General features: G+C 41.9%; 3 protein-coding genes across 6 annotated transcripts in view; 2 read left to right on the plus strand and 1 right to left on the minus strand.

The window, feature by feature from the left end:
* mkln1 (muskelin 1, intracellular mediator containing kelch motifs) overlaps window positions 1-6,220 on the plus strand; it is a 44,114-nt gene extending 37,894 nt beyond the window's left edge. For 2 of the 3 annotated variants that reach the window (XM_062482857.1, XM_062482855.1), the window contains exons 14-18: window positions 575-689; window positions 1,684-1,823; window positions 2,896-2,998; window positions 3,214-3,268; window positions 3,647-6,220. In XM_062482857.1, coding sequence (XP_062338841.1) covers window positions 575-689; window positions 1,684-1,823; window positions 2,896-2,998; window positions 3,214-3,268; window positions 3,647-3,768 — 535 coding nt within the window. In that variant the 3' untranslated portion in view covers window positions 3,769-6,220. Of the gene's footprint in view, window positions 1-574; window positions 690-920; window positions 1,640-1,683; window positions 1,824-2,895; window positions 2,999-3,213; window positions 3,269-3,646 lie in introns of those variants that run through there. The other variant, XM_062482858.1, reaches the window with a different exon arrangement.
* Window positions 6,221-8,888: 2,668 nt separating this feature from the next.
* On the minus strand, window positions 8,889-19,849 carry podxl (podocalyxin-like). Of its 2 annotated transcripts, none has more exons than XM_062482877.1 (7): window positions 19,359-19,849; window positions 12,937-13,574; window positions 12,786-12,809; window positions 10,903-11,035; window positions 10,718-10,785; window positions 10,497-10,616; window positions 8,889-10,383 (listed from the first exon to the last, which is right to left on the minus strand). In XM_062482877.1, exons 1-7 carry the CDS (start codon window positions 19,396-19,398, stop codon window positions 10,189-10,191), a joined length of 1,218 nt encoding a protein of 405 aa, XP_062338861.1. In that variant the 5' UTR covers window positions 19,399-19,849; the 3' UTR covers window positions 8,889-10,188. The 2 variants fall into 2 exon arrangements, with proteins under 2 accessions (XP_062338861.1, XP_062338860.1); XM_062482876.1 differs by having other exon boundaries at window positions 19,356-19,848.
* A 2,750-nt stretch (window positions 19,850-22,599) lies between these two features.
* LOC134038088 (histidine ammonia-lyase-like) lies at window positions 22,600-27,446 on the plus strand. The gene is made up of 12 exons (XM_062483680.1): window positions 22,600-22,620; window positions 22,967-23,416; window positions 25,166-25,235; window positions 25,320-25,459; window positions 25,573-25,620; window positions 25,833-25,980; window positions 26,144-26,239; window positions 26,398-26,456; window positions 26,573-26,653; window positions 26,805-26,870; window positions 26,972-27,137; window positions 27,307-27,446. The coding sequence occupies exons 1-12, from the start codon at window positions 22,600-22,602 to the stop codon at window positions 27,444-27,446; spliced, it is 1,485 nt and encodes a 494-aa protein (XP_062339664.1).
* Window positions 27,447-72,089: the final 44,643 nt, after the last annotated feature.

The raw sequence follows: 72,089 nt of genomic DNA on the forward strand, positions 1-72,089 counted from the left end.
AGCCTACTTACCGAAATAAAGAAAAGTGTTTTTAATATTTTATTGTCACCACATTTTCGCTAGTCATTGAACGTTGATAAAATAAATTCATTGGATGTAATTGCTAACAAACATTAACTATAAATGAAATGTTTATAATATTTATACAATACACAAAACACTATTTCTGGACATACTATCCAAAACCGAAGTGTGTTACACACCGGCATGCTGTAAGATTGCCTATACTCGTGCATTGCTTGGTATTATTGTCCCGTATCAAGTGTGGCCTGTAGGCCTACTCAGATTTACAAACACAAAGTTCCCATTCTGGTGGGGTGCAGCTTATAGAAAATGCGGCTTATTTTCCTAAAAATACGGTAGTCAATTGAATGCTTTGAGAAGTGTGTGTATGTGTGTCATCTCATGCCTCAGGGATGTGTGGAGTAAATTGGCTCGAATGCAAGTATGTGTTTCTCCATCAGTGTTGATTCTTAGGGAAGAGGACTACAATCACAGTGTTTGTTTGTGACCCCTAGTGAGTATGTACCCACTAGGTCTTATTAGTAACGTTGTGTGTGTGTGTCCTCTCCAGGTCGTGTGTGTATAAGAACGACCAGGCTGTGAAGGAGAACCCCATCAAGGCCCTACAGGAGGAGGAACCTTGTCCACGCTTTGCACACCAGCTGGTCTACGATGAGATGCACAAGGTTATACACACACACAAACAAAAATGCTCTAAAAATAGACCTACACCATGAACAATGCCTAGATATCCACACGCCCGCGCGCGCACACACACACACACCATAACGCTCAAAAAAAATACCTACACTATGCACACTTAAGATGCCTAAATATCCACACAAAACACACACTACTATATATGAGTACCCCACCTTAGCTGTTCAATATCAGGGTGTACGTTTCCTACTCAGCAGGTGTGGTGCCCTCTTGTGGTGGACATATGTCAACTCTGGCTCCATGGCAGCTACGACGACAACAAAAAAAAATCCCTAATTGGGAGTACCTGCCGACAGTGGTCCGAGGACAGGCGACCACAAACCGGCTTCAGGGCGTTCACCGATGTTCGAGGGCAACAAGGGCTGTCCTGTCTTTTACGCACGGTCATACTCGTGCCATGAATATGCAGCCGGTGATTAAGATGTTGATTCGTTGACACACAAACACAGATTCCTGGAATTATAGATGCAGTGGCCGTCATGAATCTCGCTAGAGGAGTATCATGTTCACAAAACGGTAACGCTATGTGGTGATGGATATAAAAATTATCCACACTTTTACCTCTCAATGGCCTCCTCATACTACAGGAAACCTGATATTAACCCTACCCATTGCAATGTGAGAAATAAAATGTTCACTGACAAAGTGGAGTCTGGATCAGTTTGTTTTCTGAGAAATCCGTTGTGTGCAGTACCTACTTTGAGTCTTGTTTTCAACGAATGCTAGTTGCAGTGCCCACGGGCCAAACTGTAGATGGCAAACCCATTTATATATTTATATACTTATTTACATATTTATATTTATTTGTCACAAAGTTGATACTGCATGTCCTTGAGGCCTGAGCCATGCACCTGACGCATTTCATACAATGCCTGGTTGACGAGATAATCGAGCCACAGAGACATTCAAGGAATTACATGTAGATACTCACCAACCAATATTGTGCCCCCTTTTGTCCAGGTGCACTACCTGTTTGGTGGGAACCCAGGCAAGTCCTGCTCTCCTAAGATGCGCCTTGACGACTTCTGGTCCCTCAAGCTGTGTCGTCCTTCCAAGGAGTATCTGCTCCGCCATTGTCGATACCTGATCAGGAAGTACAGGTAACACCATACACTGAAGACTTCGGCAGATCATTGACAACTTTCTAGTCATTGCGACATCATAGTCTGTTGTATGTATTTATGTCCTGATCCCCCCCCTCACTCCCCCAGGGATTATTTCATCAGACCGAATTCAATCCCAATGTGCCGTTTCCATTACGGATGCACCGATTCCAGATTTTTGGGGCTCAGCCAAATACCGAATCCACTGGTTAAGATTCTGCCGAATCCGAAACCCGAATCCTACTACCATCCTCAGTCCATTAACACAGTAAACACATTAATGAACTAAACAACGTCCACAGCAGTGTTTTTTTCATTTAATTTTATTTTAACTGTAAAAAAAAAAAAAAAAAAAAAGAATAGGCAACATTATGCCAGGAAGACGAGTGGGAAAAACTAACATAGGCAATTACCATATGCCTATGTTAACCCCATCTCAAGATCCAATCAATATCCAAAATATTAACCTTTTAGATTTCTTGAATTTTTTGGGGATGTTTCATACGCAAATGTTTTAACAGCGGAGATGTTGTGTATTGTTTAGGGTCCTTGTAACCACGAGACAAATCGGCATTGCAAATTGAACATGTAGCTCGACTTGAATCGCCTTCTTTTGTACCGCCAAACAACACTTTCTGCTCACGAGTTCCATTTTCACTTTCTCTTAGCCTACTGCATTGGATGGTCCACCTACGTAAACACCTTCCCATAATCAACGGCGGCGTCATTACGTCGAACAGCGTAGCGTGCGTAGTGCAAGTGTAGGGTTTGGTTCGGTGGAAAAAAACGAACCCCTGCAAAAAGCCCAATATTCGGCCAAATCCTAGTTTCGGTGCATCCCTAGTTTCCATAGTTGACTGTCCAAGGCTTTTGCCGTGTCAGACTTTTTTTTGCTTTGACTCTTACACCTTCTAGTGGTAGCATCATGCCATTTTCAATATCTTCTCTGTCCATCGGCTTACTTCTTGTTTTGGAGTGTTCTGTGTGTGCATGCTCGTATTGATGTGCTGGGGCTTTGGCAAGCGCTGGACTTTTCGTGTAAGACACCTTATGTGTTTCCTGTGGTCAGGTTCGAGGAGAAGGCCCAGTCGGAGCCCTTGAACGCTCTGAAGTACCTGCAGAACGACCTCTCTCTGACCGTGGACCACACTGACCCCGATGAGACCAAAGAGGTACGCCTGGCTAGGATGGGAGCAGAGAGAGAGACAGTTGGGAATGACGGAAAGGAATGTTGAGTGAAAGTGTGGGGGATTTGAGAAAGTGATCTAGGGAGAGGAAAGGAGGCATAGCAAACTAGGTGGGACAGACATTGAGAGAGTGACGAGTCGTCTACAAAACGTTTGGTTTTCGCTAACATGACTTATATATGGCCTATTGTACCGTTCAGTTCCAGCTCTTGCCCTCTGCACTGTTCAAGTCCAGCTCAGACTTCATTCCGCTGGGTAAGTGTGTAATGTGATGTATTTATTTGAGCAGTCGTGTTTGTGGTCCCACTACATCATCACTGCACAGGATTCCTGCAGTCATCTAGAAATAGTCATTGTTTTTCAGTAACTTATTTTCCTCCATGCTTCCTTCCCCCCCTCCGTCTCTCCCTTCCCCCCTTCTATCCTCACTCCCCCATCTTGCCCCCTCTCCCCCTCCTGCCTGCCCACTCCTTCCTCTCCCCTTCCCTCACTCTCCCCCTCCTTCCCTCTTGCTCCCCCTCCCTCTCTCTCCCCTCACCTCCCCCCTCCTTCCCTCACTTCCCCCTCCTTTCCTTCCTCCTCCGCTCCTGCCCTCCCTCACTTCCTTCCTCCCTTGTCCCTCCCCGTGAATAGGCTTCTCAGACGTTGACCAGACGTATGCCCAGCGCACCCAGCTCTTCGACACGCTCGTCAACTTCTTCCCAGACAGCATGACCCCTCCTAAGGGCAACCTGGTCGACCTCATCACCCTGTAGCCCCAACCCCCTCTGTCCTCACCCCACCTCCACAAGTGACTCTCACTTTGGTTGGTGCAGAGATACAAAATGTGTAATTATCATTAATAAAATAATAATTATATACGTACATTTTCATCAAGCTCTCCCAGTGGAGGTCATCGGGCTTTGCTCGATGTGACCACACCTCTTTCTCTGTTGAACAATGGTTTGTTCATCAGCGGTACTAACCGAACCTAAAGGGTTGATGTTCACTCACTGAAGAGATGGGGGGGGGGGTAGAACACTGAACATCAACACCTAACATCAGTGTGGATGAAAGAACCAAGTAGTGTGTCCCTCTAGGCCCGGTATCCTTTCCTTGCGGACTAGTCTTACGTCTGCGTCGAGGAATGGATTAATTCAGAAAAATAGTAAATTCATCTCTGCCAAACATAGCTTTTGTGTTAATTTTTCTTTTTTTGGATTTTGTGTTTACATGAACTCTGAGTTCTCATCAGCAGTTTGTTAGACATGGGAGTATCTTGATTGGTACCAGTTTTTACCCCTCCTTTTCTCATGTAGTCTTGAATTTTAGTTGCATACAGCTGACATCTCACACACATACAGACAAGAAACTGTTATCTTGCTTCACCTATTTGATGCCCAGATTTATGGTAATAATGGCCGTGCTAATTTTTCTGAAATGATGTTGTAGAAACAGTAGAGGAATGACTGTTTTAAATTACGCCTGAATTGAACTTGGTCATTCCCGATGATCCAGTTTAAATTTAAATGTATGTGTTTGGAGGGATGGGAGGGGGGTGCATTATTGATTTTTAAATAGACGGTGATCATGCCTTGAGTGTAAAGTACCTGCATAGGGAAAACACTACCAATTTTAGAAATGTTTTGGTCCAATTTCAAAATGTCTGTAGGATTATTGGAAACTAATAGTTGTCCTGTAATAAAGGGGCATTTGTGTACGTACACACATTTATGAACACCCACACATAGGATCTGAGTGACTTTACTCTTCAATAAAGACATACACTGCAATAAAGCAAGACACGGCAAGGGGTGGCATTGGCAATTTACATAGTTTACATTCATGCCGCAATCATGAGAACAGCAATGACAAAATATTCCCCCCGTCTAGACGCCATCTGTCCAGACCCCTTGTAGATCCTCCAGCAGAGGTGTTTACACCCACGTTTCCGTCTCAGAAGAAGTTTCTTGGGTGAAGTCCTAGCGATGGAGTTGGATAGCTTAGCTGCCTGCTTCAACTTTTGCGTTCATCTGGTCTTTGGTGTCATACCCTAGGTTTTTGTGTAGGAGGACAGTGTGATTGGTCTATTTTCAGGACCTAATCGCTTCCGTTCCTTGGTTGGGGTACGGCCGCGGGATTTTGTAGTCTCTAAGGTTCAATGTGCGCGAGATACAGAGACAATGTAAGAAAAAGAGATCGGAGGTTCATATCGACAACATTAGACAGCTTGTTACTGTTGTTGCCAGAGTTCCAAACTTTCACCCCTTCAGGTGTCTTCCATTTCCTGAGGTTTACATTCATATTCCATGTTGTTGGATTTTTGCCAAAGACCGGCTGGTGTTTTTTTGTGTTTTTTTTACTCTGTGTACTGCTGAGCCGGTCTGTTGTATTATCTTGCATAGCGATAGAGGGCTTCACAGGTGATGTAAACACATTTTGTGCCCAGGCTCTTTTAACCTTTATCTGAAGTGAAAGCGTGTCATCAAAAATGTTTGGAGAGAGAGCGACGGAGAACCTGCTCTGCGATGTCTGAACAAATGTCAGATTTGGTAAAGACGTAATTTAATCCCTTGTTGCCATACTCCGAATTAGTTCCCTATATAGGCTTGAGTGAAATTAATAAGTCCAACTATTTTGTGTGCACATGTTCGAAGTATGCATTTTGCATTGTGTGCATTTTGCACTGTCTTTGCGTACTTCTGCTCCTGTCATAGAGGTAGACAGACAGCTTTTTAAAGAGATGATATATATATATACTGAAAGTGGAGCGATACTACCCACGGCAATAAACTGTAATCACTTCACAAGGAAATTATTCATGCATGATTTTCGACTGGATTCAGGGCTTTTTTCCATTATAGTTGTACTAGGGTTGATTTGTGCCAGGGTTTTATTAAATTTAAGAAACGTGTTTAAACAAAGAACAAAATTAAATCACCTTGTTTGTAAAACAATGCCAAATACATTTTCTGTAGCTCTCTCTTCAGGGTAAATAGTCAAAATTGTGTATATGTAATATTTTTTCATCTCCCTCCTCCGTTCTTCATGCACCCCCTCCCCCTCTTCCTCTTCTACCCCTGGCTGAAAATCAGGAGTACGCGGATACTCTTGTGCTGGTGAACACTACTCTGGATTTACGTGAATGTGTAGAAAGCCTATTGTAGAATTGCATTGTATGTAATGTATATAATGAATAAAGATTGTATTTTGTTCAGGTTTTCTTAATCTGTGTTCTTTAATTTGTCGGGTCCTTTCGTGTAGTGACAGTAATATTTCTTATTGGAGAATTAACTATAAGCAGTTATAGTTAATTCCGCGTTACTCTAATCTGACCACTTTTTTCAGTCACAAGTAATCTAACACGTTACTATTTCCAAACCAGTAATCAGATTAAAGTTACTTGTCCAAGTCACTGTGCGTTACTATTTTGCAGGTGCGCAGGAAGGTATTTTGAGTGGGGGTGTTGAGGTACTGTCTATAATCTAGGCTACAGTATTTGCATGGGGAAAAAATAAGCATATATATGCTACTTGTTGCATATGGAAAATAAAAACTCGGACATGAACACTCGGTCTCTCGCTCACTAGCACTCGCTCAGACACAAAAAGTTCTAATTGGCCCATGTTCGTTCACGTTCTTCTTTATCCGTTAGCAAGTAACAACTTCCGTGAACCCCATATAGCAAGATGCATGCCTGTGATAGCTAAAAACTAGAAAACACATTTTTACTACGTCTATTTTCTTCCCCAAAGCAACATTATTTATTTTATCGTTTTAATATATATATATATATATATATATATGCATATTTTTTTTATTACTAACACCTTTATTAATTTTTTTCCTTCCTGCAGCTAGGGGGTGCTGCAGCATCCTCAGCACCCCCCTTCCCACGCCACTGCTATTTTGTCATTAATAGTAAAATATATATTTGATTTCTTCTTGCGTCTGGGAGTGAAGTCATGTAGCCTATGCGACAATTAAGTCACGTTTTCAGCATGAGGGTCACGTCACGTGTATATACATAGACCACTCCCTCCCAGTGAAAGCCGATTTATACTACTCTGTTTTCACAGAGACGGAGACAGGGAACGCCCTCTCCGATGTGGAATGCCCTCGGAGAGCCCCTCGGAGAGCTCTACGTGCACCTCCTGATTTTCCTGACTATCCGTCCGTCCGTCATTTTACGGATACTCCTTGGCGGTGATTGGTCCGTATTAAGAACCGCTTGCGTCAGGGGCGGGGTTGCCGTGACCAACAAGACGAACAGAATCCTTTGACCACCATTGCTGTAAGTTTTTGCAAATCATATTTCAACTACAGTACATGTAAATTAGCATCTGAATTAAAATGTGACGAGAAATGGGCAGTGTAGTTGCTGAAAATGTGCTTATTTTATTGATGATACTGCTAATTAGTAAATTTGCTCCTACTTTTCGATAACCTAGCTAGCATCGCAGTGCAGCGCCACCTACTCTTCTGGCGGTGAATTGTTTTCAGCACCCACAGCCTTCGGAGTACTATAAATTCAACAAATCCGTCCGTCTGTCCGGAGTCGGAATAGTATAAAGGCCGATTTATACTTCTCCGTTTTTACGGAGACGGACACAGGGAACGCCCTCTCCGACGAGGAATTCCCTCTCCGTGCCCTCTCCGAGCCCCTCGGAGAGCTCTACGTGCACCTCCTGATTTTCCTGACTATCCGTCTGTCCGTCCGTCATTTTACGGATACCCCTTGGCTGTGATTGGTCCGTATTAAGAACCGCTTGCGGCGGGGGCGGGGTTGCCGTGATAAACAGGACGAACAGAAGATAAACAGCTAAACAGTACATGTAAATCAGCATCTGAATTAAAATGTGACACGAAATGGGCAGTGTAGTTGCTGAAAATGTGCGTATTTTATTGATGAACGGCTAATTTGTACATTTGCTCCGACTTCTCGATAACCTAGGTAAATAAACACTCGACGACGACTTACAAAAAACCGTTGCGCCACCTACTCCTCTGGCGGTGAATTGTTTTCAGCACCCACGGATTCTGATTGGTAGTCATGCCAGCCGCGTATTGACCTCCTCGCCGGTCTGATACGGATTGCTGTTCGCCCTGTTGGGGCTTATTTTCCCGATAATGACCGGCGTTCTATACATTATCCCTTACTTATTGCCCTCTGACGTCATCTTCAAAATGAGGAGGAGTCACGAGTTTTACTATCCAGATGATAATGAAGACATCAACAGCGACGAGGAAATTGTTAACTTTCTAAAAGAGCAGAAAAGTGTGAACACAGAGAAAAACGTCAAGCGCTAGGCAGATGTCTAGGTTTGGTTGCTCAGAGTTCAGATTGGTTGCTAAGCAACACCTGAAACACACCGTGAGAAGACTTGAGAGCTGAACAAAACGACATGTTTTAACCCTTGTGCTGCCTTCGGGTCACATGACCCAAAGGTTCATAACGAACCATCGTTGTGTTTACCCAATTTTACCCAATACAAAAACAAATAAAAATAATTTTATTTTAACCTTCGCAATGTGGGGTGTCTGAGACAGCCCAACGGTTAAAAGAAAATGCTTCACTTTGTTTTTGTATGCGGTAAAGTTGTCGCAATACGACAGTGGGTCACAATTACTGATGGGTCAGAATGACCCGAAGATAACACAAGGGTTAAATGAAAAGAGCTAAAAATGCCATATAATAAACCACTTACTAACCTCGACCGATCGGTCATGCCGGGAAATATCAAACTGAGGCTTTAACGTATCGACCTCATAACCTCACTCTCTATACTATACCATATACAGTAATGACTACTGTGATTGCTTTTGGCATTTGCAGGACTGCTTGGCATATTCTATACAAGATTTGTACAGTGCAGATAAAAAAGAAAGAAAAGCATATTGTTTTGCCAATCTTTATTGGTATGAGAAGATATGGCTATCCTGGTCAGGATACCATAGTGACCGTTACCAAGCTCAGCTTCCAGTGTGTCAGACCCCTGTTGTTTGGCTTCGTCAGCAAAACAAACCATAAATACGTCCAATACCACTAAGAACAAAAATACCCTATAAGAGGTGAGACTGTACAACAGAAGTGGCAAAAAAAGGATTGTTGATTTGTTTGGTTCACTTCATTAAGGTGATCAAATATAATTTACGAATAGTGTGAATAGCACGTGATTGTGATTAGATAAATTTCAGAACATTTTAGATGATAGTTGACTGAAAACAGAACAAACAAAATACAATTCTAGAATGTGCACAGGCCTATACCGTGGGGTGGCCTACAGTATAATGCTAAGCCACCTCTTGTGAACTTGTAACACAAAAAAACAAACACAAAATAACATTTACAGTGTTTTCCCTTCATTTCTCTGGAAGCTTTTAGCTTTCATAAGCTTTGTCTCTATGAACCTGCTGGTTTGCTAGCATACTTCAGGATACAGTTGTACCAGCATGGCCTTCTGTGAGGAGGCCTGTACTGGCTCACCACAGCTAAAATGTAGTGGTCGCATTTGCAAGGATAATTATCCTGAGGTCATCTGTCTAAGTCACTACGGAGCTGTAGACATTTTACAGCTCAATCCTAGTACAAGTACTTAAGTTTAGTTCTGTGATCTATCCAATGTCTTTTTTTTTCCAAACGTCAAAAATACTTTATGTACAGATGCTCAAGTGTACAAATCAATAATTGATTATCGATCAGTGTAGAGTTAAAAACCTTAAAACCCCCAGAAAGAACATTTGAGGTGCTTGGTATTCATCCGGGTATACAGTAGATAAAAAATGTCTTGGTGTGACTCTTGGTTAAGTCCCTCAAATAACAGGCACTCTGGAAATGGTTGTCACGGTTCTTCAGATACATCTTGGGTAAAACTGGACACAGCAGTTATTGGCTCTGTACGAATTAGTAGTTGAATTTCCATGGTAACCAAAACCGAAAAATGATGCACCGGGTGCACATTGCAAAGTAAATAAGTAAAAAAAAAATGAAAAGCTGCCTATCCATATTTTTCTAGGCCTACCCAAAAAGATTTTTCTGGCTACGCCCCTGTCTGTATGAAACGTTTGTCTATATCCTTGAGCCCAATTTCTTCTCCATGGAGCATAGTGTGATGAAGTATTTGGTGGTCAGTCAGAGGAGAGGGAGGGACTGGGTAAGGGTTTGGAACCCCCCTCCACCCCCGCCTCATCCCACCTCACAGGTGTGTGTCCTCCTCATCAGGAACGTCATCTTTCAGAAGGTTGTCGATGGGAACGATCCAGCTGTCGTTGAACTCTCCGTTCAGGGCCATCTTCTTCTCCTGCATCTCCGGCTGAACCTCCATCACTTCTAGCGTGGGGTTGTCGTGGTAACCGTTCTCCACCGTCTGCAGCTCCTCTGTCAGGTGTTGCTGGGAAGATGACGAGGCACGTTAGGTCTGGACTGGTATTGGCTGGTGGACCTGTCACTCCAAATGACGAATTATCCTCAGTGAATTATATAACAGCGAGAATGCCACCCTACCTGGTTCTCACAGTAGGGTTTGCGTTGGCGGGAGGCATAAATAGCTAAGCCCACTATTATGGCCAGCAGGGCTCCACAGGATGCTAGGATGGCGATGAGGGTCGTTTTGTCCTCGGATATCTGAAGGAAACAGAGCTGTCACTTTTAAAACCTGCACAATCCCTCCAAATATACTTTCATCATCCCCTTGGTTAATTCATGAGGATAAGACTGGAAATTACCTTGCTTGTTACCTCAATGTTCGTCCTAACCAATTCCTCATGGTAGCGACGAGCTAATGTTGGATTCCCTGTAATAAAGATTGGGAACTGGATAATCGTCCATCTATTACTGTAGACATTTCTAAAAGTTATAGGTCACTGCTTTTGTTATTTTTTAGTGTTTAACATCTGTACGGCTTGTGTACCTTTGCCAACTAACATTATGCTGTCAAACTCTGTTTTGCTGCCATGCTCCCGGACGGTCAGGTTGCAGGTGGATTCCAGCATGTTCACCATCAGCCACTCACACAGCTGGATCAGGTTTGGTTTCTCATGATCCTGTCAAAAGAAAAACTGTCTGTCCGTTGGGTTCAAATGATTCCCCAGGTTGTCGCCACATCAAAGCCACAACAAAGTGACAACCGATGCCGCGCTGATGTCTTTTCACCACAACACCCTCTCTCCTTACACTGGTGGAGTGGAAGAGAAAATCAAAGGTGACTGCACAGGTCAGGTTTTGTGTATATTGAGCTGTGGATCATGATCAGAAAGAGTCAGGGGGAATGAAAGCGGGTTGGATGAAAGATGGAGATCAGTGCAAGTGATTCCAATAAGACCGTTTTCCAACCCATGACTGTGAAATAAATAAAAAAATATTCCAAGATAAGATATATCTTTATTCGTCCCACAATGGGTAAATTCGGGCATTGCAGCAGCAAAGTGGACAGCAGTATAGAAATTTACAAAGTTAGTACAAGATATAATAAAAAAAGATATAAAAAGACACACCAGTTGCATATGGACACCAAATATATAAAAAATATAAATATTGCACAATAGGTTTTTGCACTTTAAGTGTGTCCATGAATTATTTAGAGTGGTTGCGTCATGTGTGTGTTTGTGTGTGTTCTATTTAGAGCAGTGCTGGTTGTATAGTCTCACAGCAGCAGGAAGGAAGGACCTGCGGTACCGCTCCTTCACGCACTTAGGTTGAAGGAGCTGGTCGCTGAAGGAGCTACTCAGTGCAGAGACAGTGTCCTGCATAGGGTGGGATTCATTGTCCATCACTGATGATAGCTTTGCTACCATCCTCCTCTCTCCCATGATGCACCATTTCTCTCCGACAAGAGCACTGTTTCTCAAATGGGGGTACTATAAGTGGGTACATGATAAAAGTGGAAAATTGTCAAATATGACCCCCTATTCACACCAGACACGTCTGCAGCACATTACGGCTGCGACGTGACTGTCGGACCTGGTCGCGGCCTCTAATGGTGCAGTTCACACCAGACGCGGCGCGTTTCAGAAGCGTCCCAGACGAGGGTCTCTGAGCAGCTTCGCGAGAGATAGATAGCTTTTATATTTTTAACGGAGGTCGTAAGCCGTAAGGCAAAATATAAAATAAAAGTCATAAAGTCATACAGTTCCATAAAGCGAGTTTACCAAATAACTGGTAAGTACTGGAAAGTAACTGACATGCCTTGCTTAAATTTGCTCTATGGAACATGCCCCCGGTCACTTCAAAATAAAATCACAGGCGTATTTGTTTCGCAACGTGCACGTAAAAGCATGGCGAGGTATGTACAAACATGCCGCACTGAGGTAAAAGCGCAGACTGCCTGTCGCGGGTACTGAAAATGGCAAATTGCGCTTTTCCATGTCATGCATATGCATTCACGGGAGGGTCAAGGGGAAAGTGGGAGTTTCCCATAAAGAGATGGGAGGGGATGCGCCTAATTATGTATTCCGCGGTATGCTACGTTTGCAAATGTATGTACATTTTCTTATCGGACCAGTAACAATAACACTAAAAATAAACATTTATCGTCCGATACCGATATGGATGCTGATATATTGTGCATCCCTAGTATAAATACGTATTTAGACAATAGAAATAATATATACACATATACTTCAGAAATATAATATAGGTGGTGCTTCAGCAATCAGGAAAAGGGGGTACCGGCGTACTCTATTCTGGATGTCCAATTTTTATTAAGTGTTTCTGGTATGTCTCGTCAGCAATTCTAAATGTTGCATTTGATTTTAATGGTGGTTTTAATGAAATGTTGACGGCTGTTAAACTTACCTTTTCTCCTTTGGACATAAAAAACTGTAGAAAAATAAATAGATACATGTTTATAGATTGAAAACAAATACAAACATTGCTATTGTGATGTTGTTTTTGAAAGTAATCTTGAAAATTACAAGGAATCTTGTTTAGACTTTTTAAATCTCACGTTATATGCTGGTTTGGCAGTTATTGTGTTTGTTGTGGTGACCAGTACAGCTGGAGTCGAAACAGCGTTTGAAGGAGTGGTCTTGTTCCAGGTTGTAGCTCCTGAATTGCCAGGCTCAGTTGTGGATTGTTCCTTGCTCATGCCTGCAGCACCACCATCAGGACTAGAAGTAGAGTCACTTGTAGTGCTATGAACAGGATGACTAGTTGGGCCAACAGTAGGCTTAACAGTAGAGCCATTGATAGCATCACCAGTAAGACCAGTGGTAGGTTTACCAGGAGAGCCAGTGGTAGGTTTACCAGGGTCAGTGGTAGGGTTACCAGTATAGCCAGTGGTAGGGGCACCAGTAGGGGTAGGGGTAACAGGAAGGACAGTCATAGGGATTTTAGATTGTCCAGGGATAGTAGTATCATTAGGGACAGTGGTAGGGGTGCCAGTAGTAACAGTAACAGGCCTAGTAGTGATACCAGTAGAGTTACCAGTAGGGCCAATGGTAGAATAAACAGTGGATTCAGATTTTGAAGCATTTCCAGTGGTAAGGCCACCAGTAGGGCCAGTGGCAAGCTGACTAGTGGTAATAGTTTTACCAGTAGTGGATGTGCCAGCAGTAGCACCAGAAGTGCAATGAATCAAGAGCCCTGGAGAAAAAAATAAGAAATGTGTTGAATGATTTGTCAATAGACCCAACATACAGTTTCTACAAGGGTACATCCCTGGGTTTCTCTATTTCAAGTAAGCAGGACAGGATGCACTACACAATAACCAAGGAAGTACCCCACCCACCCCACTGGGCTGGCCCAGGCAGTCGGAACAATCCTATGCTAGACTGGGATTTAGGGAACTTAGAACACTGCCTTCCATATGTGCCAACAGGAATTTTCTTCATAAAATTCAATTTCTTCAAAATTGCTTACATAGAGCATACAGCATACAACATTGTCTATGTTGTGTGGATGCAAGAATGCTAAATCAAGCTAAGAGCTATATTGTTTAACAACAAATGTTAAAGTAGACATTAGCTAGTTAACAAGTTACAAACTAGATATATAGGTTATTTATTATTTCCTAGTTATAGTATTACAATCCAAATCAGTAATGTCATACAAATTGAACAGAATACGTGATCCTTGGGCTAAATTGTCTTCAATCATGTGAAAGAGGCAGTACATGTGGTACAAACACAGTTAATGTGATGGAAGCATGCATTGTGCATGCAGTGAATTGCAGTTCTTATTCCAGGGAAGGGCCTCCATCCCTCCTCCTCCCCTACAGTCTCACCTTCATGTCCTCTATAAAGACTACAACAACCACAACAAATATTCATAAAGCACATTTTAAAACGACCCATGATGACCAAAGCGCTGGGCCGACAAGACAATCACAAATGCAGGAAACACTGACATGAACAAGAAGGTACACAGCTCGTAGGCACGAACAAAACAACACATGGGCCTAGGGCAAGCAAAACGTCAGACACATCAGGAGGTTTCAAACGCTGGTAACCACAAGGGGGACAGTTTCTTATATCATAGGGAAGCACACTAGTAGTGGGAAGAAGTTCCAACCCATGATTAGGAAATGTTTAATGGTGAATCAAAAATCAAATGTTACTCAACATGGCAGACTTTGCTAACTGACTGGGTTAAGATCCATTCTGGCTATATCCCTGACAGACTTTTTAGAGAGTGTGAGAACTGACCCCATGTCCTTTCTGTCCCCTGAGGTCACTGGGTACTCTGACTCACTTTTTTCTCACTTACACAGTGTGTACATACATCTATGTGGGTGTGTGTGTTTAAGGGAGACACTGGAAGGCTGAAAGACAAAGCCTGAAATGGGGACAGATTCCAAATCTGTCTGTTGTCTTTTGGTGCTGTAAAGCATTTAGCTTATATGCTATTGTCTTCAGAGGCGGTAGATAGCTGGTCAATACTGTGTATGAGTGTGTGTGTGTCCCGTCTTTGTGGAGACACACTAATGGAGGTCCGAGGGAGCTCGCTGTCCTGTCGCCTTGTTTAGACTCAGTGGGCGTCAACCCAATCCTGTTTAGAAAGAGAACTTCTATTCGTACACAGTCACAGAATGGCTATCAGCCCCCGGAGGGTGGAAACTTGTTGAATTGTCTGGAAGGCAAGCAGGCCAGTGCTGGTGAGTGTGCGTGTGTGTGTGTATATGTACACTGCCATGCCAGACTGACTATCCCTAGCCACCAAGATCGATGCGTGTCTGATTGTGAACGCCTACCGTAAGGGCCCAAAGGGAGTAAATAAATAAGTGTAGCTGTCGCTCCACACTTCTCCAGACAATGAGTCCCTGTTAGGTGGCGGGGCCCAGACAAAGGCTGCACAGCACTGCAAGGCCCCGGGTTTGGCTCTGTCAGGAGGGTGTACTCTCTCCACTGGCCCCCCCCCCGCTAAAGCCCTGAGATGGTGTCTTATTGACGAGGGTAATTCAGCTAGATCGACAGGGTGGAGTGGGGAGTTGGGGTGGGGGGGATGGGGTATTGGGGGGGGGGGGCAGCTATACACAACACTTATTCTCCATGGAGGATAAGGGAGGAGGGGGGTCTGTAAATGTGAGAAACGCCGTGCGGAATAAAGGAGAAACAAGAGAAAGGGAGCAGAGATGGATGGGAGGGGGGAGGGGGGGAGAGAGAGAAAAGGAGGGGTGGGAGTGGAGGGGGTTCTCAACCCCCGTGAATCCAACCACCACATTTACACAGACGTGGGCTCTCACTCGCGATGTGGCGCGCACACGCATGCATTCCCAGTCCTTAGATACCAGGGCGGCATGTGTGTTTGTGTAGGTTGGAGCAGTGGGGTGCACTAATGGTGAATTCCTGCAATGCAACAAGTAGCCCATCTTCACAGGAGCACTGCTGTTTCAGATTAGCTGACATAAAGAGTAATGGATTCCATTACGTTGAGCTACTGCTGTGTAGATATTACAGGACTGTTGATTAAGTAGAAAGTTCACAGCTGGTATGTCAAGAATGTGAAGTGACATGTTCGCCAACCCCACTTTTAACAGCAGTCTTTGTCACACTTCCTTGTCCTCTTGTAAAACATACACATAGGTGCCCAAATACAGTACTGTGCAAAAGTATATATATATTTTAAGTACATTTTCTCAAAATTGCATTTTTATAATTCCGCAAAAACTAATTTGTTTAGATTTAAGATCATATTTGTGTAAAAATCTTGGGTGCCTACGACTTTTGCACAGTACTGTTAGTACTTATATGCAAACAGATCCAAGCTACCACCTGCAAACAGCTCCAATGCATAAGCACAACCCTTTGTTTACCTCGAAAATAAACAGAAACAATTTTTCTGAGAGAGAATTAAGAGAGGATGCTAACTTAACTTCTCAGCAAGTTATTGTTAAGTTTATTAATGTAGCCAATACTTAAACTGACATTTACATTCACAATGTGATTACAAACAAAAGGATTTCCTTTCCATATTCGCCACAGAATTAGAATGACATGGAGTGGAATCTTTGAATGCAATTTTCTCCCTTATCACGTTTTGACACAGGTCGACTTTAATATGATTTAACTTCAGGTATGATAAAGATATCTGAGTGATTTAAACAGATTTGTATTCAGGAGAGTTCAGACACATTTGTCATTGTTCAAAACCAAAGACCGCGCTCTAGCCTTCTGATAGTTCAGCACCAAGGATAGCATCGCCACTATGAAATAACACACAATCAATGGAGGAAAGGAAAACATTTATTCTTGCCAATAAGTAGGCTAAGCTAGTAGGCTATATTTATTGTTGGTTGCTGGTGAAGACGTGCTGCTAGCTACCTGCGGCTGCGGTAGTGTTTCGTCTATGGAGATGTTGATAATAGCTTCCTCTCTGGCTGGTCTAAATAAGTGTGTAATCTTCGGGTGTTTTGCTCGAGCTTGTTCAGACACCAGTTTATTGCTGCGCTTTTGAGCACCGCTTGCATATTTTCTTTTACTCATATCTCTACCGTCAGTCATCTAGCAGAACGTAATGATTAGCATTTTTGAAACGTGCGCGTTCAAGAGGCATAATGGCGCAAAAGACACGTAAGATACGCAAAAGCCATTGTTGCCAGATTCAGGGATTTTGAGACTATTTAGCCCATGGAAGTGAATGAAGATCTGTTACGTTGCCTACATTACGGAATTCCTTTACCTGGCAGTTGAAACTTGGGGCTCTCAATGAGCGCCCTCAAAGTGTTTTCCTTGTTTTTTTATATATATTTTTATTATATAGGCCTAGACTGTTTTTTGCTATGCTGGGTCCTTGGGGCGTTTCCCAGCCACCACTGGGGAAGGGAGTGTGTGTGTGTGTGTGTGTGTGTGTGTGTGTGTGTGTGTGTGTGTGTGTGTGTGTGTGTGTGTGAGAGAGAGAGAGAGTGTGGGTGTGGGTGTGTGTGCCTATGAATGTGTGTGAGCTTGTATGAGTCAGAGCAGGACGAGAGAAGGGGGGGGGGGGGGGCGGGAGTTGAGCAAGGGTCCATGGCAGTACCAGCCACAGGCTTGATTCATGAACACCTGGGCATGGATTGAGAGAGGGGCTGGGTAGAGTAGGAGAGAGTGGTTAGGTGGAGTAGGAGAGGTGGGTTAGGTGGAGTTGGAGAGGTGGGTTAGGTGGAGTAGGAGAGATGGGTTAGGTGGAGTAGGAGAGGTGGGTTAGGTGGAGTTGGAGAGGTGGGTTAGGTGGAGTTGGAGAGGTGGGTTAGGTGGAGTAGGAGAGATGGGTTAGGTGGAGTAGGATAGACGGGCAGGGTGGATTAGGACAGAGAGGTTGGGTGGAGAGTATGGTTTGTTAGAGTATGAGAGAGGGGTTAGGTGGAGTAGGAGAGGTGGGTTAGGTGGAGTAGGGGGAAGGGGTTAGGTGAAGTAGGAGAGAGGGGTTAGGGGGAGTAGGAGAGAGGGGTTAGGGGGGAGTAGGAGAGAGGGGTTGTAGGAGGGTGGGGTTGGGTAGAGTAGGAGGATGGTGTTTGGGTGGGCTTGCTTATGGACATCAGACAGTGATGGAACCAAAGGTTGTACTGTCCAACCCTCTACACTCCCTAAAGAGACACCTACCTCCTGTTACTGAGTTAAGGAGGTGCTGTGGGGTTCTGGATAAGACAGAACATTTTGAATTTAAGGTGGTCCTGTGCCATTGGTGTTACCCACCCCCACAGCCCACCAAGGGAAACCCCCAAACATCAACTGACACTTCAAACACTGTCTGCCTGTTACCATCTCTGCTGTTTAATCAATGCTATATGGTATCCAGTGATGTCCAGGGATCTGAAGTTTGGAACAGTCTTGAAGTGCTACAGAAGGCCAGGCAGGAGAGGTGAACTTGAGGCCGGGAATCCGCCACCACACCCTCCCTGGGAACAGGGATGTTGATAAAGGGGGTTTTCCTATCTATTGTTCTCTGTGCTATCCTAGACTAGCCTGAGGAAGCCCCCTTTTGCCAAGCAGCATCCAGGACTGAAGCCTGCAGCGGGCCCTGTCTAACTTAACCTGCACTCTCATGACCAGATGGGTGGTGAGTCAATGGTTAAGGACTGGGCTACGCCCCTGGAAGTAATATTTGATTACCCTGATACCACCACTTTGATCAAAGAATTGTAAAGAACATAAGCTTTTGTCCAAACAATTTATATTAAGCCTAATAACATGTAAGACAATAATTAAGATGGACATATTATATTAGCCAATTAGTTATTTCTGACCTTGACCGCTGTGGGGGGTTTCAATTATGTCGTTAATAAAAACTTAACCTTTTGGTTTGGAAAAAGGGATGACAAGTAGCTTTTCGTTGTTTTTGCACAACGAAAAAACAAAAGCTCTCCGTGAGGCGAGGAGCAGGTGCGACCCGCACATAATTAAAGAATAACACTTTCCTCGATTCGGGAGGGCCTTCTGATGCGGGTCACGGGAACACTCCATTATGCGAGGCCGTTGTCTCTCCTCCTGCTCTCGAGTATAGAGCGGGCGGAGAGGTGGGGGGGACTCTCTTGTACCTACCAACGTAGCTCTCGTGGCACTTGCAACTCTCCCATGTAGGCTACTAAAACTCACGGGGCACTTTAAGTCCACACAATTGGTTTTCATATAGGGCCTACAAACTAGATCGTGTGGTGGGTAATGGTGGAGAAAAAGGCGTTAGGCTATTTTATTTACATTAATCCATCTTCTCGATTCTCAAATACGTCTCTGAACTTGAGTCACCTTCATTATAATGACATTATCTATTGAAACTTGACCACAGAGTCCGCCTTTCCTAAATAGTTTTCACTACACTTGCTTCTCTGCATGTCATGAAGACCTGACCATTTGTCCTCATCCAGGACCTCAGAATTACCAAACATTGTCGAAAAGGCAACAGTTTTCATGCAAAATATAATAGAAAACAATTGAACACAATAAAACTTACCACATGAAACAAGTGCCCACACGATTCGCATCTCCGTTTTCATCTTGATTATTTCTGCGTATAGCCTATTGACGTTAATTATAAGTCACTGTTCCTTCAGAATTCAATCCACGTTTTAAGAGATTCAAATTTCTAAATGTTGAATAACTGTTGTTGGTTCTCGATGCTGACGCTGTTCTGTTACGCCTATCTTCTTGATTTTGTAGGCCGTTTTGATGAAAATTATTTTGCCGTAGTTATTGTTTTTCTTGAAAGCCAAGAATGCTTTTGTGCGTCTGCCCTTTTCTCCCACTCTCGGAGTCGGAGATTTGGCTGAAAGTTTTTCTCCCGTCTCCTTGGCTGCGCCAATTGTGCACCGTAGTGACTGACTCTCCAGAGGGGCTTGAAGACGTATTGTGCTCTGGAAGCGTCAGCTCCGTGCTCAGTTCAGATCTCAGTCTGCTCAACAAGTGTTAGCTGCATGGCACTGCCCATTCCTGAAGACTGGCCTGCTTATCATACAAGACCATGAAATGGAGATCCATACATGCCCGGCACCGGTCGGGATTGGGTGGGACCTGGCACGCCCTATCAATAGGCTATCCGCCCCTCCAATTGTAATCTATATATTTTTTTATGTCTATTGTACCTATATACTTTCATTACATTATTAAATTATCATTATATTCATTTTAAAAGTCGATTTAATTTGTGCTTGCTAAAAAAGTGAACATACAAGCCACTATATAGATTTCAAAACTTTAATTTAAGTAAGTCTGGAAACCTTTGATATTGAAATAGATTTAGAAAGTCTGAAAGCCTACGAATACTGATCAATTAGTAGAATGCTTCTGGGGCACTCAGACTTAGTGACATAACATATCAAAGGAAACCACTCATAAGGACTGCTCCTTATCTTTGGCTAATGCCAAAAGGCACCAAGGCAAACATTTGTGCAAGTTGAGAATCTTTCAAGGATACAGACTTACTTTAACTTTAAAGAACACCCTACAGATAAACTTTTAGAACTTAATTTTCTTCAATATAATTTGCACATGCAGATGTATAATCATGAATATTCATAGCTCTTCCTTTTACTACTGGTTCACAATGACAGTCTAATTTGCTTTGGAAGTGGCACATATTATGCATATATAGTAACTGGTGATATGTTTGTTTTTGGGATTGGGACTAAATCAGCCACAGTTTGACTCCATCAGAGGAGAACTGAGTTGACTCCGCTCATAGCTATGACAACAGGAATTTAGGCTCCCTGGAATTGCTTTCAAAGCACTTTTGATATTTTTCCATTCAGCTTGATCCAAATATGGCATAACTTGCGTCAATTCACAAAAGTCCTGAAAACAACAATTTAATTAAATGAAATTATGGATGACCTCTAACTCAAAGTGCTATTTTTTATAATATTTCTGATATTCTGCAACTGAGTGATTTTGACACACGTGGAAAGAGATCCATAGAATGTGATGTAAGTAACTTACCAGGGCTACTGATTATGGGAAATTAGGAGAACAAAATAAGTGCGATAGGATCAGGGGTGTGGAGACTTCCTGGGCGTTTCTCTCCACTGGGACTGTCACGGTTCCTAATAAAGCTGTTTGGATGTGGAGCGTTCAAAAGCGACAGTGTGGTACAGCCCTTATGCATCACATCCTCTCACTCCAAGGCCACACAACAAAGTCAACATGATAAGATGTGTGATTCCTTGAGTCATATTGTAAGTGTGTTTATGTGCATCTGTTTACTTTGCGTGTGTGTGGGGTTTTGTGTGTGTGTGTGTGTGTCAGTTAGGGGGGGGTGTGTGACTGGCATTAAGTATCCCTAATTTCAGCTGCTGGCCAGAGGTATTCTGTGTTGGTATTAGAGACAGAGAAGGTTGATCATTGCACTCTTCACAGACTTCAGCCTCCATTAAAGCATCTGTGTGTGAGTGTGTGTGCGTGTGTGTGTGTGTGGGTGGGAGGGAATTGAGATGAAGTGCCATTGTAAAGTTGTCATCTTATTCATAGCAGGAACATATTTAAGTATTCGTTGTGTGTTAACCTATTTAATTATGTTCACAATGGTTTAATTTATATGAAAGATGATTCCAGTCTTTCTGAGGCTCATCTGTGCCACATCCTAATCTTCCTCTCATCTCTAAGTGAATGAGAGTGTCTGCCTCAGTGCTAGGCTTTGGTTATCAGGGGTATCTCTGGCTCGCTGCTGGGTGGATGCTTGGACAAATACATTCTAAATAAACGTCTGCGAGGCGTGTGTGAGTTTGTGTGTGTGAGAGAGGGATGTGCTGGCCCTGAGCCACAGTCCCTGTACTCCGCCATTTCGGAATTCCTCTCCTGTTGGTGCTGTGGCTCTAGTGTCTGCGAGGCGGCCAGCGTTCTGAGGGTCTTGTCTCCCCTCGCCCTCAAACTTGACGCCGCCCTCCTCCCTCCCCCTCTCCTCATGAGTCTCCCTCAATGGAGAAGGGCATGCATGGAATGCAAGAACACATTCTCCTTTGCACGCCCCCTACCCCATCTATCACCCCCCTCTCTCACACCCTCTGGAACCCCCCAGTACCACAGTTCCCTCACTCCTCACCCTCACCCCACATGGTTCCCTCACTCCTATCTCTCACCCCCTTCTCATTATTGTACCTCAACCATAAGGACTGTATCTTTACTACCCTTGCCCACAATTTCATCTCCCGTGCCCCCATCCAACCTCTGGCATTCCTCCTTTCTTTCCACACTCAGCTCACCAACCTCAGCTTCAAGTGTGTGACACACCCATTGCGTACTCTCCGGTGCATGGGCAACACTTTACAGGCCAGAGCAGCCCTGAGTTATATCAAAGAGCTTGTAGAGGGAGGATGTGTGGGGAGGATGGGCCTTTACCCCTCTCTGTCGGGCACTGTTTCACATCTCTGAATAGAGTAGCTTCCCCCAGCGTTGACCAGATGGTCAGAGCCGAGGGTTACCATGGAGAGAGCACCGGAGGGTTACGTACTCCCTAAAACCATCCCACCTCAGATGATCCCTCCCTGGGCAGGCCAGGGGAAAAACTGGGCTGGTTGGGAAAGGAAGGGGAAGCTTTCCTGACACACACACAAGAATGTGATTTTTTCTTAAAATAACCAGAGCACATCAGACGTAACCTTTCATGAAACCCTCAACCTGTTCACTAAAAACAGACACATTTATACATTTTGTTTTTATTTCATGGGTGAAAAAGTCAAGTACTTGAATGTGCATCTTTAGTCAACATGGTTTACACACCTCACAGGGTGAGTGTCTTACGATGAAAATAAATTTTTACGGATATAAGTTAGCCTGTGTGTGTGTGCGCAGGAGCATGAAGGAGCATGAAGAAAGAAACACATAGAGAGAGAGTATTGTGTAGCTATGTGGAGGAGGGAACCAAGCTCCATGCTCAGTGAGAGGACCCAGAATACACCACACCTCGTTATCAGAAGCCTGGTACCAGCCAGAGACACTCTAATGTGTGTGTGTGAGTGCGTGTTAGTGGGGGAGTTTCGGCAACCAAATACTTTTCATGGCAATCTGACTGGGCAACTCCCTTGTTCCCCTTTCCCCTCAACTCTGTAACCCGCACCTAGCGCTCCCTTGAAGGGGGGGCAAGAAGAGGGCCAGGGGTTAGAGGTGAGTGGAAGGAAGGATGAGGGTCAGAATGGTGAACCAGGGGGTGGGGGAGGGGTGTGGTATCTAAGTTCTGTATCTGAATTCAGAGAGGATGAGGGGTTCTGGATGACATGTTCGGGGGAGGGCAGGGAACTTCACGGAACATTCTCCAGACTTGATGTACGCAAAGCCCGAGAGAAAGCTATCTCCCCAATGACTTGGACGCCTGGGGGTCAAACTGATAGACCGATCTCTTTTGATGGTGCTGAAACAGACCCCAGCTCTATGTCCGCCTGCTACCGTGGGCCTGTGCTGATGGTAAACAGGATGGCCGGATTCACACTAGCTGATCTGGCTCTGTCACTGGCTTTGCAGGCAGCTGGGCCTCTTCCCCCACACAGACTCTGGAAGTATCCTGAGGAAGTCTGCCCAGCCGGGATGGTGCACATAGACCAGGGGGAGTTGTTATTTATAGCATGTCTTGTAAAGGATGGGAGGACAGAAGGAACAGGCAGGAGTGTATGATGAGGTTGGAGGAGAGAGGGAAAGCGAACAGGCAAAACAGGGTAGATGCGTGCATGTTTTTGTTTGTTGGGTGGACATGTTGAACTAGATGTGTGTGTGTGCACCTTTGAGGATTCTTGATCGCACAGACAGCCTGTTTATTCACACAGAGTGGAACCAGCACAGGAAGCAGCCAACAGGAGCTGCCGGAGGAAAAGGCAAGGGGCGATCCCTGCATTTCTATAGGAGGAAATAGAGTGTGGGCGTGTGCCTGACAGAGGCCACTTCCGGTTGCTCCCCCCTACCACGATGACCCTCCGACCATAGATGCTGGGCAGGGCGTTGTAACAGAATGGTCGCAGAGATTTGTGTTAGAGTCAGGTCAATTAACGGCTATCAAGGTCATAGCCCTGCTCCTATAGAGGGGATGTTTTACTCATGTTGTGGCTTTTTTACATGCTGTTTCACCTGGGTGTCTTGGCTGTGGAATGGTACCAGTGTTATGCTAATCCTCCCTTGCCCTTCTCTCCTCTCTCTGTTGCTCGTCCTCCCCAGCTGACAGGTGTTTGCATGGGCCCTGTGTACACAAGCTCACGCCCAAGGACTGGACTAGCTCCGCACTTCTTCCTGTCCTCTCTCTCCTACACGAGGATGAGCCCTACACCTGACATTCATTCTCAAGTTCTATTCTCTCTCTACATCTGTCTCTCTCACACATACACACGCAAAGACACACATTCCTCCACCCCTCACCACTTCCCCAGCACTGGTCCAATCGCTCGCGCAGCCGTGCGGTCATTCATCTTTGAAAGCTCACCAGCCCACAAATCTTGAGGAAGAAATAAGGAGTTTACACATGCACAGAGTGAACTCAGGCACATAGGAGCACGTCTGTTAAGTGTAGGCCACACCTCAGACACACATTGTACTACACACTGTCTGAATGTCAAATGGTGTGTTGGAGTGGCCTTTAAAAAAAGTATGGTATCAGAAAGTTGTTGGTAAACGTTTTTCATGGGAAAATCAACTCTGGGGTAAACAGACTTACCACCCCCAACCGGCGCACACACACGCAAACACAAACACACACACAAGGACACCGGTATCTCGGTTTGTGGCTCTATCTCCGGCCTCTCACCGCCCCTGACCATGCTCTGTTCTTGGAATGTGACGGTCGGAATTCTGCCGTCTATTATCTGGTGCTGCAGACTGCCTTGCCGTGCCACCTCGCTGTTCCCCCCTCCACCCCAATCACCACAACGCTCCACAGATCAGCCCTGTCACTGACATGTAGATAGGTTTAGAGACACACACACACAAACAAGCAAGCAGACACACACATACATACTCTACATGTTTACACAAAGACTGGCAAGTTTTTTGTCTGGGCCCAGTTACTGTAATATGACACACAAAGTCATGAACATGGTGACACCGGTTAGATGAGTTACTGATGTAAAACATTGTGATTGCCCCCTCAGCTTTCAAGTCCTGTAAGTGTCAAGATCTCAAAGGCCCTCTCTCCACCTCTGTCTTTCGCTCACTCCTCTTTCTCACAGCCTGTGTGCCCTCTCTCTGTCTCTCTTTCACTATCTGTCTCCTCTACCGTTTATCTGTGTTATGTTCCATGTGTCAGTGCAAGCCTCCAGAGACTAGGAGGCTTGCTTCACTCTACGTATCTGTCAGGGAGGGGAACTTCTGTACCCTGATGACGCCATTAACGACGTCCTCAAGGATAAGGACTTTGTTGAGCTGAGTAAGGATGGAACCAGAAGAGGGGTTCCAAAAAAACTTAGTAGTCACAGGTGCTGAAATTGGATAAATCTACGTGTGTCCCTAGTGTCCTGTCTGTCCTGGGTACCAGAGAAGGGGATGGTGGGGGCGAGTGGAGATTTGGCCCCCCTGGCCCACCTCACTCTGGGATGGATGGGGGAGGGCAGGATGTGGTCTCCTCAAAGTGGCTGGGCCCCCGCTAAGGCAGTAGGTTTCTACAAAACGCCCCATGCAACTCGCTACACAGAAAACTAATGTAAAATGTGTTTTTCTCTTGGATAAAGGACTGACTGAAATGCAGTGTTTACCTATTTCATTAGGTTCTGGAAGGTCATGGATTAGCACCTCTCGTGCTAAAGCCAAAGGAGGTACTGTGCTGTTGACAAGCTGTGTGTTTGCCAGTGATTGCTCCTTTGCCAGTGATTACATTCTTGAGGTTGCTTAAGTAAGATGCTTCAAGTTGGGCAACACCTGCATTTGAGGAGCTCACCAATAAGCCTGTGCTTATTGGTTCCTAAAGGCAGGAGCAGTGAGAAATATTGCTTACGTTAATTGCCGCAGCTGCTTATTGGTTATGCAGGGCGTTGCGCTGATTAACGGAACTCAGTTGATGACATCGCTGGGGGCGGAGGCAGTGGAGAGAGCCCTGGGCGTGGAGAAACAAGCCGATATTATCGCTGCCCTCAGCCTGGAAGCCCTGAGGGGCACCAACAAGGCTTTTGATCATGGTGAGGTAGACACAACACACAGAAAAGACATTGACACATACAAACAAGCACAGTCGCTCGCAGACACAACACGTAACACATCCCCTCACTCAAACACACACTCACATAACGGACCTACCCACACAATTTCACTCACAGACACACACACAGGTGTTATATTCAGATATCCATGCAGTGAGGCCTCATCCTGGTCAGATAGAGGTGGCTATGAGGCTTCGCTCTCTACTGGACTCAGACATTTTCCATTCACAGATCTCTGGTAGAAAACAATGCATAAATCACAAACACACTTGCACATGGACACATGCACAATAAAAGCCATCATTCAGTTATTTATTCTTCTTCTCTCGTGTATTTGAAGACAATGATTATTTTTGGCTCATTTCCTGTTTAGGACTTCCTGTGTCATGTTTTCCTACAGTCATAGATCATGTAATCTCGTTAAGGATGCCTATACCCTGCGCTGTATTCCGCAGGTGTGTATGTGTGCACATGCGTGTGCGCCTGTGCAGATTTGGAACACACACACACAAATCATCTTGCTTTACAATCATAGGGAGCAATAAAGGGAGTCCCTCTCCCCTTTTTGCAGGTCCACGGGGTGGCTATTGACACCGTAGCCGTTGTCCAGAAGGTGATATCCACTGAGCTGAACAGTGCCACTGACAACCGTGTATCCTCCAAGCAAGCTTCTCTTCATTTTTCTGCCTCATTTATTTACCTTGTATTACATACTTTTCACCAGTAGGGAGAGCCCTTGAAAAGGTTTTGATGATATCCAGCAGATGTGTCGGATTCCTCACAAATTGAACCCTGGCTCCCAGCTGGTTTTCGCAAAACGAAGTGAGACAATTTCTGCTGGAAATGTTCATGGGGAGTACCCTGCTAAGGTAGAAACACAGACTTCATAGGTAGACGCAGACACTTTCACTTAAAGTATATGCTTCCTGTACTGTCTTTGGACCACTCGACAACCATGTCTTCCTTCCAGGCCCTGGACTTCCTGGCTATTGGAGTACATGAGATGTCCAACATGAGCGAGAGGAGTACTGAGAGATTGGTGAACCCCTCCCTCAGTGAACTGCCTGCCTTTCTAGTAGCAGAGGGGGACCTTAAGTCCGGCTTCATGATTGCACACTGCACCGCTGCTGCCCTAGGTACTTTACGTGTGTGTGTGTGTGCATAGTGAAATGAAGTGTTTCTGTTCATCCAGAGTAATGACTGTGTGTCTGTGCATGTGACCATGTCTATTTATGAGCCTAAAATGCATGTATTTGTTCAGAATAGGACTGCGTGCATGTGCATGTGTTTCTTTTGTCCTCACAGTGTCTGAAAGCAAGGCCCTCTGCCACCCATTGTCCGTAGACTCCCTGTCCACCAGCGCGGCCACAGAGGACGTATCCATGGGGGGCTGGGCTGCCAGGAAGGCCCTGAGTGTTCTGGAGCATGTGGAAAAAGGTAAGTGACAACATCCTGTTTAAAAACGCATCACTTCACACACAGGTAACAGATACATTCAGGTGTAAAAATCTACTTTAGGGGGGACAATTACACAGAAATGTTGTAATTGAACTGAATTGAAAGTTCCTGGGGACAAACATTTACATGTAGTCATTTAGCAGACGCTCTTATCCAGAGCGACTTACAGTAAGTACAGGGACATTCCCCAGAGGCAAGTAGGGTGAAGTGCCTAGCCAAAGGACACAACATCATTTGGCGTGGCCATGAGTCCATGGATGCAGCACAGTATTGCTCACACACTACTACACACACCTAGCACAGTACTACTGACACACACACGTACACCCACAGGTAACATACCCAGAAGACTACTGCTGACACACTAGCTCACACTCAGGTAACAGAACTTAGTACTACTGCTGACTTGTCCTCTTACACTGTGAGTCATCCTGATGGTTTCAAAATCCTGTTAAATTTGCCTGAAAACGCCTAAACAGCATACCCAAAGTAAATTGAAAGCTGTTCTTGAACCATTTGGAGTACATGCATGTAAATGGTCTCTTTTGAAAGCTGACACTCTGAAGTTATTTTCCCTGTTGTCAGGACCCCTGTCAGTCCTACTAGTGTTGAGTAATAGAAGCTTGAACACAAGGAAAGTGAACGTTTCTATTTCCGCCTAGATTTTGTTTTGAAAACAGAGGCCTGAAGAGGCCTAGAGGTGGTAGGTATTAGCTGGAAGACAAAATTGGACCACAGTTTGAAGCCTTACCCAATTCAAATCAAAAGTCAAACATAATACCACAATATATTCATATTTGACACATGTGTTTATAAGAGTACATCCAGGCGTTTTCTAAAAGGGCCTTTTGGAGACTCCAAAATGACCCTTTGTAACCAAGGTCAAATACTTAGGATAAAAAGGTATTATTTTTCATAATTGTTATCTCTAACGAAAGGTGGTACTTAGAACTATCATATACAATAGCTAAATCCCTAATTAGTATTACTGAAACACAAAAACGTGCTTTATCTGATTCCCAGGATTGGCGCACAAAGAACACTGATTCTGTCAACCATATTGCGCAATTGACTTTTATTTTGAAGGCTCCACAGAGACATACAAATGAGGTATTAGCATTGTCAGCTAGCTCTCAGCTACAAGGCTAACAAGCTAATTTCAGAGCCCGTCAAAGCCAGTTCGAGAAATGTGTTTAGAACGAGTGTGTGTGTGTGTGTGTGTGTGGGGGGGGGTAGTGATGGGAAGTTCGGATCATTTTACTGATTCGGTTCTTTGAATCTCGTTCAGTAAAATGAACGAATCTTTTTTCGAGTCATTCGTTCATTTCAACGTGGGTGGGGGGGGGGGTATCCGTCCACTGCAAACACGCATCATATTCTCATGTAGGTTGGTGCATGACATGTGCACCAGCAGATACTATTTGAAAAAAAAATCCTGCATTAAAATAATGTCTCATGACAGTTTGTATGATTTGGTCATTTATTATCACACTAGCATTTAATTATCACGGCAAACAATTACACTGCACTAAACTGTAAATGTAAAGTGAAAATAACAAAACCAGTCAGTATGATGACTTGAGCGCGTATCATTCACGTCTTACTAAAACAGCGGCCACGCAAAAGGGAATGAGGAAACTGTTTCCTCAACTAAAAAATACAATGCGGGTACTCTAGCGCCACCAACGGGTCAAAGTTGGACTTGTGTTTACACACGTAACCTTTGAACCGTATGACCGATTTTCAAAAATGAGGTACCATTGGATTCCCTGGGTCAAGACGAGTTCAACACACCCTATGACGTCAATTTCCGGTTCTATAGATTTTCCGCCATTTCCGGTTTATATAGAAAACCTTTGAAAGCCTACTCCTCCTACAATTCTTCTTTAATCTTCCCCAGAATTGGCACACATCATCGTCAGAGCAACCCTCACAGAAGTTATCCAAAGATTTTTGATTTTGAAAACGGTTTGTCCGGTACAGCCAATCAAAATCGGCAGCAAAGACACCAAACAGGAAGTTGGGTCATATCTCAGCCAATCCTTGAGAAATCAACACCAAACTTGGTATGATGACTCGGAACCCTCATCTGAGGATGTCCAAACAATTTGGTGTCATGTGATCACTGGGCGTGGCCGCAGGATGCAAAAATGTGTTTTGGCCAATAACTGTTGATTCGTTTGCCTTTATTAAGTGATTCCTTTGTCTCATGATATCTTGGGACATCCCGTGTGTGACACATGATAACTTGTGATAACAGCCTAATTGATGCGGCCGCCATTTTGAATGACTGAAAAAACGTTTTTTCTGTACTCCTCCTACAAATGTTTTCCAATCTTCACCCAATTTGGCAGAGATCATCTTCAGACCAAGCCTCACAAAAGCCATCATATGTTTTTTGGATTTTCAAAACCGTTTGCCCGGTACGGCCAATCAAAATGTGCTGTTAAGCCAGCAAACAGGAAGTTGGGTGGTATCTCAGCAAATCTTTGATGGATTCACACCAAACTTGTTGCGTGTACTTGTAACCCTCTTCTGAGGATGTACAAAATGTTTTATGGGTCATATGACTGCTTGGCCACCTCATTGCTGCTTGCATCTATATTTATTAGGGGCCAAGCAGCGAAGCTGCGAGGCACCTATTGTAATTGGTAGTATTATTATTAGTATTCCTCCGTAAGGAGGAAACCTATTGTTATTGTTAGTTTTATTATTGGGTGTGCTCAAGCCTTCGGCGAGAGCACAACCTTTGTTCTCTCACATATATATTATTATTATTATTTCTTTTTGCCCCCCTAAAACTCAGTCAATATTTGGCCTACATAGACAACGTAGGTGTCAAAAGTTTCGTCTTGGTAGCGATTGAGTTGCTTCTATTGGAATTTACGTTCCGTTGCATGGTTTGGGCTTAAGTTAAGTTTTTGTGGCGAAAAGTGAAGCTAAAGGTGGCTAATTTGCTAGCCACAGTCACTGACGTTACTAACGTAGCAGTCACTGACGTTACTAACGTCACTACGTCACTAACGTCACGAAAACACGCGTGACTACCTTTGGCAGAACATTCGTTTTGCATCTGTTAACTTGGGGGATAGCTAGGCTAACTATAGCTTTACTGCAAGGCAGCTGCAGAAACGCCACAAGCAAAGAGGCCAGGGTGATAACTATTTACTCATTTTACTTTGTGATATGACAAACAATTGTGATGTGTAATGTACAATATAAGCTGATATTATTAAGGAAGTACATCTACTTTCGGAAACAGTAGTCTACTATTTCACTGAAGTATTAGCATCATGACATTAGCCTGTGTTGCCCGGGCAACACATACTACAGTGGTCTATGATGTATCTGTTTTCAATCGTTAAAATAAACATTCCTCACATATACATTTTCGTTGTAGGATTTATTCTGACATTAGTAAACGATTTGTTGGTGAAATTACCATTACCTGTGGTTTCAAACCAGTGTAGCTCACTGCAACGCTGTAGCTTACGCGAGACACACGACAAAAACATCTAACTTACACAGCTGTTTAGGAAGTCAAACGGCGACAGAACATGTTCGGCACTCCCCTTACTTAAATCAAAAGTCTATCTAACTACTAACCTGAACTTCATTGCCACAGCCTAAACGTTGTCAATCTGTTCATGAAAATAATTAATTTCAGCCTAAACCGTACAACGGAACGTTACATCCAATTCAACCAACGCAATCGCTACAGTACCAAGACGAACACAGCAGTAGTCTAGTACTGTACCGTAGTAGAATTTACCGGGGTAGCTTCTCCACACAGGGCTATATCGCATTTTGCGTTGTTACTGACAATGATCGCTACCAGTGAGCTTTTTATCAATGAGCGATTTTCCACTAAATAAATGTCAAGCTTATTTACGTTTTTGGGGGCATATTTTCAGTTAGCAGATGGTACTGTTTGAATCGCGATTCCATCTTCTACTGCCGGTAACGTCGTAGAATAATCTTCAAAGGGGGTTCTTTATTAATGAATGAATGCAATGAGTAGGCTAAATGCCTGAAAATATCACGAGAAGGGAAAACTTAAAAGGAAATCATAGAGATTAGGTCAATTTTTACACCGCTCTGCCAAATTTATTCGTTTTGATTCAGCTATGAGGCTGCCTCTTGCAGGGGAAATGAGAAGACATCTATTTCATTCTACACTTCACTCGTATTTTGAGTTGTAAATGAGCAGCAACAAATATATGCTTTTAAATCTATGTAATCTTTATAAATATTAAGTATGCATTTTTATATAAAATATACAGAAATACGGACCCCTGTGCAACCGATGCAAGCAAGCACACCCTACAATTTCCCCAGAAATTGTACCCTCTCTAGTTATTATTAGGGGCACCTATTGTTATTATTATTAGCACCTATTGTTATTGTTAGTATTATTATTATTAGGGTTCCTCCGGTAGGAGAACCCTATTGTTATTGGTGGTATTATTATTTTTTACCCATGGGAGTCAATGGCAGCCCCTAGACCAGTACCGTAAAAAGTTGTGAAATTTGGCATGTTGAAACTGCAGACCATTAGTAACTACCATACCAAACATGGGCCATGTGAGACAATAGGTGGCGCTACAGGCCACGCCCCAATATGTCAATTTTCAAATTGATGCCATTTGCAGGCCATAAGTCCCAAAATTCTGAAATTCATTACATATGCCTTATTTCTCATGAGGAATAAAAAAGCCTCAAGAAGCTATAACGGCCACCATATTGGATTTGTCTGTACAATAAAGATTAAGGAAACGCGTTTTTTCCCTACTCCTCCTACATTTTTGGTCGAATTTTCTTCAAAATTGCCATAGATGATATCCAGACTGAGCCTCACAAAAGTTATCGTAGGGATTTCTGATTTTCAAAACCGTTTGTCCGGTAGAGCCAATCAAAATCTGCAACAAAGCAACCAAACAGGACGTTTGGTCAAATCTCAGCAAATCTTTGAGATATCAACACCAAACTTGGTATGTCACGTGGAAGACACTACAACATGTTAACATGTGCAAAGGCAACTTCATACCTCTAAAAATGATTGATATAAAGCAAATTGAATTTATTGCTAATGCTAAAATAATGCTTTACACATCCGCCGGCCAAAAACTGATACTCTGATTCAATCACTAGTTCATATGAAGACTCTTGAGAATGTTGAGTACACAAATCTGAGAAAAAGTTGACTGTAACATGAAAACTCGATTTTTAGTGAAGATTTGAAACATGCATGCTTGGCTAATTTCTAGGGCTGTTTCCCCAAATCCTCTCTCCCTTTGCTCCTGTGCGCGCGTGCTCCACATTCTCTCACACACAAGGGGCCAGAGCCCCTTGACACACGCATGCTTTCTTGAAAATGTGTGCTGACCAAGCCCCCACCCTCGTTTTTTAGCCCCTGTTTCATTTCGCTTCCAATCGCAGCTCGCTGTTACGAATACAAATTATTTTTCGGCGGCCATTGTTGTTTCCCGTGTCCCGTGAAAGTCGTCTCCCGTGAAAGCCGTGTTGGAGGCAGCCGCTTTCGGTAAGTCCTGGTTTTACACATTTTAAGCTAGAATTAATGATTGGGTTTGTGAAAGTACACTACTCTTGAATTATGGTGAAGGTTTAGCACTTTTAGACCTTATAGATCGTGATTCTGAAGTGACGGAAAACCAAACTCGAAAAGTAGCTACTGTAGCTCTAGCTTTTTTCCTCTGTGTTTTTAATTAGTGAGTCATTTTGCATCTCGGCGAATTGTTCATCAAAAAGGTCGAGGAGAGCAGCCTTTAGGAGAAAAAGCAATTCCCCACAGACCTGTCGGCTCATAATGGTGATTTTTGGCGTGAAAGTCTTTGTAATAAGCCTATGCGGCAGGGAGACTTTTTCAAGGCGAGCCTGTTTCATTCGTCATATGCCCTGAGAAAGCGACCTACGTTAGCCAGGCTAGTTTTGCCAATTTCGGTAAGTCAGGCTATTTAAAGGTCTCTTACAGTCAGAATCACTGTTTACAAGCAAAGGTCGAGCTGGTCTTTTGTCAGATGTGTATATATTGACCAGTTTAGAGGTAAATACTCTTGCCAGAGCCTGGAATCGAACCTGTGTTTTGAGTGACTGCATGGGTCTCCATGACGTCAACACATTTGGATTCAAGTTCAAGTAATGACACTGCATTTCACAGTCAAAACTGAAGTCTGTATCAAGTGTAGATGGGAAAAGCTTCATTTTTCACAACTGACATGGACCCTTTCTTCACTTTGACAGGTCTGGAGGGTCATGCAGAGGCCTGCTCAACAGAGTTCAACAGAGGATGCAACAGACTCGAGGATGGTGAGATCCACACAGACCCCTTGCTGGACTACCCCTCTCTAGCTGGACAGCTTCTCTTCAGCCCTGACCCCAGAACAGCTTGATCCAGCTGGCCTGCCTGCCTGCCTGCCTGCAGGCCCTGCTTGCCCCTGCCTGCCAGCCCTCCAGAGACAGTCACCCCACAGACACAGTAGCTCTGCAGCCTGCTTTTTTGAGGACATTGATGAAAAAGGACAAGCCAGCATTACTTTGATGAAAGTCTAAATGTTTAATCCTTTCCATGTGCCAGTATGCCAAGCTGCTGACTTTGTGTCTTAACCCTTGTGTTATCTTCGGGTCATTCTGACCCATCAGTCATTGTGACCCACCGTTGTATTGCGACAACTTTACCGCATTTAAAAACAAAGTGAAGCATTTTCTTTTAACCGGTGGGCTGTCTCAGACCCCCCACATTGCGAAGGTTAAAAGAAAATTATTTTAATTTGTTTTTGTATTGGGTAAAATTGAGTAAACACAACGATGGTTCGTTATGAACCTTTGGGTCATGTGACCCGAAGGCAGCACAAGGGTTAAGTGATGAAACTAGTTCAAGTGATAGACTTTTGACCTGAATCCAATGATTATTCATCTGAATAAAAACCACTCAAGAAAAGTACTGCTTCTTGGAGCATTTGTGCTCCACATCAGTACATCTCACACATTTGCCTTTGTTTCCATGGGATTCATTGAATTGTTAGTTTCTGCTCCACCATTTCCACCCTAGTGTAATAATAAGTATAATTTAGGACAGCAATTACATTTTTGTGTTATCCTTCCGCATTACACACATTTAGTCAATGTTCTTAAACTCAACCGATTATTGTCATTTTACCATACTGTTCATATTGAACAGACATCAGTGTTTACTTGGAAAGATGACTGTATATTTCCACTTTTGATTTGTATTTCCATCGTAAGTTTGGTCTTTAATTTCATTTGGAAGTGGTATTAAAAGGTCTTACATTTAACTTGTTTATACCTGTAGACACCCTGTGAAGCCCCCACTGCAGAGACAGTTGGTGACAGAGAGGTGCAGACATTAAGTTAAACATGCCTTAACCCTCGTGCTGCCTTCGGGTCACATGACCCAAAGGTTCATAACGAACCATCGTTGTGTTTACCCAATTTTACCCAATACAAAAACAAATTAAAATAATTTTCTTTTAACCTTTGCAATGTGGGGGGTCTGAGACAGCCCAACGGTTAAAAGAAAATGCTTCACTTTGTCTTTGTATGCGGTAAATCTGTCGCAATACGACGGTGGGTCACAATGACTGATGGGTCAGAATGACCCGAAGATAACACAAGGGTTAAGAATAGAGTAACAAATAGAGACTAAATGTGTAAATGGCTGTTGAAACTGAGTTGGTGCATGTCAGTTTAGGCAAAGGTAACCTTTTAAACCTCTAGGTTTAAAACAAATTCAGATTTGATTGGAACTCTCTTTTATACATTTATAGTTGGATTTGACATTTAATTCATTTAGCAAGTTGTTTAACTCAAACAACCATAACACGGTACATATGGTATACAATGCTGCAGTCAGATTTGGCGAAATTGTTAGCTTGGATGTTATCTTTACATATAGATGGGGTCTTGTTGATGCGCACGCAGCTTCAAGGCAGAAAGACGCGTTCCATTTCACTTTTACTGTACCTACACCTTTAATGTTCCCGCCATCCCCCCATTTCTGAATAAAGTTCGACTGATCTGATTTGTTGATTTCTGTTGCTATGAAAACCAGTTTAGCCAAGCTAACTAACATTGTTTTTAGCTAGCTTGCATTACCATTCAATTGCTAACAAAACATTAGTAAAAATAGCTTGCTAATCGGGCAGAACTTGAACTCGGGCAGGAGACTCTGAGACCTCAGCGCACCACTAGCATCTCGTCATATCACGCAGTCGGAGCACAGCTAGATAATCAGCGTCAGCGCTCTTGGGTACCCAGCATGCAGTGCGGCATGTTAAAAAAACAACAGCTACGCAAGGGATTTCAGTTGTTGTGTTCGTTCAGTTAGATGTTTGTAATGTTATTGGCCGGGTTTCCCAGATTCGTTAAGAAGCTCTTAACGCTAAGAGCTTCTTAGGAGCGTTCTAAGAGCGTTCTAGAGCGTTCTTAGAACGCTCTTAAGAAGCTCTTAGCGTTAAGAGCTTCTTAACGAATCTGGGAAACCAGGCCATTGTTTGTTAGTTAATATAATCTTGTTGGTCACCTTGAGTGTGCATGCTGTGTAGTTTAATGGGAACAGAGAGTCGGCCATTTTACTATCACAGGCTATACTTGCAAGGAGCTGAACGTGGGCTGTGCCCTAGACCAGACCAATTGCCTATGAGGCTAATCTTGATTCTGGATTGACTGAGATTCTGGAAAGAGATCTACTCAAGAAGAGAGTCAATATCTGTGGTTTTCAAGCCATCTTTGAGAAAGTTTGAAAACAATGTTGCGGTTAATATGTTTTGATTGTGGGAGGCAACTTTTGGACTACACCTAAACCTCATGCGGCCACCGCACCACCCGCACTGGCAAAGAGGGAAACAGCATGGATGGGGAAAGTGTGTGGGCAGAGCAAGCAGTAGTAGTACATAAACTACACACGTCCTTTACTAAAGTGTATTCTGACTTTCATAAAGTTATTGTTGTAATCAAAGCTTTTAAAGAATGGATCTCTGCATGATGGGCCTGACCAGAGCACAGGTGGCCTGACAGAACACGCTTCAAAGTTGTCACTTTCAAAAGGGTGGCATTTTAACCCTGTCAGTCCAAAATGTCTAAAAGTTGGTACGCATGCCTTATTGCCAATGGGGAACAAAGAAGTCTCAAGAACCCATAATGTCGGCAGCATGGACATTTCTCTACAGTGACAATTTGTGAAGAATTTCAAAAAATGACTTCAAATCAGCCATTGATCCAATTGTATTGAAATGTTGTGTACATGTATGAAATACATGTCTGTGTCATGTCAATTTTGTAATGGTTTGCAATGCTGAGGAGGAACCCGCCATTGCTGCCCTCAGCTATATTTAGGGTTCCTCCGGTAGGAGAACCCTATTGTTATTGGTGGTATTATTATGTTTTACCCATGGGAGTCAATGGCAGCCCCTAGACCAGTACCGTAAAAAGTTGTGAAATTTGGCATGTTGAAACTGCAGACCATTAGTAACTACCATACCAAACATGGGCCATGTGAGACAATAGGTGGCGCTACAGGCCACGCCCCAATATGTCAATTTTCAAATTGATGCCATTTGCAGGCCATAAGTCCCAAAATTCTGAAATTCATTACATATGCCTTATTTCTCATGAGGAATAAAAAAGCCTCAAGAAGCTATAACGGCCGCCATATTGAATTTGTCTGTACAATAAAGATTAAGGAAACGCGTTTTTTCCCTACTCCTCCTACATTTTTGGTCGAATTTTCTTCAAAATTGCCATAGATGATATCCAGACTGAGCCTCACAAAAGTTATCGTAGGGATTTCTGATTTTCAAAACCGTTTGTCCGGTAGAGCCAATCAAAATCTGCAACAAAGCAACCAAACAGGACGTTTGGTCAAATCTCAGCAAATCTTTGAGATATCAACACCAAACTTGGTATGTCACGTGGAAGACACTACAACATGTTACCATGTGCAAAGGCAACTTCATACCTCTAAAAATGATTGATATAAAGCAAATTGAATTTATTGCTAATGCTAAAATAATGCTTTACACATCCGCCGGCCAAAAAACTATACTCTGATTCAATCACTAGTTCATATGAAGACTCTTGAGAATGTTGAGTACACAAATCTGAGAAAAAGTTGACTGTAACATGAAAACTCGATTTTTAGTGAATATTTGAAACATGCATGCTTGGCTAATTTCTAGGGCTGTTTCCCCAAATCCTCTCTCCCTTTGCTCCTGTGCGCGCGTGCTCCACATTCTCACACACAAGGGGCCAGAGCCCCTTGACACACGCGCGAGCTTGGTACACGCACAAGAAGACGACCATTTTATTTTATCGTTGGAGAACTCCTGCAGCCCTCAGAGATTTTCATTGTTACATTTGACAGTGAGTAATAAGATCCTACAATGGCAGTACAAAACATGTATTTTAGCGTTTGTATTCGTATGATAACTTGAAGACTTTTATACTGTCGTAAACAGGATAGCAGCTAATCTATCTACTGTAGGCTAGCTGAGCTAAGAATATCTCTTTGTACAGACAGTATTACAGGCTAGCAAGTCGTAAAATCTTTAACATTATACTTGCTTCTGTGAGACGCGTTTGAAATTTGTATACTGTGCGTGACTATGCGGTTGGGTTGTTCTATTTTTACATGTCATTGTTGATGTAATTTAAATTAGTACGGTGAGTTCCAAATGTGTCTTTCGATTAAACACTGCAGCGTGTATTACACAATGATCATTTGTGGTGCGGCTTTTATTCGAAGGCAACGTTTAATTAGTAAGACAGATTCAGTGAATTGTAGTTGCAGTGCGGCCATACACAAACAAATAGACAAGGTCAGATAAATGCCGAGCAAGCTATAACCCTTAAGGCTAGTTTTTGCTTTTGTGGACGGCGTTTCAAATTTATGTACTGTACCTACCTACGGTTGGGTTATTCTATCTTTAGCTACATGTCATTGTTGATGTAATTTTGTTTGTTCGTTCCAAGTTTTTCTGACGGTCTTCACATTGTAAGTTATTCTTTTTGAAACTGTAGCTAGGTAGCCTAGTTTGCTGCACAGTTAGAGCTACCTAGCATAAGCAAGTAGCAATGGTACCATGGTTGTTTTGCTTGCTAGCTTTGTTTGGGTTCATGGTTTGATCGTTTAGGAGTTCCATTGAAAGCCTATAGACCTACAATACGTTTGTAATCGGCATTTTGTACCATGCTGCACGATTTCCTATCTCTTGATAACATTTTATATTTGTATCAATTTTATACACTAAATTGCCAAAGTATTCGCTCGGTTGCCTTTACACGCTCATGAACGTGAGTGACATCTCATTCTTAAACCATAGGATATGATGTCGGACCACCCTTTGTAGCTATAATAGTTTCAACTCGTCTAGGAAGGCTTTCCACAAGGTTTAAGAGGTTTATGGAAATGTTTTACCATTCTTCCAGAAGTGCATTTGTGAGGTCCAACATTGATGTGGAACAAGAAGGTTTGGCTCGCAGTCCCTGCTCTAATTCATCCCAAAGGTGTTGTATTGGGTTGAGGTCAGGACTGTGTGCAGGCCACTCAAGTTCGTCCACACCAATCTCGCTCATCCATGTGTTTATGGGCCTTGCTTTGTGCACTGTTGCACAGTCATGTTAGAACAGGAAGGGGCCATCTCCAAACTGTTCCCACAAAGTTTGGAGCATGAAATTGTCAAAATGTTGGTGAATTATTGCATTTCAGGAAATTAACTTATGGGTAGGAAATATTTAATGGATTGGGCTCGGCGGGGTATTTTGTCATCCATCCATTCCTACTCCATGCTCTTGATTATGTAATTGACCTACAGGTACATCTTCTAGGCTATGTTTATTTGTTTTAATTTTCTAATGTGAGTCAGTGGCTTGGCAGTATTTTAACAGTAAGGTTTGGTTATTTGTGTTAAACTGTGATGATTCTTTTGGTGAAACATGAATTTAAAGTAAAAACCATTTGCAAGATAAATTGTTCTCAATTGGTCTTAATTTGTATTTATAGTCGAGTCCGTTTCTCTGTTTACATTTTACAGACTTAAATTTGAATGTAGACAGTGTAAATTGAATAAAGGTAAATAATGGATGTCTAAATATTTTTTTTAAGTACAGAGATTGGTGTTTTGAGAATCCTAACCATTTCAATATTTTCTTAAAGGTCTGTATACTACAACTGTTGAGTATGAAGTTATGATAATGTAAGACTATGAAATTGTTAAGCAGTAGTGTGGTATGTTACATTTCATAGTTTTTGATGGTTTTTCTATGTGTTTTTTAGATGCCATGTTCCAGCAAGAGATCCAGGGACCAAGGATCCACTGTTGAGGTTAGACTTCCTTGTGGGAAAAAATGCTAAACCAGTGTGTTTAAGTGATAAGATTAATTGAGAAAAATGAATGTGAATGAGCATTTTTAACAATGTCTTTGTTACGGACCCATGTTTAAAATGTCCTAATTCAGTCTGTATAGTTGTGGTTGTGTGTTTTTTCTTTTCTCCCTTCTTTCTTTCTATTCGCTGCATGCAGGTATGGTCTAGTCAGCGTTTGTTGGCGGTTGGCTATCAGTCTCCCTATCTCGTGATTGGCAATCAGCTGCGCACTTCCAATCAGCGGTTTAGTTGTCAACATAAAATTACCACACTGGTCAGAGATTGCTTTTTGCTTTGGAAAGTTGCTTGTTTAGAGAGTTGTCAAGTCAGAGAGACTTCTTGTTGAAATCATTGTAAATGTTGTTATTATTTTGTTAGAATGGTTTGCTTCATAGTGAACCCTTTTAATAGAGCAGTTAGTGGTGCAGCGTTTATTCGAGGGTGGCGTTCATTCAAGGGCAACGTTTAATTGGTAAGAGAGATTCAGTGAATTGTAGCTGCAGTGCAGCCATAGACAAACACAGAATAGACAAGGAAGTCAAACAAAAGCCCAGTGTAAAATGTATGCCGCGCGTGTCTCTACTTTGTGTACAAATCTGACGCAGCATGCCGTAACATTCTTACAGCTTTCAAACAGAAACCTGTGCAGAAAGCACTCACCACCAGCAACAGATCTATAGCACGCAAACTTGGTGTTGATGAAAAGCACATTCAGGAATGGTTAAGTCAGCTACCTCGCCATATTGTATACAATATGTATAACTATCTATAGGCCTGAATGCAATTGTCGCAATTGCATTATAATAATGTATAATTTTTTTTCAAGCAATGTCTTAATTTAGAATTATATAATTGTATTCAGAATTATTACGTGACTTTATTTTGAAGGCCTTTTGGGACGCTCATGAGTGAGAGAGTCGACAACAGCAAGCGAAGCACAGACAATTTAAAGCTCTGATAAAAGTTTCAAGTTCAAGTTTATTATCATATACTCATAAACAGCATTTATAAGTAATGAAATTCTTTGTGCTCAATGTCCGTTCAACTTGCAGAATAAAAAAATTTAATACTAAAGAATGGAGAAAAAGGGTAGAAAAAATAAGAAAAATTGTTGTGCAAAAAGATATTTCAAGGACAGTTCAGCATCCTGATGGCATGTGTGAGAAAACTATCCCTGTATCTGCTGGTACAGGACCTTATACTCTTGTATCGCCTTCCAGAAGGCAGGAGGGAGAAAAGACTGTGGCAGGGATGACTAGGGTCAGAAATGATCCACTTGGCCTTTCTCCTGCACCGCTGGCTGTAAAGGTCCTGAATGGATGGTAATGCAGTCCTTGTAATACGCTGTGCAGATTTGACCACTCTTTGTAGTGTCTTCCTGTCCTGGGCAGTGCTGTTGCCAAACCATGTTGTAATGCCACCAGTCAGTATGCTCTCAATGGTGCACCGGTAAAAATTGGTCAGTATAGTGCAGTCCATGCCAAATTTCCACAGTCGCCGCTGAAAAAAGAGCCTCTGTTTCGCTGTCCTTGTAACCACACCAATATGGTGTCCAGCTCAGATCCTCACTGATGTTGATACCAAAAAATCTGAAACTTTTGACTCTCCACAGCTGTGCCCGCGATGTGAATGGGTGCATGTTCTCCCTGCAGCCGCCAGTAGTCCACTATCAACTCCTTGGTTTTTGCTACATTAAGCAACAGGCTGTTATGCTGACACCAGGATGTCATTGTTGCCAACTCTGCTCTGTAGGCAGACTCATCACCATTCTTGATGCAGCCGATAATGGTGGTGTCATCAGCAAACATAATGATAGTGTTGGACCTTTTTGTGGCTGCACAACCATAGGTGAACAGAGAGTACAACAGTGGGCTTAACACACAACTCTGTGGGGCACCAGTGCTGAGTGTTAGACTGGTGGGGTGATGTTACCTAGCCGTACTGCCTGTGTCCTGTCCAGCTGCACATGGAAGGACTGATGTTCGGTCCTGTAGTTTTATGATGAGCCTGGATGGTACTATGGTGTTGAAAACGGAGCTGAAGTCGATGAAGAGCATCCGCACGTATATGTTGTTCTGATCCAAGTGAAAGAGAGCAGTGTTCAAGGCCAAAGCTACAACATCATCTGTAGACCTGTTCGGCCTATATGCAAACTGGAGTGGGTCTAATGCAGGTGACAGGCAGGATGTAATGTGGTCTTTGACTAAAGTCTCAAAGCATTTAATCACAACAGGGCAACAGGGCGGTAATCATTGAGACAGCTCACTGATGGTTTCTTAGAGACTGGGATGATGGTGGCCCCCTTGAACCTATTGGGGACGACAGACTGCGACAGGGAGAGGTTAAAGATGTCAGTGAACACCTCTGCCAGTTCAGGAGCACAGGCCTTGAGAACACAGCCAGGGATGTTGTCAGGTCCTGGAGCTTTATGCACATTCACTCTAAGTGATAAGTTTAAGGTTGTTATAGAGGTTGTTAGCAATCTAAGGAAACCTCTATTCCCTTGTGTAGGCTACAGCATGCAGCCAACAAAGTATGTTGTTTTGTGTCTGTATTTGACTTTGGTGAATGTTATTTACATGCTGCGCATGTCATTGCATGTTCATATTAAGCTAATGTGGTCTTTATTTTCTCATTACAGCGTGAGTTTAGTTTTAATGGTGGATTTGGAGAAAAAGCTTCAAATAAATCTGTAGCAAGAAAGACACTTGTGCCTGCCAGTGTTTCATGGGATAATAGTATGCTACACTTGTAAATTACTTGTGTAATAAATACTGTGTTTTAACCAATTAAATAACCGTTTTCTGATTTTTTGGGGGAGGCGTTTAATCGAAGGTGCCATTTATTACACAATGTTCATTTTTGGTGCAGCGTTTATTCAAGGTCAACGTTTAATCAAAGAAAAACTGTAGTTTTCTTCCCAGCATGGGAAGGCCAAAGGATGTTTACAATTGTAGTAGGCCATTGATATGTTTTAAAAGTTCAGGGATGTAATTTGTTGGATAAGAAGCCCCCATCCCCCACTCCAGAGACAATTGATGACAGAGAGGTGCTGACATTAAGTTAAACATAGTCATGCGTTAAAGAGTAGAGTAAAAAATGGAGACAAAATGTGTACATGGATGTTGAAACTCAGTGCTCTGAGTTTGTGCATGTCAGTTTAGACAAACGTAGCCTTTTCAACCTCTAGGTTTAATTCTCTCTTTTATACATTTAAAGTTGGATTTGACATTTAACAGACATTTAATCATTTAGCAAGTTGTTTGACTCAAAAACCATAACGAAGTACATATGGTGTAAAAAATCTGCAGTCAAATTTGGCGAAATTGCTAGCTTGGATGTTATCTTTACATATAGATGGGTTGGTGGTTACAAACAATGAGGATGCGCACGCAGCTTCAAGGCAGAACAATGCCTACCATTTCACCTCTAGTTTATATGTTCCCACCCCCCCCCCCCCCTTCTGAATAAAGTTAGATAGATCTGATTTGTTGATATCTGTTGCTATGAAAACCATTTTAGCCAAGCTAACTAACATTGTTTTTAGCTAGCTGACATTACCATTCAATCACTAACAAAACACGAATAGAAATACTTTGCTAACAGTCCTCACGTGTAATCAAAAGCTTGTAGTGAGATCACATGCATGACCCCCCGAGACAAGCTTTCATGTTTGCATCGCTAGCATCTCGTCATATTACACAGCCGGAAGACAGCTAGATAATAAATATTGTAGCGTCAGCGCCCTTGGGTACCCAGCATGCAGTGCACACCAAAAACGCAAATAGCTGTGGAAAATAGTTTGGTTACAACAGCTGTGCAAGGGATTTCAGTTGTTGTATTCGTTCACTTAAATGTGTGTAATGTTATTGTTTTTTACTTAAGATAATACTGTTGGTCACCCTGATTGTGCATGTTGTGTAGTTTAATGGGATCAGAGAGTCTGACCATGACAAAGTATTGTTAAGCTGCTGTACCATCACAAGGTACACTTGCTAACAGCTGGACATTAGCTATACCTTGGTCCAGTTCCCTACATGACTCTTGACAGTTGTTTGACTGACACTCTAGAGAGAGCTCAATTCAGGTAGAGTTCTAATAGCCATGGTCTTCTAACCAGTTTCAGTTTTGAAAACAGTGTGACTGTGTATGGTATGTTTTTTGGGCTACTTCTAATACTCATACGGCTGCCGCATTTATGCCTTGGCATGACCTGCGCTGGGATAGAGGGAAACCGCATGGATGGGGAAAGTGTGTGGGCAGAGCAAGCAGTAGTAGTACATAACCTACACACTTCCTTTAGTGAAGTGTATCCTCACTTTCATAAAGTTATTGTTGTAATCAAAGCTTTTAAAGAATGGATCTCTGCATGATGGGCCTGACCAGAGCACAGGTGGCCTGACACAACACGCTTCAAAGTTGTCACTTTCAAAAGGGTGGCATTTTAACCCTGTCAGTCCAAAATGTCTAAAAGTTGGTACGCATGCCTTATTGCCAATGGGGAACAAAGAAGTCTCAAGAACCCATAATGTCGGCAGCATGGACATTTCTCTACAGTGACAATTTGTGAAGAATTTCAAAAAATGACTTCAAATCAGCCATTGATCCAATTGTATTGAAATGTTGTGTACATGTATGAAATACATGTCTGTGTCATGTCAATTTTGTAATGGTTTGCAATGCTGAGGAGGAACCCGCCATTGCTGCCTGCAGCTATATTTAGGGTTCCTCCGGTAGGAGAACCCTATTGTTATTGGTGGTATTATTATGTTTTACCCATGGGAGTCAATGGCAGCCCCTAGACCAGTACCGTAAAAAGTTGTGAAATTTGGCATGTTGAAACTGCAGACCATTAGTAACTACCATACCAAACATGGGCCATGTGAGACAATAGGTGGCGCTACAGGCCACGCCCCAATATGTCAATTTTCAAATTGATGCCATTTGCAGGCCATAAGTCCCAAAATTCTGAAATTCATTACATATGCCTTATTTCTCATGAGGAATAAAAAAGCCTCAAGAAGCTATAACGGCCGCCATATTGAATTTGTCTGTACAATAAAGATTAAGGAAACGCGTTTTTTCCCTACTCCTCCTACATTTTTGGTCGAATTTTCTTCAAAATTGCCATAGATGATATCCAGACTGAGCCTCACAAAAGTTATCGTAGGGATTTCTGATTTTCAAAACCGTTTGTCCGGTAGAGCCAATCAAAATCTGCAACAAAGCAACCAAACAGGACGTTTGGTCAAATCTCAGCAAATCTTTGAGATATCAACACCAAACTTGGTATGTCACGTGGAAGACACTACAACATGTTACCATGTGCAAAGGCAACTTCATACCTCTAAAAATGATTGATATAAAGCAAATTGAATTTATTGCTAATGCTAAAATAATGCTTTACACATCCGCCGGCCAAAAAACTATACTCTGATTCAATCACTAGTTCATATGAAGACTCTTGAGAATGTTGAGTACACAAATCTGAGAAAAAGTTGACTGTAACATGAAAACTCGATTTTTAGTGAATATTTGAAACATGCATGCTTGGCTAATTTCTAGGGCTGTTTCCCCAAATCCTCTCTCCCTTTGCTCCTGTGCGCGCGTGCTCCACATTCTCACACACAAGGGGCCAGAGCCCCTTGACACACGCGCGAGCTTGGTACACGCACAAGAAGACGACCATTTTATTTTATCGTTGGAGAACTCCTGCAGCCCTCAGAGATTTTCATTGTTACATTTGACAGTGAGTAATAAGATCCTACAATGGCAGTACAAAACATGTATTTTAGCGTTTGTATTCGTATGATAACTTGAAGACTTCTATACTGTCGTAAACAGGATAGCAGCTAATCTATCTACTGTAGGCTAGCTGAGCTAAGAATATCTCTTTGTACAGACAGTATTACAGGCTAGCAAGTCGTAAAATCTTTAACATTATACTTGCTTCTGTGAGACGCGTTTGAAATTTGTATACTGTGCGTGACTATGCGGTTGGGTTGTTCTATTTTTACATGTCATTGTTGATGTAATTTAAATTAGTACGGTGAGTTCCAAATGTGTCTTTCGATTAAACACTGCAGCGTGTATTACACAATGATCATTTGTGGTGCGGCTTTTATTCGAAGGCAACGTTTAATTAGTAAGACAGATTCAGTGAATTGTAGTTGCAGTGCGGCCATACACAAACAAATAGACAAGGAGGTCAGATAAATGCCGAGCAAGCTATAACCCTTAAGGCTAGTTTTTGCTTTTGTGGACGGCGTTTCAAATTTATGTACTGTACCTACCTACGGTTGGGTTATTCTATCTTTAGCTACATGTCATTGTTGATGTAATTTTGTTTGTTCGTTCCAAGTTTTTCTGACGGTCTTCACATTGTAAGTTATTCTTTTTGAAACTGTAGCTAGGTAGCCTAGTTTGCTGCACAGTTAGAGCTACCTAGCATAAGCAAGTAGCAATGGTACCATGGTTGTTTTGCTTGCTAGCTTTGTTTGGGTTCATGGTTTGATCGTTTAGGAGTTCCATTGAAAGCCTATAGACCTACAATACGTTTGTAATCGTCATTTTGTACCATGCTGCACGATTTCCTATCTCTTGATAACATTTTATATTTGTATCAATTTTATACACTAAATTGCCAAAGTATTCGCTCGGTTGCCTTTACACGCTCATGAACGTGAGTGACATCTCATTCTTAAACCATAGGATATGATGTCGGACCACCCTTTGTAATAGTTTCAACTCGTCTAGGAAGGCTTTCCACAAGGTTTAAGAGGTTTATGGAAATGTTTTACCATTCTTCCAGAAGTGCATTTGTGAGGTCCAACATTGATGTGGAACAAGAAGGTTTGGCTCGCAGTCCCTGCTCTAATTCATCCCAAAGGTGTTGTATTGGGTTGAGGTCAGGACTGTGTGCAGGCCACTCAAGTTCGTCCACACCAATCTCGCTCATCCATGTGTTTATGGGCCTTGCTTTGTGCACTGTTGCACAGTCATGTTAGAACAGGAAGGGGCCATCTCCAAACTGTTCCCACAAAGTTTGGAGCATGAAATTGTCAAAATGTTGGTGAATTATTGCATTTCAGGAAATTAACTTATGGGTAGGAAATATTTAATGGATTGGGCTCGGCGGGGTATTTTGTCATCCATCCATTCCTACTCCATGCTCTTGATTATGTAATTGACCTACAGGTACATCTTCTAGGCTATGTTTATTTGTTTTAATTTTCTAATGTGAGTCAGTGGCTTGGCAGTATTTTAACAGTAAGGTTTGGTTATTTGTGTTAAACTGTGATGATTCTTTTGGTGAAACATGAATTTAAAGTAAAAACCATTTGCAAGATAAATTGTTCTCAATTGGTCTTAATTTGTATTTATAGTCGAGTCCGTTTCTCTATGTTTACATTTTACAGACTTAAATTTGAATGTAGACAGTGTAAATTGAATAAAGGTAAATAATGGATGTCTAAATATTTTTTTTAAGTACAGAGATTGGTGTTTTGAGAATCCTAACCCTTTCAATATTTTCTTAAAGGTCTGTATACTAGAACTGTTGAGTATGAAGTTATGATAATGTAAGACTATGAAATTGTTAAGCAGTAGTGTGGTATGTTACATTTCATAGTTTTTGATGGTTTTTCTATGTGTTTTTTAGATGCCATGTTCCAGCAAGAGATCCAGGGACCAAGGATCCACTGTTGAGGTTAGACTTCCTTGTGGGAAAAAATGCTAAACCAGTGTGTTTAAGTGATAAGATTAATTGAGAAAAATGAATGTGAATGAGCATTTTTAACAACGTCTTTGTTACGGACCCATGTTTAAAATGTCCTAATTCAGTCTGTATAGTTGTGGTTGTGTGTTTTTTCTTTTCTCCCCTCTTTCTTTCTATTCGCTGCATGCAGGTATGGTCTAGTCAGCGTTTGTTGGCGGTTGGCTATCAGTCTCCCTATCTCGTGATTGGCAATCAGCCGCGCACTTCCAATCAGCGGTTTAGTTGTCAACATAAAATTACCACACTGGTCAGCTGTTTCAGAGATTGCTTTGGAAAGTTGCTTGTTTAGAGAGTTGTCAAGTCAGAGAGACTTCTTGTTGAAATCATTGTAAATGTTTTTATTATTTTGTTAGAATGGTTTGCTTCATAGTGAACCCTTTTAATAGAGCAGTTAGTGGTGCAGCGTTTATTCGAGGGTGGCGTTCATTCAAGGGCAACGTTTAATTGGTAAGAGAGATTCAGTGAATTGTAGCTGCAGTGCAGCCATAGACAAACACAGAATAGACAAGGAAGTCAAACAAAAGCCCAGTGTAAAATGTATGCCGCGCGTGTCTCTACTTTGTGTACAAATCTGACGCAGCATGCTGTAACATTCTTACACTTTAGCTTTCAAACAGAAACCTGTGCAGAAAGCACTCACCACCAGCAACAGATCTATAGCACGCAAACTTGGTGTTGATGAAAAGCACATTCAGGAATGGTTAAGTCAGCTACCTCGCCATATTGTATACAATATGTGTAACTATCTATAGGCCTGAATGCAATTGTCGCAATTGCATTATAATAATGTATAATTTTTTTTCAAGCAATGTCTTAATTTAGAATTATATAATTGTATTCAGAATTATTACGTGACTTTATTTTGAAGGCCTTTTGGGACGCTCATGAGTGAGAGAGTCGACAACCTAACAGCAAGCGAAGCACAGACAATTTAAAGCTCTGATAAAAGTTTCAAGTTCAAGTTTATTATCATATACTCATAAACAGCATTTATAAGTAATGAAATTCTTTGTGCTCAATGTCCGTTCAACTTGCAGAATAAAAAAATTCAATACTAAAGAATGGGGAAAAAGGGTAGAAAAAATAAGAAAAATTGTAGTGCAAAAAGATATTTCAAGGACAGTTCAGCATCCTGATGGCATGTGTGAGAAAACTATCCCTGTATCTGCTGGTACAGGACCTTATACTCTTGTATCGCCTTCCAGAAGGCAGGAGGGAGAAAAGACTGTGGCAGGGATGACTAGGGTCAGAAATGATCCACTTGGCCTTTCTCCTGCACCGCTGGCTGTAAAGGTCCTGAATGGATGGTAATGCAGTCCTTGTAATACGCTGTGCAGATTTGACCACTCTTTGTAGTGTCTTCCTGTCCTGGGCAGTGCTGTTGCCAAACCATGTTGTAATGCCACCAGTCAGTATGCTCTCAATGGTGCACCGGTAAAAATTGGTCAGTATAGTGCAGTCCATGCCAAATTTCCACAGTCGCCGCTGAAAAAAGAGCCTCTGTTTCGCTGTCCTTGTAACCACACCAATATGGTGGTCCAGCTCAGATCCTCACTGATGTTGATACCAAAAAATCTGAAACTTTTGACTCTCCACAGCTGTGCCCTCGATGTGAATGGGTGCATGTTCTCCCTGCAGCCGCCTGTAGTCCACTATCAACTCCTTGGTTTTTGCTACATTAAGCAACAGGCTGTTATGCTGACACCAGGATGTCATTGTTGCCACCTCTGCTCTGTAGGCAGACTCATCACCATTCTTGATGCAGCCGATAATGGTGGTGTCATCAGCAAACATAATGATAGTGTTGGAGCTGTTTGTGGCTGCACACCATAGGTGAACAGAGAGTACAACAGTGGGCTTAACACACAACTCTGTGGGGCACAAGTGCTGAGTGTTAGACTGGTGGGGTGATGTTACCTAGCCGTACTGCCTGTGTCCTGTCCAGCTGCACATGGAAGGACTGATGTTCCGGTCCTGTAGTTTTATGATGAGCCTTGATGGTACTATGGTGTTGAAAACGGAGCTGAAGTCGATGAAGAGCATCCGCACGTATATGTTGTTCTGATCCAAGTGAAAGAGAGCAGTGTTCAAGGCCAAAGCTACAACATCATCTGTAGACCTGTTCGGCCTATTTGCAAACTGGAGTGGGTCTAATGCAGGTGACAGGCAGGATGTAATGTGGTCTTTGACTAACGTCTCAAAGCATTTCATCACAACAGGGCAACAGGGCGGTAATCATTGAGACAGTTCACTGATGGTTTCTTAGAGACTGGGATGATGGTGGCCCCCTTGAACCTATTGGGGACGACAGACTGCGACAGGGAGAGGTTAAAGATGTCAGTGAACACCTGCCAGTTCAGGAGCACAGGCCTTGAGAACACAGCCAGGGATGTTGTCAGGTCCTGGAGCTTTATGCACATTCACTCTAAGTGATAAGTTTAAGGTTGTTATAGAGGTTGTTAGCAATCTAAGGAAACCTCTATTCCCTTGTGTAGGCTACAGCATGCAGCCAACAAAGTATGTTGTTTTGTGTCTGTATTTGACTTTGGTGAATGTTATTTACATGCTGCGCATGTCATTGCATGTTCATATTAAGCTAATGTGGTCTTTATTTTCTCATTACAGCGTGAGTTTAGTTTTAACGGTGGATTTGGAGAAAAAGCTTCAAATAAATCTGTAGCAAGAAAGATACTTGTGCCTGCCAGTGTTTCATGGGATAATAGTATGCTACACTTGTAAATTACTTGTGTAATAAATACTGTGTTTTAATTTAACCTGTTTACGCTCCTGTTTCGCTCGCGAGACAAAAATGCTGCCTCCCCCTTCCCCCTTACGACGCACTAAATTCTAAAAAATATATTTTTTAGACGCTACACATGTTATACATCGTTGGAAAGCTACGATTCTTGTGCTTCCATTGAAATAAACCAATTCAAGATCAAGTCGCAATAGCAAGCAAAGTCAACGTCTTTTTCCGGTGAACATTCCTTCAACAATGCCAAAGAAAAAAGTTGTACTCACCCTAAGTTGTTCAAATAGGTCCAGGTGTGCAAATCATGCCATCAAAACTTGATCTGCGTAAGTCCCAAGGGTTCAAAGTATCTAACCATGTAAAGTAATTCGTCCAAATACAATGTTTTACGTTCATGAATAGCCATTATCCTTTGTTTCATTATGCAAGTTAGCCGACGGAAGAAACAACTTGTTCACATAAAAGTGTTATTTTCTCAGATTTATCAACGGAGTATTTACAAAATGAAGGTCTCAAAATGTCCGTTGAACCCTCCCCTTTTGATTGACACCTTGTTCGACCCAATAGGAGCTTCCATGCCCCGTTGACAGCCCTCTAAAGCCAACTAGGTCTGTGCGTCCTGCCCCCCCCCCGCCCCCACCCCCACACTCGTTCTAAACAAATTTCTCGAACTGGCTTCGACTGGCTCTGAAATTAGCTCGTTAGCCTTGTAGCTGACAGCTAGCTGAAAATGCCAATACCTCATTTGTATGCGTCTGTGGAGCCTTCAAAATAACAGTCGATTGCGCAATATGGTTGACAGAATCAGTGTTCTTTGTGCGCCAATCCTTGGAATCAGATAAAGCACTCCAATGTGTTCATGCTTCAGTTTTTGTGTTTCAGTATTACTAATTAGGGATTTAGCTATTATATATGATAGTTCTAAGTACCACCTTTCATTAGAGATAACAATTATGAAAAATAATACCTTTTTATTTGACCTTGACCTTGGTTACAAAGGGTCATTTTGGAGTCTCCAAAAGACCCTTTTAGAAAATTCCTGGATGTACTCTTATAAAAACATGTGTCAAATATGAATATATTGTGGTATTATGTTTGACTTTTGATTTTAATTGGGTAAGGCTTCAACCTGTGGTCCAATTTAGTCTTCCAGATAATACCTACCACCTCTAGGCCTATTCAGGCCTCTGTTTTCAAAACAAAATCTAGGCGGAAATAGAAATTTTCACTTTCCTTGTGTTCAAGCTTCTATTACTCAACACTAGAAGGACTGACAGGGGTCCTGACAACAGGGGACATAACTTCAGAGTGTCAGCTTTCAAAAGAGATCATTTACATGCATGTACTCCAAATGGTTCAAGAACAGCTTCCAATTTACTTTGGGTATGCTGTTTAGGCGTTTTCAGGCAAATTTAACAGGAACATGAAAAGGTTAACCAATTAAATAACCGTTTTCGGATTTTTTGGGGGAGGCGTTTAATCGAAGGTGCCATTTATTACACAATGTTCATTTTTGGTGCAGCGTTTATTCAAGGTCAACGTTTAATCAAAGAAAAACTGTAGTTTTCTTCCCAGCATGGGAAGGCCAAAGGATGTTTACAATTGTAGTAGGCCATTGATATGTTTTAAAAGTTCAGGGATGTAATTTGTTGGATAAGAAGCCCCCATCCCCCACTCCAGAGACAATTGATGACAGAGAGGTGCTGACATTAAGTTAAACATAGTCATGCGTTAAAGAGTAGAGTAAAAAATAGAGACAAAATGTGTACATGGATGTTGAAACTCAGTGCTCTGAGTTTGTGCATGTCAGTTTAGACAAACGTAGCCTTTTCAACCTCTAGGTTTAATTCTCTCTTTTATACATTTAAAGTTGGATTTGACATTTAACAGACATTTAATCATTTAGCAAGTTGTTTGACTCAAAAACCATAACGAAGTACATATGGTGTAAAAAATCTGCAGTCAAATTTGGCGAAATTGCTAGCTTGGATGTTATCTTTACATATAGATGGGTTGGTGGTTACAAACAATGAGGATGCGCACGCAGCTTCAAGGCAGAACAATGCCTACCATTTCACCTCTAGTTTATATGTTCCCACCCCCCCCCCCCCCCCTTCTGAATAAAGTTAGATAGATCTGATTTGTTGATATCTGTTGCTATGAAAACCATTTTAGCCAAGCTAACTAACATTGTTTTTAGCTAGCTGACATTACCATTCAATCACTAACAAAACACGAATAGAAATACTTTGCTAACAGTCCTCACGTGTAATCAAAAGCTTGTAGTGAGATCACATGCATGACCCCCCGAGACAAGCTTTCATGTTTGCATCGCTAGCATCTCGTCATATTACACAGCCGGAAGACAGCTAGATAATAAATATTGTAGCGTCAGCGCCCTTGGGTACCCAGCATGCAGTGCACACCAAAAACGCAAATAGCTGTGGAAAATAGTTTGGTTACAACAGCTGTGCAAGGGATTTCAGTTGTTGTGTTCGTTCACTTAAATGTGTGTAATGTTATTGTTTTTTACTTAAGATAATACTGTTGGTCACCCTGATTGTGCATGTTGTGTAGTTTAATGGGATCAGAGAGTCTGACCATGACAAAGTATTGTTAAGCTGCTGTACCATCACAAGGTACACTTGCTAACAGCTGGACATTAGCTATACCTTGGTCCAGTTCCCTACATGACTCTTGACAGTTGTTTGACTGAGACTCTAGAGAGAGCTCAATTCAGGTAGAGTTCTAATAGCCATGGTCTTCTAACCAGTTTCAGTTTTGAAAACAGTGTGACTGTGTATGGTATGTTTTTTGGCCTACTTCTAATACTCATACGGCTGCCGCATTTATGCCTTGGCATGACCTGCGCTGGGATAGAGGGAAACCGCATGGATGGGGAAAGTGTGTGGGCAGAGCAAGCAGTAGTAGTACATAACCTACACACTTCCTTTAGTGAAGTGTATCCTCACTTTCATGAAGTTATTGTTGTAATCAAAGCTTTTAAAGAATGGATCTCTGCATGATGGGCCTGACCAGAGCACAGGTGGCCTGACACAACACGCTTCAAAGTTGTCACTTTCAAAAGGGTGGCATTTTAACCCTGTCAGTCCAACATGTCTAAAAGTTGGTACGCATGCCTTATTGCCAATGGGGAACAAATAAGTCTCAAGAACCCATAATGTCGGCAGCATGGATATTTCTCTACAGTGACAATTTGTGAAGAATTTCAAAAAATGACTTCAAATCAGCCATTCATCCAATTGTCTTGAAATGTTGTGTACATGTATGAAATACATGTCTGTGTCATGTCAATTTTGTAATGGTTTGCAATGCTGAGGAGGAACCCGCCATTGCTGCCTGCAGCTATATTTATTATTTTTTACCCATGGGAGTCAATGGCAGCCCCTAGACCAGTACCGTAAAAAGTTGTGAAATTTGGCATGTTGAAACTGCAGACCATTAGTAACTACCATACCAAACATGGGCCATGTGAGACAATAGGTGGCGCTACAGGCCACGCCCCAATATGTCAATTTTCAAATTGATGCCATTTGCAGGCCATAAGTCCCAAAATTCTGAAATTCATTACATATGCCTTATTTCTCATGAGGAATAAAAAAGCCTCAAGAAGCTATAACGGCCGCCATATTGGATTTTTCTGTACAATAAAGATTAAGGAAACGCGTTTTTTCCCTACTCCTCCTACATTTTTGGTCGAATTTTCTTCAAAATTGCCATAGATGATATCCAGACTGAGCCTCACAAAAGTTATCGTAGGGATTTCTGATTTTCAAAACCGTTTGTCCGGTAGAGCCAATCAAAATCTGCAACAAAGCAACCAAACAGGACGTTTGGTCAAATCTCAGCAAATCTTTGAGATATCAACACCAAACTTGGTATGTCACGTGGAAGACACTACAACATGTTACCATGTGCAAAGGCAACTTCATACCTCTAAAAATGATTGATATAAAGCAAATTAAATTTATTGCTAATGCTAAAATAATGCTTTACACATCCGCCGGCCAAAAACTGATACTCTGATTCAATCACTAGTTCATATGAAGACTCTTGAGAATGTTGAGTACACAAATCTGAGAAAAAGTTGACTGTAACATGAAAACTCGATTTTTAGTGAATATTTGAAACATGCATGCTTGGCTAATTTCTAGGGCTGTTTCCCCAAATCCTCTCTCCCTTTGCTCCTGTGCGCGCGTGCTCCACATTCTCACACACACAAGGGGCCAGAGCCCCTTGACACACGCATGCTTTCTTGAAAATGTGTGCTGACCAAGCCCCCACCCTCGTTTTTTAGCCCCCGTTTCATTTCGCTTCCAATCGCAGCTCGCTGTTACGAATATAAATTATTTTTCGGCGGCCATTGTTGTTTCCCGTGTCCCGTGAAAGTCGTCTCCCGTGAAAGCCGTGTTGGAGGCAGCCACTTTCGGTAAGTCCTGGTTTTACACATTTTAAGCTAGAATTAATGATTGGGTTTGTGAAAGTACACTACTCTTGAATTATGGTGAAGGTTTAGCACTTTTAGACCTTTTAGATCGTGATTCTGAAGTGACGGAAAACCAAACTCGAAAAGTAGCTACTGTAGCTCTAGCTTTTTTCCTCTGTGTTTTTAATTAGTGAGTCATTTTGCATCTCGGCGAATTGTTCATCAAAAAGGTCGAGGAGAGCAGCCTTTAGGAGAAAAAGCAATTCCCCACAGACCTGTCGGCTCATAATGGTGATTTTTGGCGTGAAAGTCTTTGTAATAAGCCTATGCGGCAGGGAGACTTTTTCAAGGCGAGCCTGTTTCATTCGTCATATGCCCTGAGAAAGCGACCTACGTTAGCCAGGCTAGTTTTGCCAATTTCAGTAAGTCAGTCTATTTAAAGGTCTCTTACAGTCAGAATCACTGTTTACAAGCAAAGGTCGAGCTGGTCTTTTGTCAGATGTGTATATATTGACCAGTTTAGAGGTAAATACTCTTGCCAGAGCCTGGAATCGAACCTGTGTTTTGAGTGACTGCATGGGTCTCCATGAGGTCAACATATTTGGATTCAAGTTCAAGTAATGACACTGCATTTCACAGTCAAAACTGAAGTCTGTATCAAGTGTAGATGGGAAAAGCTTCATTTTTCACAACTGACCCTTTCTTCACTTTGACAGGTCTGGAGGGTCATGCAGAGGCCTGCTCAACAGAGTTCAACAGACTGATTGGAAGTGGGCAGCTGATTGCCGGTCACAGGATTGGGAAAAAACAACTACACCGTACCTGCATGCAGTGAATAGGAAGAAAGAGGGGAGAATAGAAAAGAAAAAACACACAACCACAACTATACAAACACTGACTAAATTAGGAAAATTACAAACATAGGTCTGTAACAATGAGGTTCTTAAGAATGCTCATTCACATTCATTTTTGTAAATTAATCTTATCACTTAAACAAGCTGGTTTTGCTTTGTTCACAAGGAAGTCAAACCTCAACAGTGGCCTCTGCAGCTTTCCTTTTCTTGGCTGCTGTCGATTTCTTGCTGGATCGTGGCATCTAAAAGCACATCAAAAAAACATTACAAACACTATACAATGTAACATACCACATGTTGGGAAGTTTGGGTGTTGTTGACTCAAGGTTGGGGTTTAGTTGTCACCATAGAATGTTGATAAGAACACTAAACAAGGCACAGGCATTCTTCATTTATTTTACTAAAATAACTTTGGGTTTGTATATGTTTGTTTGTCTGTGTGGTCTAAAACAAAATAAATATACAAACTATTAAAGTCTATATAAAAATAGGAATTATTTACTGTGTCTTCTCAGTTAACCTATGAAAGCTTGAAAATACTGTGACTTGCTAAACTAAGGAAATGGCTAATAGAACATAACATTTAATAATTATTTCAGTAAATCAAACAGCTGCAAGACCCAGTGAAATGTTACATACAACTAGCAAACTGACATTAGTTAGCTAAAACATTGGCTAACTCTACTTCGGTGGGCTATCCTCAACATTTGCACGCTGGCCAGTGCAAGTAACATGGCATTTTATTTAGTTTGAGTTTTACCTTGTCCAGTGGGGCAAGAACATTTCTTTTCCACTTGCCCTACCAAAAAAACCACTTGTCCCAAACAAGCAGACAAACCTTAATAATGTCAATCCCTGCAAGACTATGCTAACATTGAAAGCCTACACAATCACCTGTGCAGACACATGTTAAGTTACATCTGTAAGACCGTTCTCCCAGGACAATGATCAAGACACTTCACCACCTATCACCAAGTGAAAACAATAATTACCACGAACATTACTAACTATAAGATCCCACATCAATTTACACACAACTGTCGCTGCCAATTTAACCCAACTATACCGCAAGTACATTTACTTATAGTACTAACCGCATGTCGAAGGGCCATGTCTGCTTTTCTCGACATTAACATTAGGCCAACATATCCACAACACAGTACAGAGTCACAAAGTGATACTGGAACAAGTCAATGAAACATTGACTATGTATTCATCAACGCACACGAACTAGGTTAAACTTCTATCGTTTGGTTTCATCACTGTCTGAACACAATTAACTACTCAAACATCTAGCGATCGCTCCTATCGCCTCTCTTTATTGCCTTCTGCCTAATGCTAGGTAACTATGCAGCTAACTAAGCTAGTTAGCTACCATTTCGACCAAAACATTTGGGTTGTAAATACAGTCACAAAAACTTGGAAGGCACACATTAAAACAACACAATTACATGACGAAATATAGAATAACCGAACCGTACAGGCACGCACAGAACATTAATTCCATACGCCGTCTCACACAAGCAGAAACGTTATATATAGCTTGCTATGCTGAAATACATAGCCTACTGTTTACTAGCAAAGACGAATCCCTACCTCAACTAAACAAGAACAAAAACAGAATAAAATGATGTTGAAGTTATCATACGAATTAAACACTATAATACATGTTGTTTACCGCTGTAATAGGTATGCTTTTATTACTTACGATCAAATGTAAACGAAAATCTTCTGCACACAAAAAAATGGTGTTCTTCTCTTGATGTCAACAACGTACTAACCTTCTGTTCACCTTCCAACTTATACTTATTTCAAACCCGTATATCCGGTTCCATTATCCAAAACAAATCATACAAAATACATGATCAAACTAGTAAATACAATTAAACAAAAGTTATTGACACACCTTTAATCCAATTACAAAAAATCTGATGTGATAGCAAATTCCATAGGAATATGAATTTGCCAGACATGTTTCCTACACATACATTTCCTTGCAAAAGTATTCAGACCCCTTGAAAATGTCTTCTAAATTACAAATGATCCTCAGATACATTTTTCCAAACTATATATTTTTTGCACACTATTCTCCTCTTACAGCACATTTTCAAAGCTAAACTATTGCATTTGTGAGTAAATATTTTGAAGAAAATAGAATGAATAGTGTCAAGGGGCCAGCATGTGTGTGAGAGAATTTGGAACACAAACACTGAAAAGCAAAGGGAGACTTTTCATTTGTGAGTAAATATTTCCAAGAAAATAGAAATATGCTACTAGCCTAACTAGCCACAGAATAGCTACTAAGACACATTGCTTCAAGCCAAGGACCAAGGGTGGGGGCTTGGTCGACCCACTTTTTCCTAAAATGTTGTGTGGTGTCTCGCCAAGCTCGCGCGTTTCAAGGGAAAAGCTGTGTGTGTGAGAATGTGGAGCACGCGCGCGCTGAAGAGCAGGGGAGACATTTCATTTGAAATTTCGTTAGCCATTAGCCAAGCATGCATGTTTCAAATATTCACCACAAATCGACTTTTCATGTTACAGTCAACTTTTCCTCAGATTTGTGTACTAAACATTCTCAAGAGTCTTCATATGAACTTGTGATTGAATCAAAGTATCAGTTTTTGACCGGCGGATGTGTAAAGCATTATTTTAGCGTTAGAGATAAATTCGATTTGCTTTATATCAACCATATTTGGAGATATGAAATAGCCTTTGCACATGGTAACATGTTGTAGTGTCTTCCTTGTGACATACCAAGTTACGTGTTGATATCTCAAAGATTTGCTGAGATTTGACCAAACGTCCTGTTTGGTTGCTTTGTTGCCGATTTTGATTGGCTGTGCCGGACAAACGGTTTTGAAATTCAAAAATCTGTTGAAGAATTCAAGGTTGCTCTGACGATGATACCTGCCAATTCTGGGGAAGATTGGACAAAAATTGTAGTAGAAGTAGCGAAAAAACGTGTTTCCTAAATCTTTATTGTACAAAAAAATCCAATACGGCGGCCATTATAGGTTATTGAGGGTTTTTTGTTCCTCATGAGAAATAAGGCATATCTAATGAATTTCAGAATTTTGGGACAAATGGGATGCGAATGGCATCACTTTGTAAATGGACAATTGGGACTTGGCCGTAGCGCCACCTATGGATAATGGTGCGTCATTTGTGGTGTGGTAGTTACTCCTGGCCTATACTATCAATGTTTCAGGATTTTGAGAACTTTTTCTAAAATGCATTACCATCAAGATCCACAAGGGCCTTCACTTCAAGCCAAGGAATGAGTGAGGGCTTGGTCATCCCACAATTGCCTGAAATGTTGTGTATGCGTCTCGCCAAGCCCGCACGTGTGTTAAGGGAAAGGCTGAGTGTGTGAGAGTGTGGAGCACGCGCGCGCTGAAGAGCAGGGGAGACATTTCATTGGAAATTTCGTTAGCCATTAGCCAAGCATGCATGTTTCAAATATTCACCACAAATCGACTTTTCATGTTACAGTCAACTTTTCCTCAGATTTGTGTACTAAACATTCTCAAGAGTCTTCATATGAACTTGTGATTGAATCAAAGTATCAGTTTTTGACCGGCGGATGTGTAAAGCATTATTTTAGCGTTAGAGATAAATTCGATTTGCTTTATATCAACCATATTTGGAGATATGAAATAGCCTTTGCACATGGTAACATGTTGTAGTGTCTTCCTTGTGACATACCAAGTTACGTGTTGATATCTCAAAGATTTGCTGAGATTTGACCCAACTTCCTGTTTGGTTGCTTTGTTGCTGATTTTGATGGGCTGTACCGGCCAAACGGTTTAGAAAGTCTAAACGCCATGGGATAAGTTTTGTGAGGCTTGGTCTGAAGATCATCTCTGGTCATTTTGAAGAAGATTTGACAAAAATTGTAGGAGGAGTAGAGAAAAAACGTTTTTCAATTAATTCAAAATGGCGGCCGCATCAATTCGGCTTTTATCACAAGTTATCATGTGTCACACACGGGATGTCCCAAGATATCATGAGACAAAGGAATCACTTAATAAAGGCAAACAAATCAATAGTTATTGGCCAAAACACATTTTTGCTTCCTGCGGCCACGCCCAGTAATCACATGACACCAAATTGTGTAGACATCCTCAGAAGAGGGTTCCGAGTCATCATACCAAGTTTGACGTTGATATCTCAAAGATTTGCTGAGATATGACTTCACTTCTTGTTTGGCGGCTTTCCTGCTGAATTTGATTGGCTGTACCGAACAAACGGTTGTGAGGATCAAAATTCTTTTCGATAACTTTTGTGAGGCTTGGTCTGAAGATCATCAATGGTAATTTTAAAGAAGATTTGACAAAAAATGTAGGAGGAGTAGGCTTTCAAAGGTTTTTGATAAAACCGGAAATGGCGGAAAATCTATATACGGAAATTGACGTCATAGGGTGCGTTGAACTCGTCTTGATCCAGGGAATCCAATGGTACCTCATTTTTGAAAATCGGTCATACGGTTCAAAAGTTGCGTGTGTAAACACAAGTCCAACTTTGACCCATTGGTGGCGCTAGAGTGGTCTAATGGGATACATGAAACTTGGTGTAGGTAATGACGGAACTGTCCTTAATGAGTGTGCCAAGTTTAACAAAAAGTTATCCAAGGGTTCTAGGGGCTGCCATTGACTCCCATGGAACTAGAATACTAATAATAAATATAGCTGCAGGCAGCAATGGCGGGTTCCTCCTCAGCATTGCAAACCATTACAAAATTGACATGACACAGACATGTATTTCATACATGTACACAACATTTCAAGACAATTGGATCAATGGCTGATTTGAAGTCATTTTTTGAAATTCTTCACAAATTGTCACTGTAGAGAAATATCCATGCTGCCGACATTATGGGTTCTTGAGACTTATTTGTTCCCCATTGGCAATAAGGCATGCGTACCAACTTTTAGACATGTTGGACTGACAGGGTTAAAATGCCACCCTTTTGAAAGTGACAACTTTGAAGCATGTTGTGTCAGGCCACCTGTGCTCTGGTCAGGCCCATCATGCAGAGATCCATTCTTTAACCCTTGTGTTATCTTCGGGTCATTCTGACCCATCAGTCATTGTGACCCACCGTCGTATTGCGACAACTTTACCGCATACCAAAACAAAGTGAATCATTTTCTTTTAACCGTTGGGCTGTCTCAGACCCCCCACATTGCGATGGTTAAAAGAAAATTATTTTTATTTGTTTTTGTATTGGGTAAAATTGGGTAAACACAACGATGGTTCGTTATGAACCTTTGGGTCATGTGACCCGAAGGCAGCACAAGGGTTAAAAGCTTTGATTACAACAATAACTTTATGAAAGTGAGGATACACATCACTAAAGGAAGTGTGTAGGTTATGTACTACTACTGCTTGCTCTGCCCACACACTTTCCCCATCCATGCGGTTTCCCTCTATCCCAGCGCAGGTCATGCCAAGGCATAAATGCGGCAGCCGTATGAGTATTAGAAGTAGCCCAAAAAACATACCATACACAGTCACACTGTTTTCAAAACTGAAACTGGTTACAAGACCATGGCTATTAGAACTCTACCTGAATTGAGCTCTCTCTAGAGTCTCAGTCAAACAACTGTCAAGAGTCATGTAGGGAACTGGACCAATGTATAGCTAATGTCCAGCTGTTAGCAAGTGTACCTTGTGATGGTACAGCAGCTTAACAATACTTTGTCATGGTCAGACTCTCTGATCCCATTAAACTACACAACATGCACAATCAGGGTGACCAACAGTATTATCTTAAGTAAAAAACAATAACATTACACACATTTAAGTGAACGAACACAACAACTGAAATCCCTTGCACAGCTGTTGTAACCAAGCTATTTGCGTTTCCACAGCTATTTGCGTTTTTGGTGTGCACTGCATGCTGGGTACCCAAGGGCGCTGACGCTACAATATTTATTATCTAGCTGTCTTCCGGCTGTGTAATATGACGAGATGCTAGCGATGCAAACATGAAAGCTTGTCTCGGGGGGTCATGCATGTGATCTCACTACAAGCTTTTGATTACACGTGAGGACTGTTAGCAAAGTATTTCTATTCGTGTTTTGTTAGTGATTGAATGGTAATGTCAGCTAGCTAAAAACAATGTTAGTTAGCTTGGCTAAAATGGTTTTCATAGCAACAGATATCAACAAATCAGATCTATCTAACTTTATTCAGAAGGGGGGGGGGGGGGGTGGGAACATATAAACTAGAGGTGAAATGGTAGGCATTGTTCTGCCTTGAAGCTGCGTGCGCATCCTCATTGTTTGTAACCACCAACCCATCTATATGTAAAGATAACATCCAAGCTAGCAATTTCGCCAAATTTGACTGCAGATTTTTTACACCATATGTACTTCGTTATGGTTTTTGAGTCAAACAACTTGCTAAATGATTAAATGTCTGTTAAATGTCAAATCCAACTTTAAATGTATAAAAGAGAGAATTAAACCTAGAGGTTGAAAAGGCTACGTTTGTCTAAACTGACATGCACAAACTCAGAGCACTGAGTTTCAACATCCATGTACACATTTTGTCTCCATTTTTTACTCTACTCTTTAACGCATGACTATGTTTAACTTAATGTCAGCACCTCTCTGTCATCAATTGTCTCTGGAGTGGGGGATGGGGGCTTCTTATCCAACAAATTACATCCCTGAACTTTTAAAACATATCAATGGCCTACTACAATTGTAAACATCCTTTGGCCTTCCCATGCTGGGAAGAAAACTACAGTTTTTCTTTGATTAAACGTTGACCTTGAATAAACGCTGCACCAAAAATGAACATTGTGTAATAAATGGCACCTTCGATTAAACGCCTCCCCCAAAAAATCAGAAAACGGTTATTTAATTGGTTAAAACACAGTATTTATTACACAAGTAATTTACAAGTGTAGCATACTATTATCCCATGAAACACTGGCAGGCACAAGTGTCTTTCTTGCTACAGATTTATTTGAAGCTTTTTCTCCAAATCCACCATTAAAACTAAACTCACGCTGTAATGAGAAAATAAAGACCACATTAGCTTAATATGAACATGCAATGACATGCGCAGCATGTAAATAACATTCACCAAAGTCAAATACAGACACAAAACAACATACTTTGTTGGCTGCATGCTGTAGCCTACACAAGGGAATAGAGGTTTCCTTAGATTGCTAACAACCTCTATAACAACCTTAAACTTATCACTTAGAGTGAATGTGCATAAAGCTCCAGGACCTGACAACATCCCTGGCTGTGTTCTCAAGGCCTGTGCTCCTGAACTGGCAGAGGTGTTCACTGACATCTTTAACCTCTCCCTGTCGCAGTCTGTCGTCCCCAATAGGTTCAAGGGGGCCACCATCATCCCAGTCTCTAAGAAACCATCAGTGAGCTGTCTCAATGATTACCGCCCTGTTGCCCTGTTGTGATTAAATGCTTTGAGACTTTAGTCAAAGACCACATTACATCCTGCCTGTCACCTGCATTAGACCCACTCCAGTTTGCATATAGGCCGAACAGGTCTACAGATGATGTTGTAGCTTTGGCCTTGAACACTGCTCTCTTTCACTTGGATCAGAACAACATATACGTGCGGATGCTCTTCATCGACTTCAGCTCCGTTTTCAACACCATAGTACCATCCAGGCTCATCATAAAACTACAGGACCGAACATCAGTCCTTCCATGTGCAGCTGGACAGGACACAGGCAGTACGGCTAGGTAACATCACCCCACCAGTCTAACACTCAGCACTGGTGCCCCACAGAGTTGTGTGTTAAGCCCACTGTTGTACTCTCTGTTCACCTATGGTTGTGCAGCCACAAAAAGGTCCAACACTATCATTATGTTTGCTGATGACACCACCATTATCGGCTGCATCAAGAATGGTGATGAGTCTGCCTACAGAGCAGAGTTGGCAACAATGACATCCTGGTGTCAGCATAACAGCCTGTTGCTTAATGTAGCAAAAACCAAGGAGTTGATAGTGGACTACTGGCGGCTGCAGGGAGAACATGCACCCATTCACATCGCGGGCACAGCTGTGGAGAGTCAAAAGTTTCAGATTTTTTGGTATCAACATCAGTGAGGATCTGAGCTGGACACCATATTGGTGTGGTTACAAGGACAGCGAAACAGAGGCTCTTTTTTCAGCGGCGACTGTGGAAATTTGGCATGGACTGCACTATACTGACCAATTTTTACCGGTGCACCATTGAGAGCATACTGACTGGTGGCATTACAACATGGTTTGGCAACAGCACTGCCCAGGACAGGAAGACACTACAAAGAGTGGTCAAATCTGCACAGCGTATTACAAGGACTGCATTACCATCCATTCAGGACCTTTACAGCCAGCGGTGCAGGAGAAAGGCCAAGTGGATCATTTCTGACCCTAGTCATCCCTGCCACAGTCTTTTCTCCCTCCTGCCTTCTGGAAGGCGATACAAGAGTATAAGGTCCTGTACCAGCAGATACAGGGATAGTTTTCTCACACATGCCATCAGGATGCTGAACTGTCCTTGAAATATCTTTTTGCACAACAATTTTTCTTATTTTTTCTACCCTTTTTCTCCATTCTTTAGTATTAAATTTTTTTATTCTGCAAGTTGAACGGACATTGAGCACAAAGAATTTCATTACTTATAAATGCTGTTTATGAGTATATGATAATAAACTTGAACTTGAAACTTTTATCAGAGCTTTAAATTGTCTGTGCTTCGCTTGCTGTTGTCGACTCTCTCACTCATGAGCGTCCCAAAAGGCCTTCAAAATAAAGTCACGTAATAATTCTGAATACAATTATATAATTCTAAATTAAGACATTGCTTGAAAAAAAATTATACATTATTATAATGCAATTGCGACAATTGCATTCAGGCCTATAGATAGTTATACATATTGTATACAATATGGCGAGGTAGCTGACTTAACCATTCCTGAATGTGCTTTTCATCAACACCAAGTTTGCGTGCTATAGATCTGTTGCTGGTGGTGAGTGCTTTCTGCACAGGTTTCTGTTTGAAAGCTGTAAGAATGTTACGGCATGCTGCGTCAGATTTGTACACAAAGTAGAGACACGCGCGGCATACATTTTACACTGGGCTTTTGTTTGACTTCCTTGTCTATTCTGTGTTTGTCTATGGCTGCACTGCAGCTACAATTCACTGAATCTCTCTTACCAATTAAACGTTGCCCTTGAATGAACGCCACCCTCGAATAAACGCTGCACCACTAACTGCTCTATTAAAAGGGTTCACTATGAAGCAAACCATTCTAACAAAATAATAACAACATTTACAATGATTTCAACAAGAAGTCTCTCTGACTTGACAACTCTCTAAACAAGCAACTTTCCAAAGCAAAAAGCAATCTCTGACCAGTGTGGTAATTTTATGTTGACAACTAAACCGCTGATTGGAAGTGCGCAGCTGATTGCCAATCACGAGATAGGGAGACTGATAGCCAACCGCCAACAAACGCTGACTAGACCATACCTGCATGCAGCGAATAGAAAGAAAGAAGGGAGAAAAGAAAAAACACACAACCACAACTATACAGACTGAATTAGGACATTTTAAACATGGGTCCGTAACAAAGACATTGTTAAAAATGCTCATTCACATTCATTTTTCTCAATTAATCTTATCACTTAAACACACTGGTTTAGCATTTTTTCCCACAAGGAAGTCTAACCTCAACAGTGGATCCTTGGTCCCTGGATCTCTTGCTGGAACATGGCATCTAAAAAACACATAGAAAAACCATCAAAAACTATGAAATGTAACATACCACACTACTGCTTAACAATTTCATAGTCTTACATTATCATAACTTCATACTCAACAGTTGTAGTATACAGACCTTTAAGAAAATATTGAAATGGTTAGGATTCTCAAAACACCAATCTCTGTACTTAAAAAAAATATTTAGACATCCATTATTTACCTTTATTCAATTTACACTGTCTACATTCAAATTTAAGTCTGTAAAATGTAAACAGAGAAACGGACTCGACTATAAATACAAATTAAGACCAATTGAGAACAATTTATCTTGCAAATGGTTTTTACTTTAAATTCATGTTTCACCAAAAGAATCATCACAGTTTAACACAAATAACCAAACCTTACTGTTAAAATACTGCCAAGCCACTGACTCACATTAGAAAATTAAAACAAATAAACATAGCCTAGAAGATGTACCTGTAGGTCAATTACATAATCAAGAGCATGGAGTAGGAATGGATGGATGACAAAATACCCCGCCGAGCCCAATCCATTAAATATTTCCTACCCATAAGTTAATTTCCTGAAATGCAATAATTCACCAACATTTTGACAATTTCATGCTCCAAACTTTGTGGGAACAGTTTGGAGATGGCCCCTTCCTGTTCTAACATGACTGTGCAACAGTGCACAAAGCAAGTCCCATAAACACATGGATGAGCGAGATTGGTGTGGACGAACTTGAGTGGCCTGCACACAGTCCTGACCTCAACCCAATACAACACCTTTGGGATGAATTAGAGCAGGGACTGCGAGCCAAACCTTCTTGTTCCACATCAATGTTGGACCTCACAAATGCACTTCTGGAAGAATGGTAAAACATTTCCATAAACCTCTTAAACCTTGTGGAAAGCCTTCCTAGACGAGTTGAAACTATTACAAAGGGTGGTCCGACATCATATCCTATGGTTTAAGAATGAGATGTCACTCACGTTCATGAGCGTGTAAAGGCAACCGAGCGAATACTTTGGCAATTTAGTGTATAAAATTGATACAAATATAAAATGTTATCAAGAGATAGGAAATCGTGCAGCATGGTACAAAATGACGATTACAAACGTATTGTAGGTCTATAGGCTTTCAATGGAACTCCTAAACGATCAAACCATGAACCCAAACAAAGCTAGCAAGCAAAACAACCATGGTACCATTGCTACTTGCTTATGCTAGGTAGCTCTAACTGTGCAGCAAACTAGGCTACCTAGCTACAGTTTCAAAAAGAATAACTTACAATGTGAAGACCGTCAGAAAAACTTGGAACGAACAAACAAAATTACATCAACAATGACATGTAGCTAAAGATAGAATAACCCAACCGTAGGTAGGTACAGTACATAAATTTGAAACGCCGTCCACAAAAGCAAAAACTAGCCTTAAGGGTTATAGCTTGCTCGGCATTTATCTGACCTCCTTGTCTATTTGTTTGTGTATGGCCGCACTGCAACTACAATTCACTGAATCTGTCTTACTAATTAAACGTTGCCTTCGAATAAAAGCCGCACCACAAATGATCATTGTGTAATACACGCTGCAGTGTTTAATCGAAAGACACATTTGGAACTCACCGTACTAATTTAAATTACATCAACAATGACATGTAAAAATAGAACAACCCAACCGCATAGTCACGCACAGTATACAAATTTCAAACGCGTCTCACAGAAGCAAGTATAATGTTAAAGATTTTACGACTTGCTAGCCTGTAATACTGTCTGTACAAAGAGATATTCTTAGCTCAGCTAGCCTACAGTAGATAGATTAGCTGCTATCCTGTTTACGACAGTATAAAAGTCTTCAAGTTATCATACGAATACAAACGCTAAAATACATGTTTTGTACTGCCATTGTAGGATCTTATTACTCACTGTCAAATGTAACAATGAAAATCTCTGAGGGCTGCAGGAGTTCTCCAACGATAAAATAAAATGGTCGTCTTCTTGTGCGTGTACCAAGCTCGCGCGTGTGTCAAGGGGCTCTGGCCCCTTGTGTGTGAGAATGTGGAGCACGCGCGCACAGGAGCAAAGGGAGAGAGGATTTGGGGAAACAGCCCTAGAAATTAGCCAAGCATGCATGTTTCAAATATTCACTAAAAATCGAGTTTTCATGTTACAGTCAACTTTTTCTCAGATTTGTGTACTCAACATTCTCAAGAGTCTTCATATGAACTAGTGATTGAATCAGAGTATCATTTTTTGGCCGGCGGATGTGTAAAGCATTATTTTAGCATTAGCAATAAATTCAATTTGCTTTATATCAATCATTTTTAGAGGTATGAAGTTGCCTTTGCACATGGTAACATGTTGTAGTGTCTTCCACGTGACATACCAAGTTTGGTGTTGATATCTCAAAGATTTGCTGAGATTTGACCAAACGTCCTGTTTGGTTGCTTTGTTGCAGATTTTGATTGGCTCTACCGGACAAACGGTTTTGAAAATCAGAAATCCCTACGATAACTTTTGTGAGGCTCAGTCTGGATATCATCTATGGCAATTTTGAAGAAAATTCGACCAAAAATGTAGGAGGAGTAGGGGAAAAACGCGTTTCCTTAATCTTTATTGTACAGACAAATTCAATATGGCGGCCGTTATAGCTTCTTGAGGCTTTTTTATTCCTCATGAGAAATAAGGCATATGTAATGAATTTCAGAATTTTGGGACTTATGGCCTGAAAATGGCATCAATTTGAAAATTGACATATTGGGGCGTGGCCTGTAGCGCCACCTATTGTCTCACATGGCCCATGTTTGGTATGGTAGTTACTAATGGTCTGCAGTTTCAACATGCCAAATTTCACAACTTTTTACGGTACTGGTCTAGGGGCTGCCATTGACTCCCATGGGTAAAAAATAATAATACCACCAATAACAATAGGGTTCTCCTACCGGAGGAACCCTAAATATAGCTGCAGGCAGCAATGGCGGGTTCCTCCTCAGCATTGCAAACCATTACAAAATTGACATGACACAGACATGTATTTCATACATGTACACAACATTTCAAGACAATTGGATCAATGGCTGATTTGAAGTCATTTTTTGAAATTCTTCACAAATTGTCACTGTCGAGAAATATCCATGCTGCCGACATTATGGGTTCTTGAGACTTCTTTGTTCCCCATTGGCAATAAGGCATGCGTACCAACTTTTAGACATTTTGGACTGACAGGGTTAAAATGCCACCCTTTTGAAAGTGACAACTTTGAAGCGTGTTCTGTCAGGCCACCTGTGCTCTGGTCAGGCCCATCATGCAGAGATCCATTCTTTAAAAGCTTTGATTACAACAATAACTTTATGAAAGTCAGAATACACTTTAGTAAAGGACGTGTGTAGTTTATGTACTACTACTGCTTGCTCTGCCCACACACTTTCCCCATCCATGCTGTTTCCCTCTTTGCCAGTGCGGGTGGTGCGGTGGCCGCATGAGGTTTAGGTGTAGTCCAAAAGTTGCCTCCCACAATCAAAACATATTAACCGCAACATTGTTTTCAAACTTTCTCAAAGATGGCTTGAAAACCACAGATATTGACTCTCTTCTTGAGTAGATCTCTTTCCAGAATCTCAGTCAATCCAGAATCAAGATTAGCCTCATAGGCAATTGGTCTGGTCTAGGGCACAGCCCACGTTCAGCTCCTTGCAAGTATAGCCTGTGATAGTAAAATGGCCGACTCTCTGTTCCCATTAAACTACACAGCATGCACACTCAAGGTGACCAACAAGATTATATTAACTAACAAACAATGGCCGCTAAGAGCTTCTTAAGAGCGTTCTAAGAACGCTCTAGAACGTTCTTAGAACGCTCCTAAGAAGCTCTTAGCGTTAAGAGCTTCTTAACGAATCTGGGAAACCCGGCCAATAACATTACAAACATCTAACTGAACGAACACAACAACTGAAATCCCTTGCGTAGCTGTTTTTTTTTAACATGCCGCACTGCATGCTGGGTACCCAAGAGCGCTGACGCTGATTATCTAGCTGTGCTCCGACTGCGTGATATGACGAGATGCTAGTGGTGCGCTGAGGTCTCAGAGTCTCCTGCCCGAGTTCAAGTTCTGCCCGATTAGCAAGCTATTTTTACTAATGTTTTGTTAGCAATTGAATGGTAATGCAAGCTAGCTAAAAACAATGTTAGTTAGCTTGGCTAAACTGGTTTTCATAGCAACAGAAATCAACAAATCAGATCAGTCGAACTTTATTCAGAAATGGGGGGATGGCGGGAACATTAAAGGTGTAGGTACAGTAAAAGTGAAATGGAACGCGTCTTTCTGCCTTGAAGCTGCGTGCGCATCAACAAGACCCCATCTATATGTAAAGATAACATCCAAGCTAACAATTTCGCCAAATCTGACTGCAGCATTGTATACCATATGTACCGTGTTATGGTTGTTTGAGTTAAACAACTTGCTAAATGAATTAAATGTCAAATCCAACTATAAATGTATAAAAGAGAGTTCCAATCAAATCTGAATTTGTTTTAAACCTAGAGGTTTAAAAGGTTACCTTTGCCTAAACTGACATGCACCAACTCAGTTTCAACAGCCATTTACACATTTAGTCTCTATTTGTTACTCTATTCTTAAGGCATGTTTAACTTAATGTCTGCACCTCTCTGTCACCAACTGTCTCTGCAGTGGGGGCTTCACAGGGTGTCTACAGGTATAAACAAGTTAAATGTAAGACCTTTTAATACCACTTCCAAATGAAATTAAAGACCAAACTTACGATGGAAATACAAATCAAAAGTGGAAATATACAGTCATCTTTCCAAGTAAACACTGATGTCTGTTCAATATGAACAGTATGGTAATATGACAATAATCGGTTGAGTTTAAGAACATTGACTAAATGTGTGTAATGCGGAAGGATAACACAAAAATGTAATTGCTGTACTAAATTATACTTATTATTACACTAGGGTGGAAATGGTGGAGCAGAAACTAACAATTCCATGAATCCCATGGAAACAAAGGCAAATGTGTGAGATGTACTGATGTGGAGCACAAATGCTCCAAGAAGCAGTACTTCTCTTGAGTGGTTTTTATTCAGATGAATAATCATTGGATTCAGGTCAAAAGTCTATCACTTGAACTAGTTTCATCACTTAACCCTTGTGTTCTCTTCGGGTCATTCTGACCCATCAGTCATTGTTACCCACCGTCGTATTGTGACAACTTTACCGCATACAAAAACAAAGTGAAGCATTTTCTTTTAACCGTCGGGCTGTCTCAGACCCTCCACATTGCGAAGGTTAAAAGAAAATGATTTTTATTTGTTTTTGTATTGGGTAAAATTGGGTAAACACAACGATGGTTCGTTATGAACCTTTGGGTCATGTGACCCGAAGGCAGCACAAGGGTTAAGACACAAAGTCAGCAGCTTGGCATACTGGCACATGGAAAGGATTAAACATTTAGACTTTCATCAAAGTAATGCTGGCTTGTCCTTTTTCATCAATGTCCTCAAAAAAGCAGGCTGCAGAGCTACTGTGTCTGTGGGGTGACTGTCCCTGTAGGCAGGCAGGCCAGCTGGATCAAGCTGTTCTGGGGTCAGGGCTGAAGAGAAGCTGTCCAGCTAGAGAGGGGTAGTCCAGCAAGGGGTCTGTGTGGATCTCACCATCCTTCAGTCTGTTGCATCCTCTGTTGAACTCTGTTGAGCAGGCCTCTGCATGACCCTCCAGACCTGTCAAAGTGAAGAAAGGGTCCATGTCAGTTGTGAAAAATGAAGCTTTTCCCATCTACACTTGATACAGACTTCAGTTTTGACTGTGAAATGCAGTGTCATTACTTGAACTTGAATCCAAATGTGTCGATACAGACTTCAGTTTTGACTGTGAAATGCAGTGTCATTACTTGAACTTGAATCCAAATGTGTTGACCTCATGGAGACCCATGCAGTCACTCGAAACACGGGTTCGATTCCAGGCTCTGGCAAGAGTATTTACCTCTAAACTGGTCAATATATACACATCTGACAAAAGACCAGCTCGACCTTTGCTTGTAAACAGTGATTCTGACTGTAAGAGACCTTTAAATAGCCTGACTTACCGAAATTGGCAAAACTAGCCTGGCTAACGTAGGTCGCTTTCTCAGGGCATATGACGAATGAAACAGGCTCGCCTTGAAAAAGTCTCCCTGCCGCATAGGCTTATTACAAAGACTTTCACGCCAAAAATCACCATTATGAGCCGACAGGTCTGTGGGGAATTGCTTTTTCTCCTAAAGGCTGCTCTCCTCGACCTTTTTGATGAACAATTCGCCGAGATGCAAAATGACTCACTAATTAAAAACACAGAGGAAAAAAGCTAGAGCTACAGTAGCTACTTTTCGAGTTCGGTTTTCCGTCACTTCAGAATCACGATCTAAAAGGTCTAAAAGTGGTAAACCTTCACCATAATTCAAGAGTAGTGTACTTTCACAAGCCCAATCATTAATTCTAGCTTAAAATGTGTAAAACCAGGACTTACCGAAAGTGGCTGCCTTCAACACGGCTTTCACGGGACACGACTTTCACGGGACACAGGAAACAACAATGGCCGCCGAAAAATAATTTATATTCGTAACAGCGAGCTGCGATTGGAAGCGAAATGAAACAGGGGCTAAAAAACGAGGG

Source organism: Osmerus eperlanus, chromosome 17, assembly GCF_963692335.1.
Source record: "Osmerus eperlanus chromosome 17, fOsmEpe2.1, whole genome shotgun sequence".
In the NCBI taxonomy this organism is placed as follows: domain Eukaryota; kingdom Metazoa; phylum Chordata; class Actinopteri; order Osmeriformes; family Osmeridae; genus Osmerus; species Osmerus eperlanus.

What these genes read in the sequence shown, in the direction of transcription:
- podxl (XM_062482876.1), bottom strand. Translation starts at nt 19,398, where the DNA reads ATGAAAACGGAGATGCGAATCGTGTGGGCACTTGTTTCATGTG. An exon ending in GTGGGCACTTGTTTCATGTG is followed by an intron (nt 13,575 to 19,355) that starts GTAAGTTTTATT and finishes TTTTTTCTCCAG; the next exon opens with GGCTCTTGATTCATTGCACT. An exon ending in TTATGTCCAAAGGAGAAAAG is followed by an intron (nt 11,036 to 12,785) that starts GTAAGTTTAACA and finishes TTCTTTTGACAG; the next exon opens with GATCATGAGAAACCAAACCT.
- LOC134038088 (XM_062483680.1), top strand. Translation starts at nt 22,600, where the DNA reads ATGGTTTACACACCTCACAGG. An exon ending in ACAGTGCCACTGACAACCGT is followed by an intron (nt 26,654 to 26,804) that starts GTATCCTCCAAG and finishes CCTGGCTCCCAG; the next exon opens with CTGGTTTTCGCAAAACGAAG. An exon ending in CTGCACCGCTGCTGCCCTAG is followed by an intron (nt 27,138 to 27,306) that starts GTACTTTACGTG and finishes TTGTCCTCACAG; the next exon opens with TGTCTGAAAGCAAGGCCCTC.